Source organism: Rana temporaria, chromosome 1, assembly GCF_905171775.1.
Source record: "Rana temporaria chromosome 1, aRanTem1.1, whole genome shotgun sequence".
In the NCBI taxonomy this organism is placed as follows: Eukaryota; Metazoa; Chordata; class Amphibia; order Anura; family Ranidae; genus Rana; species Rana temporaria.
Genome location: NC_053489.1, coordinates 624,706,015 through 624,778,103, shown reverse-complemented (window position 1 = coordinate 624,778,103; position 72,089 = coordinate 624,706,015). Strand labels below are relative to the sequence as shown.

General features: G+C 44.0%; 1 protein-coding gene across 1 annotated transcript; it reads left to right on the top strand.

Moving 5' to 3' along the window:
- Positions 1-40,900: 40,900 nt before the first annotated feature.
- Positions 40,901-71,027, top strand: LRPAP1 (LDL receptor related protein associated protein 1). Its single transcript, XM_040335353.1, has 8 exons — positions 40,901-41,137; positions 45,514-45,658; positions 48,479-48,603; positions 56,137-56,257; positions 62,696-62,851; positions 65,917-65,999; positions 68,067-68,243; positions 70,763-71,027. The coding sequence occupies exons 1-8, from the start codon at positions 40,970-40,972 to the stop codon at positions 70,829-70,831; spliced, it is 1,044 nt and encodes a 347-aa protein (XP_040191287.1). The 5' UTR covers positions 40,901-40,969; the 3' UTR covers positions 70,832-71,027.
- The last annotated feature ends 1,062 nt before the right edge of the window (positions 71,028-72,089 follow it).

Below are 72,089 nucleotides of genomic sequence, written 5' to 3'. Positions count from 1 at the left end.
ATTTATATCCCATTATTAAACAAGATCAAAATGGAACTTAAAAGAATAGCTATAAGATCGCCGTAGTGTTAGCACAAATGGTGGAATTTACTAGGATAAAAAATGACAAAAGATAGGTGGAGTAAAACACAATTTGATAAGAATATTTGGGTCCCACATAAAGATAGAACACTAAATGGGAAACCAACTAGAAATGTTTTCCGAGTTTGGGATAGATTGCACACACAAGTAAAATGGGAATATAATTCACCCTTAATTTCATTAACGGCACAACATTTTTTATTTTACCAGGGAAAAAGGCACAATTTGGTGATTGGGTTAAAAATAAACAGTTAAAAGATATTATTAAAAAAAGGGAAATTAGACTCATTCCAAGAATTGAAACATAAGGGAGGATTAAAAAACTGAATGAATGTAGATATTTGCTGCTAAAGCACTTTGGGGAAGATCCACAGACAGGGTACGCCGGCGTATCAGTAGATTTTTCAAATTACCCGCGTCGTATCTTTGGTTTGAATCCTCAAACCAAGATACGACGGCATCTGGGTTAGATCCAACAGGTATACGTCCTCGTACGCCTTTTGGATCTAAGATGCAATACTCCGGCAATACTTCCGACGATCCACGAACATACGCGCGGCCGTCGCATTCTCTTACGCCGTCTCTAGTTGGCTTTTTTCTGGCGTATAGTTAAAGCTGCTTTTTTTTTGCGGCGTATAGTTAGATTTGCCATGTTAAGTATGGCCGTCGTTCCCGCGTCGAAATTTGAATTTTTTCTTTTCTTTGCGTAAGTCGTCTGTGAATCGGGATGGACGTAAGTCATGTCTAAGTTTAAATGAATCACGCCCTCTAATCGCCGATTTGAATTCCGCCACCAGAGATACACTACGCCGCCGTAACTTACGGCGCAAATTCTTCCAGGATTCGAACCAGCCAAAAGTACGTTACAGCTGCGTAACGTATCTCTGATACGCTGCGCCGATCTAATTCTATGTGGATCTGGCCCTTTGTGTCAATGCTTCCACAACCAATAAGATCAGAAGAAAAGCTGAATTCATTTGAAAAGCTATGTAACTCGCGGGGGCCTATAAAGCCCAGTATAGCACAGATCTATGAAATCATTATGGATATAGCGGAGCTGAAAATATCTCCATTCATCAGAAAATGAGAAAGGGAATCGGGTACACATGTAACAGAGCAACAAATAAATAAAATACTGAGAGCTGTAAACGGTTATTCGGTAGATATTAATACCATTGAGATGAACTATAAATGTCTGGCTAGATGGTATATGAGCTCATAAATATCAACCAGAGAAATCTCCTTTATGTTGGAAAGGCTGTAATTTACAGGGCACTATGACCCACATATGGTGGGAATGCTCAAAGATACAGGAATATTGGAGGGAGGTAAGGAAAAAGATAGTTGAGAATACTGAAACAGAGGTACAAGATGACTTGTGGAGTTGTATATTCAACAGTACAAATAATACAATAAAACAGTATAAGAATACAATACAGTAGTTCCATTTTTGTTAAATGTAGCTAAAGGAGTAATACAAAAAAAATGGCTTGATCCAGAAAGACATACAATAAGGGAATGGTTTATAAGAATTGAATATACATATAACATGAAGTACTTGAGTAGTAAAGAGGAAGATCAGATAGAAAATTGTGTTGAAATTTGGAAAGAGTAGGTAGGTTATAGAAAAACAAGTACATTTGTGGAGAATTATCTGGAATAGTGAAATACGAGAGGAGGGGAAGGGGCGCCCTTTACTTTCAGAAAGGGCACTACGCTAAAGTTAGTGGGAGAATGAGAGAGATAAGTTGCTCTCATTCTTAATTTAGTTAAATTTGGCTATCGCCAAATCTGGATTGTTCTGTGGGTCAGTCTGCGTTCCAGGGATACAGTTACATCTCTGGGCGGCGGGTGGTGCCAGAGAGGTCCAGGCGGAGCCGCTTCTTCCTAGCAGCCAATTAGAGGAGTTTTCCCTCGCGGAGCATTCTTCGTGGGTTCCTGGTTCCAGGTGCGGCACCCACCTTTAGGGTGTGCGCACATTGCGGGCTGGCCCCACCACTATGGCCTACCTGGCCTGGGGTCGCACACTACGCAGAGTTCCAGACTCTGGGCCCTCCTGGCCTGGAGCAACTGATGCTACCAAAGGGCCCCAGTGACTTACTGGGTTTCCCGTCTATTGAAGAGATCCCAAGCTGTATGCTGTTCGGTGGGGGATCGGCTTGAGCAGGACCCGGAGGCAGGTTATCCAAAAGGGCTTGAACGAACCATCGGGGATCGGGTGACCAGGACATTGACAGGTACACTTCTACTGTCAACCGGTGACCCTAATGTTATTTACTGGGAGGATTTGCTCAACCATTCTTTTTTCCTTTTTTCTCTTTTTTTCTTTTCCCCTTTTTCCTTCTTTTTTATTTTTTTCAATTTCTTTATTTTTCAAAAAAAAAAATCTTCATTTATACAGAACATGGGAGATAACATTCATCTTAACACAAGAGATCAGTATACAGTCAATTATCTAAACATAATCTCTCTTTTCGTTCATCTCAACAACAGAAAAAAGAAAGGAAAAAAAAGAAAGGAAACTAAACAAAAACATTCCTACCATTGAGATCCATACTTCCCCCCCATTGGCTCTCGCCCTTCCCTCTTTCTCTTTAGAGTCAAGAGTGGGGCCGTGGGCCATTGGATCCCAGCGTTAACTCATGGCGAAAGGGGAGAACCCCATGGAGGAGGCCTCTAATCCTACTCAAAAGAACATCATATTTCCTAATGTCCGGCCATGGGGGGACGCTCTCCCGTGGCCTTCCATATTGTCTTTGACCCTCTCCCCATTCCCCCTCCCGCCTCAGTGCTTATAATTCCTTATCCACATGTTTTCTTTCCCATGTTCCCCCTCCCCGACCCTATCCATATTACAAAACCAAAACAAAACCACAAAAAAAAAAAGGGGGAGAAACCCCACAAAGGTATCTCCTCCCCTTCCCTCCCTCCTCCCCCTACTTCCCATCCGTTAGTCCTCCATCCTCCTCCGACTGAATTAAATCATTCCACGGTGTCCAAATTTTAAAGTATGTTTCTATTTTTTTCCTACTTGTCCATATCAGGTCTTCCATTCTATTCACTTCTTCCACCTTCCAAATCCACATACTCAAAGTAGGAGGTTGTGTTTGATTCCACTTAAGCGGTATACATGCTTTAGCAGCGTTCAACAGATGATACAATGACGAACTGTACTACTACAGAATAGCAGGATTGCTTTTCTCTATCCAAAGCCTGATACTGCAAGGTTCCTTTATTTCATCAACCTTTCCTGTCTACCTCAAGTTGATGTTGGTCGTGTTGGACCAAAGAAATAAAGCATTCAGAAAACCTTATCTACGAATTGGACATTCGCTTATTTTGATCCATGTGTGGGCTGGCTGGTTATACCCAAGTCACTTTTTCGATCGATTTAACCAACCTGCAAAGTTTTTGCTGAACGATCAGTGCCACCGCCCATAGCTAGCAACACTGATCATTGTATTCTGCTGGTGGGGAAGGCTCAACACCGGCAAAACACAATCGCTCAGTGGGAAGGATTCCCCCATTCATATTGAAGAATACGTGGATGGGGAAATCGGCTTTTTTTTTAAAACCCGCTGGTTGAAAGAGTAAATTAATCAGGGCTCAAAATTTCAAGTCCTGAGCTACTAGCCAGGCCTCAAGGGTTACTCGCCACCAGTTGCGCCGCCCAATGCCTACCATGTCCCGCCCCTAATCCCGCCCCTAGACACTACCTCATAAATCTCATGAAATGACACTTAAATGTTTTTGGAGAATTAAGATATAAAAATAAATATTAACAACAACTTTATCCGTGCTGAAAAATGCAGCCTGCCCATGTCTACCAATGCAGCATGTGTCCCCAGTGCAGCAAAATGTCCCCATTTTGCAGCCAGAGTCCCCCCATTTTTCAGCCAGAGTCCCCCCATTTTTCAGCCAGAGTCCCCCCACATTGCAGGCAGAGTTACCCCACATTGCAGCCAGAGTTGCCCCACATTGCAGCCAGAGTTACCCCACATTGCAGCCAGAGTTCCCCCACAATTGAAGCCAGAGTTCCCCCACAATTGCAGAAAATGAAAATATCCACAACATTATAGATTCCCTTTTAAATATTAAATATGCAAGCAACCCTGAATTGGGTATTCTGAAATTTGCAAAAAAGGGTGCCCTGTTTCAGTCCTTGGGAATTGTTCATTTTTAAGTATACATTAAAAAAGGAAAGGTTATCATTCATAAAAATAAAAAAAATTCTGAATGCATAGGTACATGCTAAATCAAAAACACTGGAGCAAACCAGCAGAGGCATAAAAGTTTGTAGACTGCCAAGGGCAAGCAATAATAAACTCCTAGGCCCAGATTCTCGTAGGGCGTAGCGTATCGTAGTTAAGCTACGCCGCCGCAACTTAGAGAGGCAAGTGCTGTATTCACAAAGTGGTGGCGTAGCGTAAATGTGCCGGCGTAAGCGCGCCTAAATCAAATGAGGAACAGGGGGGCGTGTTTTATGTAAACTAATCATGACCCCACGTAAATGACGCTTTTTTAGAAAGGCGCATGCGCGCGCATGCTCAGTATCACGTTGAATTTTCAAATTAAATTACGCCCGCTCAATGCCTAGTCAACGTAAACGTAACTTATGTCCAGCCCCATTCACGGACGACTTACGCAAACAACGTAAAACACGACACTCTTCGTACGTTTCCGACGTCCATACCTAACATGACTTACCCCTGCTTTATGAGGGGTAACTTTACCCCGGCGTATGTCTTGCGTAAACAACGCACGTACGTTTGTGAATTGGCGTATCTAGCTCATTAGCATATTCGACGCAGAAATCTACGGAAGTGCCACCTAGCGGCCAGCGTAAATATGCACCCTAAGATACGACGGTGTAAGAGACTTACGCCGCTCGTATCTTAGCCGAATTTATGCGTAAATGATTCTAAGAATCGTGTGTGTGAAAATATTGCGCAAACTTATAAAAGGTGAAAAAGGTGGGCGGCCAACACACAAAAAATATTTGTAAAGGTATTGTATAAAAAGAAGTGTAGCGCCAATATATTTCAACTCTACTTTGGTAAGAACCAAAAGGAGAGAGATAATATAAGATTGGAAATAATCCAAATGTGTACTTAACACCGTGAAGTGTAGTGACAATTATTTGTAATTGAGAATTTTATAAATCCTTCAAAATTAATAAATAAACTTGTGAAGTGAAAATAAACGCCTATAATGCAAAAATAGTCTGTGAGACAAATATTCCTGTGTGAATGTTAATGTGAACCTCAGAGGATCAACATGCACCTGTTGCCAGTTAAGTCCTGTTAGGGACTCAGGAGAGAGATGATGGTACTCTCAAATAAACACACACTACAGCAATTAACCTGCAAAGGCAGGTAAGCTATAGGTTCAAAACAAGTTTTTTTGGGGAAACATCTTAAATCATATGGGATGATATTAACTTCACATAAATTATATATAGTCCAATCCCCTGTTGGGAATAATACATATATATAGTCCTTTTTGATTGTATAAATATCCTCAGTAGCACGTTTCAATCAGACTTTTACGAGAGAAGAAATAACTGGGTACTCTTACCAGAACACGTTGACCCACTCCTCATCTTACGATGGGTGGGTCTCCAAAGCTTGTACGGGCCGATTGCCCTCTCTGGTTACCCTTGCGATGTAATTTCTCTCAAGGCCTCTCCAGCTTTATGTAGTCTCCAGATAGTGGTTGGTGCAAGATTATACTCACAGACAAAAGGACGCAGATGTTCTCCAAAAAAATTTAGGTGATGGAATCAGTGGTTGATCACAACAGAGTATGTGGAAAAAGCAAAAAAAGAGAGCTCCACATAGTGTAAAAAAGTTACAGTTTTAATGAAAAAACTTCAAACTTGTGTCACTGAAAAGAGTGAACACACTGGATAAAATAACACTTTGAACAAAAGTTTTTTCCAAACAAAGTTCAGCAATAAAAATCAGAATCAAAAGTCCAACAAAAAATTGTAAAATCCAAAAAAACCATGCAGCAAACCAAAAAGCTTTCCAATCCAATAAACGGACAGAAAATATCCACAGATAATGCAGGTGATGGCGGTATGACCTGTGTACCCTACCGGTTTCGTCGCTATAAGGACTTCTACTGGGGTGTATACAGAGGTCTATGCCATCCACTGCCAATATATAGCCTAAAATCCACCTGTCTGTAATCTTACCTTACTCCACAGCTGACTCCGGCGTGCGCTCCAATTAGGCACACATGTTGTAGATTTGCTCTCCAAAGTCCGGAAGTAGTGGGAGGGGCCGTTAGTAGTAATGGGCGTGTATACTGGAAGTGTCTAACTATCCAGTTTGACGCTGTCCTCGTTCTCCACCCCTCGCATAAGCCCATAGGCATAGAGAGCGCTAGACGTCATGACGTCACGCGCATGCGCACATCGCCATCTTGGTGCCCTACTTCCGCGTGTCACGAGGTAATTCAAGCCTCGTTTTCACGCCCGGGAGATATGTTCATACAGCGCTGTGACGTGACGCACACGCTCTCCATACAGTGGTGCCCTATGTCCGCGTGTCACGATGCGTTCCACGCCTCGTTATCACGTCACGCAAACAGATTCCTGTATGCAGGACAGCGGCATCTTGTGGGCAACTAGGGTTAGTGTTTCATTGAAGTCATATGACAGCAAAGACCTTTAATAGTGATGTTACACAGTTACCTCCAATGGTCATAAACACATCCAGGTAATTCTACATATATTAGGAGAAACGTGGATCCCAAGGATTTAATCCCAGACAGGTGGATCGACAATATGCAAAGGAAATGAAAACAATAATATATAAAGCCAATCATCAATATACATTTAAACTGATTCTAAGAATCAGCCGCATAGATACAACAGCTCTCATTCGGACTTACGACGGCGTACATGGCGCTACGCTGTCGTAAGTCCTTTGAGAATCTGGGCCCTTGTGCCTATACTAGGCTATATAAGCAAAAGTATGCAGGCATAGGACACACCCCCGTAACCACTTCAGCCCTGGAATATTTGGCTGCTCAATGACCAGGCCATGTTTTTGTGATATGGCACTGTGTTGCTTTAACTGACAATTGAGTGGTTGTGCGACGCTGTACCCACACAAAAGGTGACTTTTGGATTGTTAAGAGACATTTAGCAATATAAAGAAATGTTTGGAGACTCCGGGCCAGATTCATGAAGCACTTACACCGTTTTTTTGGTAGATGCACGGCGTAAGTGCAGATTTGCGCCGGCGGATCGCTGCGCCTTACCCAGAGAACCAGAATACGCCTCCAAATAGACTTCATCGCCTCGGTGTAACCTTTCCACGCCGGCGCGGCGTTGGCGCAGATTTACGCTGGTCGGATCTGGCGCGGCCATGGTTTTTGTGTTTTAAATATGCAAATGAGGTTTTTGGGCCGATTCATCAACTTAAGCTTGACCGGCGCAGGCTACTCCCGGTGAGCGGAGCTGAAATTTCCGGTGCAAAGTTACAGCTCATAAAAGCAGGGGTAACTTTGCACCAAACTTGCAGAGGTCAGCTGGAGAGCAGCTAAAGCAGCAGCGTTACAAACGAACTGAGCAACAACTTGCTGGACAACACATAGAGGCGGTCCCCATGTTGGGAGAGGCCCTCAATAATTACAGCCCTCTCCTCTGGGCTGAAATTGGTCTTCCGCCCACCTGAGGATTCCTCATCAGCCATAACTGCCCCACCACAATGCAAACGACCTAGCTTAGAAAAAAAAAAGCTTCAGTACATTTGCACCTGCAGGGCGGAAGTCTGGGCTGATTTATGGACTGGGCGGTGGTAGTGGGTCGGCGTAGCTCAGGGATCACGCCGGGGCGCAGTTCTGATCATGTTCAGATTGGGGCATTTACCCCTGGATGTTACTGAGCATGTGCGGTCTAAGATGCGCCCCGGCGTGACCCCTGCGCCACGGTCGGCACTTCATTAGCATATGGTGACTCCCAGTTGGCCTTACCCCGCCTTACGCCGTCTAAAATCCGCCCCGCTGGGGCATCGTAGACAAAAAAAGTTTCTTGAATCACCTAACTGCCGCTCCGCGCTGGACCGGTGTAGTCTAAAAATGATGCACCACGCCGGTGCAAATCTGCACCATTGTACATGAATCTGGCCCAGTACAGCCTCTATTTCATGTACAGTTTTGCAAAACTTGAAGGAAAGGTCACCTGGATCCTCACCAGACACTGCAAAAGTGACTAAATGAAAGTATCTCTATGTTTGATTTGTTTTCCTCTTGGAATCACAGTTTGGGGTACTATGTATTCAAATGCTTTCATTGTAAGGGATGTACATACAGTATATATTTATTGTGATTTGAAAGGTAGTTTAGTCATGTTGAAGTCATATTGTTTTTTTACAAATACTGCAGCTGCTTACTTTCAAAATAAGGACACTTACCTGTCCAGGGCGCCTGCGATGTCCTCACCTGAAGTTGACCCGTCCCTCGCCTCTGGGTTGAGGTGCCGGCATTGCTTGTAAGGGAATCAGGAAGTCAAGCCTTGCGGCTTCACAGCCTGGTTCCCTACTGCTCATGCCCGAGTCGCACTGCACATTCTGAGTGGTCCCTGCTGTCTTCTGGGACTTGTGTGTCTCCCAGAAGGCATTGGGGGGGGAGGGGCCATACATGGCATAGATCGCCACAGATACTACTGCGATCTTTCAACAGAAGTGGGAGCAAATACTTGTATTAGACAGCTATCTGCTCCCCCCTGAAATATGCCAAATGTGACACCCGAGGGGGGGGGGAGGAATTCGGACAGCAGAATTTCCATTTTTGGGTGGAACACAACGCTTTAAGCCAGAAGGTGATTCTGGCCACTGGACTGTACAGCCAATACTCTGTGGGGTAGATTCACATAGAAGATACGACGGCATATCTCCAGATACGCCGTCGTATCTCTGAGTGTGCAGGATCGTATCTATTACGCATAGATTTCCCTAAGATCCGACAGTATCTTAGGCTGCATATTTACGCTGGCCGCTAGGTGGCGCTTCCGTATATTTACGCAAGGAATATGCAAATGAGCTAGATACGCTGATTCAGAAACGTACGTCCGGCCGCCGCATTTTTTTACGTTGTTTACGTTAGGCTTTTTTCGGCGTATAGTTACCCCTGCTATATGAGGCGTATCCTATGTTAAGTATGGCCGTCGTCCCCGCGTCGAGTTTTGAAAATTTTACGTTGTTTGCGTAAGTCGTTCGCGAATAGGGCTGGACGTAATTTACGTTCACGTCGAAAGCAATGACGATTTGCGGCTGAATTTCGAGCATGCATACTGGGATTTTTTCACGAACGGTGCATGCGTCGTTCGTAAAAAACTTCAAATACGCGGGGTCACAGTTAATATACATAAAACACGCCCACATCAGGGCTCAAGTCCTGCGGGAATGCGTGGGAACGGAGTCCCTGCACTTTTTTCACAGCAGGAACGCAGTTCCCTTTGCAGGAACGCAGTTCCCTTTGCAGGAATAGAGCAGCCGAGAGCAGTCGAGTCACCTGAGCCAATCCTTCACTAAGCGGCGATGCCCAGCTCGAGTCACTGTCAGGGGCAGGCAAACCTTAGTAATCATTTATGTTACTGGGCGCTTCCTGTATATGGATTCATCAGGTACTGTGCGGGTATTCCGTCACTTCCTCGATGCCGCAATGTCTCCTGGGAGCTTTTGTCATTGTTCACAGGAGACATTGCGGAGGTCTGCCACGAGTTATCGCAGGATTTAGAAAGAACTTGCTTAAAGGTCTTTCTAAATCCCGCGATAACTCTCGGCAGACCTCCGCAATTTCTTCTGGGAACAATGACAAAAGCTTCCAGGAGACATTGCAGGATCGAGGAAGTGACGGAATACCCGCACACTAACAGATGAATCCATATACAGGAAGCAGCCAGTAACATAAAGGATTACTAAGGTACAGTGGATCAAAAAAAGAAAAAATGCGGTTTAGTAATTATGCATATGAGCATATCATTTTTTTTTTTATTGGTGGGGGAGTGGATCTTGGGTGGGAGTTCCCACACTTTTTTCCCCAGGACTTGACCCCTGGCCCACATAATCCACATTTGAATTAGGCGGGCTTACGCCGATACGGATACGTTACGCCGCCGTAACTAAGGGCGCAAGTTGTTTCTGAATACAGAACTTGCGCCCTAAATTACGGTGGCGTAACGTATCTGAGATACGTTACGTCGGGCGGAAAGATAGACCATTCTATCTGAATCTAGCCCTGTAATTATTTCTTATCAGTCATTTGTTTTTCACAATGAAAAGTAATGTTTGTAATGATAAAGCTGCTCTCAGCTATTATATCCTCCACAATGGAGTTTGCCTTTTTGGCCAGGACTACCTCCACCTAAGAGTGTGGAGGTTCCAGGTTAAAAGGACATTTGTAAGTTCTGTATATAATTGTATTCTATTTTGTATGTATTGCACATTGCACTCACTGTGCACACTGCAATAATAATGTTTTCATTACATGTTTGCATACTTTCGGGTCCTGATTAGTGATGGACGAACATCTGACGGGACGGTTCGCAAACGCTAACCGCAAACTTTTGCAAATATCCGCGAACCGCAAGTTTGTGGCGGGCCCCAATTGACTTTAATGGCAGGGGAATATTAAAAACCTTCAGGTCATATTTGCAGCCACAAAATACTTACTAGCTGTGCACAAATAGTCCCACAACATGGGCACTGACCTACCAGAAGTATTAGGTGAAAAACCGGATACATAAGTAAGTGCCGGCCATTAAAAGCCCCAAAAATTAGCCGACAGGCGTACACCTACAGCAAACAACTTTGTATTCTGTGGCTGGAGGTACATTAAGCTAGTCACTGGATACAGAAGTAAGTGTCGGCCATTACAGGCCCCTAAAATTAGCCCACAGGCATTCACCTGATAGCAAGCAACCTTGTATTCTGTGGGACATTAGGCATTCACCGGATACAGAAGTAAGTGCCGCCCATTACAGGCCCCAAAAATTAGCCCACGGCCACAGACGTTCACCTGACAGCAAACAACCTTATATTCTGTGGCTGGTGGTACATTAGGCATTGTAACAGCACTGTATTCTGTGAAACATTAGGCATTCACCGGATACAGAAGTAAGTGCCGCCCATTACAGGCCCCAAAAATTAGCCCACGGCCACAGGCATTCACCTGACAGCAAACAACCTTGTATTCTGTGGCTTTGTAACAGCACTGGTCATCGGAATGAACCACAACTGCAGTTAGCAAGGAATTCAATGAGATTCTCTATGCGACAACTCAGTATTAGGCCCCAAGCGTGACTCCTCGCAACAGGAGGATCTATACATCATCTCTGTGTCACATAAAGAAAGGCGTTGAGCTACTAAGCAGGGACGCATTACAACATGCGACCAAGGCTTAGCGTTTAAAATTAGTTCAAGGTCAATATCCCAATACACCACTACATGCAGGTTATTATCAGTAAGGGACCCCAAGCGTCACTCCTATCAACAGGAGTTTGGGGGTTCTCTACATCATATCAACCTAAGCATGTAGAGATGTATTTAGGCCACTAGGGGAGATGTTATGAAATAGCATCAACCCCTAGCATAGAAAAGTTAGAGCGAACATGTTCAACAATTAGGACAAGGCCTATAAGTATTTTATACTTATGTCAAGCATGTAGTAAATTGTTTTTTTTAGTAACAAGTATTAATTGCATACGAGAGATAGTGTAGCTCAGGTACTTTGAGGATACACGTATAATACACAAGTTGTACAGGCAACTAATAGAAAGGTATGAGAGGCAATATAGCTCAGGTATTTTGAGAGTACATGTAGTATTTGTAGTAACAAGTATTAATTGCATATGAGAGGCAATATAGCTCAGGTACTTTCAGAGAACATATAGTATTTGTAGTAACAAGTATTAATTGCGTATAAGAGGCAATATAGCTCAGGAACTTTGAGAGTACATATAGTATTAGCCCACGACCACAGGTGTTCACCGGACAGCAAACAACTTTGTATTCTGTTGCTGGTGATACAATAGGCATTCACCAGATACAGAAGTAAGTGTCGGCCATTACAGGCTTTAAAAATTAGCCCACGGCCACAGGTGTTCACCTGACAGCAAACAACCTTGTATTCTGTGGCTGGTGGTACATTAGGCATTCACCGAATACAGAAGTATGTGTCGGCCAGTACAGGCCCAAAAAATTAGCCCACAGGCGTTCACCAGAATTTTAATGAAACATGGTCTACTGGTCACATGTGTTGAAGTCCTCTGAGATCCATGCTTCATTCATTTTTATAGATGTGAGGTAGTCAACACTGTTGTGAGCTAGGCGAGTGCGCTTATCAGTCACGACCCCCCCCACTGCGCTGAACGTCCTTTCGGACAGAGCACTGGATAAGGGGCAAGCCAACTGTTCCATTGCAAATTGTGCAAGCTCTGGCCAGAGGTCAAGCCTGCCCACCCAGTAGTCCAGGGGTTCATCACTTCTCAGTGCGTCCACATCAGCCGTTAACCCGATGTAGTCGGACACCTTTCGGTCTAGGCATTCCCTGATGCTGGATCCGGAGGACAGCTGTCGATGGGTCAGCTGAAAGAATGATCTCATATCATTAGTGACCAAGACATCTTCAAACTGCCCTCTTCTTGCAGGCGCTGTTGGATTGGTACCCAAAACTGTTTCTCTGTCAGTGGAAATTCCTCTGCCAGCGGACGCAAAAGCAGAATGCAGCATTTCTTGAAGCAAGGCCTGGAAGTGCTGCATTCTGATAGCCCTCTGTGATGGTGGTAAGATTTCCGCCATGTTTGCGACTCTCAAGGTATGGAATACAGTTAAGCTCAAGATTGGGAAAACAAACACCTGGTCCCATACAACCCCGCTATGGGGTATTCCCTGTCTCCCCCACTTCCATTCTATTCCTGACCCGGTCCTGTGGGCCTGACATAATATCACAACGCTGGAAGACATAGTGGCCCGGGGATAGTTGATTGTTTTTGATGAACTTAAAAGGGACAAGGGCTTACCAAACCAAATGTTTTTCCGGTATCTCCAACTGCGCCACGCTTTTCGCTCCCAGCGCAGACTTAATGCATGTGGTCTGGTCATGCCCTAGGGTGGAGGTATTCTGGAGGGTAGTTCTCGATGACATCAGTTCTATAGGGAAGATGAAGGTCCCATTTAGCCCTATCCCCCTTCTGTTAGGAATTTGTGATTTTCTAGAAGCTCCCCAAAGCAAAAAATTGTTTGTTTTTTATGAGTCACTCTACGATAGGAAAGCAATACTTCTTCAATGGGATCAAACCCTCCCCCCCCCCCCACTAGACAACTCTGGCTATTCTTGGTAAATGCTGCTCTGCCCCTCTATAAACTAACTTATATGGGACGTAATTGTCCTAAGAAATTCAATAAAATATGGGCCCCTTGGGTGAAAGCCCGGCAGTTGACCCTTGAGTAGGGCTCGGAGGTTTTTCCCTCGCTCCCCCCTATAGACCCCTGCTGTCCCTTAAATAAGTGGGTCCAATTGTGCAATACTTGCCTAGACATGTGAGCTACAACCCCCCCCCCCCCCCCCCACACACACACACATGAGGTTTCGAGTATATATTGCTAATACACTCACTTGATGTGAATTGTTGATCTGATACAATTACTGTAACAATTGGTGCTAACATGTCGTGTTCTATTACCTTATGTATGAATACTCCTTGATTTATTCTTTGTCTGGTTGCTAAAAATAAATAAACTTTATGTTAAAAAAAAATTAAAAATAATAGTAAACAGGACAAATAGAGAGGGTTAGAGCCGGTTCACACACAGGCGGCACGACTTTGGGGGCGACTTGGCAAGGCGATCTCAAGGCGACTTGAGAGGCAACTTGCAAAATGACTTCTGTATTGAAGTCAATGCAAGTCACCCCGAGTCGGCCCCAAAGTCGTACAGGAACCTTTTTCTAAGTCGGATCGACTTGCGTCGCTACCTATTAGAACGGTTCCATTGACTACTCCGGACCGCGACTTGTCAGGCGGCTGAGTCGCCTGACAGGTCGCCCCTGTGTGAACCGGCTCTTAAAGTGATAGTAAAGTCTTGTTTAAAAAAAATAAAAAATAACAAACATGTTATACTTACCTGCTCTGTACCGTTAGTTTTGCACAGGGCAGCCCGGATCCTCCTCTTCTCAGGTCCCCAGCTGGAGCTCTTGGCTCCTCCCTCCTGTTGAGTGCCCCACAGCAAGCAGCTTGCCATGGTGACACCCAAGCCGAGCTGCAGCCCTGTGTATCCATTCAGACCCCCTCGCTCTCCTGATTAGCTAACTGAGTTTTATTGACAACAGCAGGAGCCAATGGCACGCACTGTGTCTCAGCCAATCAGAAGGGAGAGTCCCAGATGGTCGAGGACATCGCTGGATAGAGATGGGGCTTAGGTAAGTATTAGGGGGGCTGGGTGGGCTGCTGCATACATTGAATGCATTAAGATAAATAAAAAAAAACCTTTACAACCACTTCAATGTCCGTAATGGGGGCACAGACAGCAATACAAACTGACATGTGTTCTAATGCCTCTACACTCAAAACTAAGAAAGAAAAGTTTTGTCTTCAGTTATGGTATACTTTAATGATTCAACAAGCAACAGGCTTAATAAATTACAGGGTACTCAGTGAATATACAACTATGGATATGAATGGCATTTGTTTTGTACAAGATTTAGTAAAATCCCCCTAAAATATCTTAGGCCTTGTACACACCAGATTCGGAGAAGTGTGACCAGAAAGCTTTCTAAAGATTTTGGGAAGTTTTCTACACGATTCAGTTTCCTAGACGCCCTGACCTTCAGCTCAAGTTTGGGGAAGTTAAGCATTGATTAAAATGGGAATGCTGAATTTGACATTAGTAGGAAGCTAGCAGACTAGTAGATCTGACTTTTGCAGGACTTGAATCAAAGGGCAAAGGCATTGTGCATTCAGGTGCATTCTGCTTAACTCTCAGATCAGTTTATTGACAGGTGCATTTGTTCTGGATTTAACGTTCTTCTATGCTGCATCGACCTGCCTTAAATTGCTTTGTCATCCCCATTGACTTTATTCAGGGTTAAGCAGTCAACAGTGTCAACACAGGTAACACAGCGAATATCCTCATAAGGATATTTGTTAACATCCTTAACATGGAGCCTGAAGGATGCTGTAGATGAAAGATATCAAGAGATCCCTCCCATCTGGTAACATCAATACTTTTAAGAATCCGGTATCTAAATTGAAAATTTGAAAAATCAGGTTGGTTGGAATTGCGCTTTTTCAATCAATAATTGAATGGCGCAAAACATTCATTAATAGATGGGAAAATAGACAACGCTTATAGAAGGATACATTGAAGTTGACCCTAGTTGCTTCAGTTTCAGATATATGGGGCAATAGAGTAGTTGGTATTTATACAATATTACCAGGCTTGGGCCTGTATTACCAGAGATTGGCTTCTACTGGAGGGGTGGTGGTTGGCGGTTTACTAAGATGGTACTGTAATGGTGCTAGGAAAAGCCCCACATTCCTAATCCGGATATCATGTTTCCTCGATGCACATGCTGTCCCTGTTTTGACCCTATTCACCAGGAACCTTACCCTGTGCTATGCACTCTCCCTAACAAGCAGGGTCTCTGTCCCTGACTTACCACTCACTCCAGGCAGGGCCGTTGCGACAGGACAGGCAAACCAAGAAATTACTTGGGGCCCCAGAGCTGGCATGCTGGGCCCCCCTCCCTCGCAACTCACTCGCTGCACGTGAGGAGGAAGGAGGATGAGGGAGGAAGAAGAACTAAGAAGCCATTTTCGGTAGCGGCCGAACCCCCCACTCCCGCTTCAGAACTTGAAAAGACTCGGATGTCATTTCCGACAGCAGTACATCCCCAAGCTTCTCAACCTCACCCTGTAGTTGTCCATTTTGCTGGGGGCCCCCAAATTCCTTCAAATGGCCCTGGCTCCAGGCACACCCGAATGAAGCAGATACCCTATTTTATAAGGTCCCACACAAAGATGGCTGCCAATGGTCATCAGAGGTTGTAAAATCCAATCAGGCAGCTGGTTCCTCTGAGCCATTGATGGAGTCCAACAGACTCCACACCATCTGTATAATGACACAGTGAGGGTGTACAGCTGGAACAGTTGTACTTTCTGAATCCAGAGGTTGCGTTTCAAAAGGTGGCAGGTACCACTCCACAGGAGCTTCCAGAATTGGAGGTACTTTCATCGTACCTCTACCTCCCTCCCAAGGACAGGCAAACCAAGCAATTGCTTGGGTCCCCAGAGCTGGCATGCTGGGCCCCCCTCTCTTGCAACTCACTCGCTGCACAGGAGGAGGAAGGAGGGTGAGGGAGGAGGAAGAACTAAGAAGCCATTTTCGGTAGCGGCCGAACCCCCCCACTCCCGCTTCTGAACTTGAAAAGACTTGGATGTCATTTCCGACAGCAGCACATCCCCAAGCTTCTCAACCCCGCCCTGTCGTTGTCCATTTTGCTTGGGGGCCCCCAAATTCCTTCAAATGGCCCTGGCTCCAGGCACACCCGAATGAAGCAGATACCCTATTTTATAAGGTCCCACACAAAGATGGCTGCCAATGGTCATCAGAGGTTGTAAAATCCAATCAGGCAGCTGGTTCCTCTGAGCCATTGATGGAGTCCAACAGACTCCACACCATCTGTATAATGACACAGTGAGGCTGTACAGCTGGAACAGTTGTACTTTCTGAATCCAGAGGTTGCGTTTCAAAAGGTGGCAGGTACCACTCCACAGGAGCTTCCAGAATTGGAGGTACTTTCATCGTACCTCTACCTCCCAAGTCCGCGGCAGACATAGAAGGGGAACGCACTATCCCGGGTGATTTGACATCAGCCTTGGTTCTTCTATTTGCCTTATCCGAGACCTTGATCCCACTTCTATCAGTTTGGTTCCAAGTGTGAACATTTTACCAGACCAAGTCTGACTTGGTGTTTATTGAGCTTGATTCACCTTCCAGTGATTTTTTTATTGCTTTGCACAATTGCACATGTATTTATTTTTATATGTACAGGTTTAATCTTGCACTGATGTACTTTAATTTGGGAAACTATTTACATGTCACTGAGTATATGTGATACATGACTTGGTAATGCAGTTCACGTTCATTTCAACTTTGTTGTATTTGTTTACATGCAGTTTGTTTGATGCTACAAACACTCATACATTTTTATCTTCATAGCGCTGCACTTTTATTAATTTACGTTTTCAATTTTATCATATTGTAGTGTCAGCCACTATATTTCCATTGTTATATGATAAGCGCAGTAATTTCTCCTAATTTTTTATGTTTTTCAAAAGCCTTGTCCACAGGATCAGAAAATCAGATGAAAAATACAGATTTCAAAGCGATCATACGCTAATCTGATCATTAGTACATAGCTTTCAAGAGCTAATCACAACAGTTCGTCTGAAATTATTCCAAAAAAAATCCTGTACGATGCATTACATTACATCACTTCTCAATTTTTATTCTGTCATACGAGAATTTTTGTAATTTTAGTAACCTCTTGTCACGATCAGGGGTCAGGCTTGAAGCACAGTTGCTATAGCAGTAGCGGGACTACCACCGACCAGCAGGATATGTACACAGGCCATCACCCTGGTGGATGACGTGGGCTAACCTGAGGTGCGGAGTCTAATGCCGCGTACACACGATCGTTTTTCAGCATGAAAAAAAAATGTAATTTTTCAGCATGTCCAAAAAACAAAGTTTTTCCAACTTCATCATTAAAAACGATGCTGCCCACACACCATCGTTTTTTAAAAATGATGAACAAAGCGCGGTGACGTACAACACGTACGAGGGCACTCTAAAGGGGAAGTTCTATTTTGTGCGCTTTTTTGTCTGTTACAGCGTGATGAATGTGCTTAATCTATTATGAATGGTAGTTTTACCAGAACGAGCGCTCCCATCTCATAACTTGCTTCTGGGCATGCGCGGGTTTAAAACGTCGTTTTAGCCCACACACGATCATTTTTTACAACACGAAAAATGACATTTTGAAAAAACGACATGAAAAAATGCAGCATGTTCGAATTTTTTTTTGTCGTTTTTCAGAAGCCGAAAAACGATGTGAAGCCCACACACGATCATTTTAAATGACGCTTTAAAAAACTTCCTTTTTTTTCATGCCGAAAAATTATCGTGTGTACGCGGCATTAGTACTTACTGGTGTTCTCCAGAGCTCCTGATGGTGGAGATGGATTTTGCTACTTGTTAGTACCAGGTCGTGGTACCAGGAGGTTAGCAAGCCAGGGTCCAGAAATGGATAAACAGGTAAGTATCAAACAGAAGCGTAGTCAAGTAAAACAAGCCAAAGGTCAGTAACGAGCAGTTGCAGGTTGGGATCAGGCAGCGGTGTAGTCGAGGAACAAGCCCAGGGTTGATAACAAGTGGTAGCACAATATAAATGCCAGCAGGGAAAACAGTGAGATACTGACAGAAAAGAGCACAATAATCTGGGAAACAGGAGGTGCCAAGGCATAGATTAAACCAGGACGTTTATGGGAGGAGCAAGGAGTTCAAGGTTCACCAGAAGTCAAGGAACAAGGCAAGGTTGTCCACTGGATCAGACAGGGTGCTGTCCAGCCTCTCAGGTAGCTGAGCGAGAAGAGTCATTGCTAGACACAACAGAGGTCCCAGGTTCAAGACAAGTATTCATTTTCCATATAAGACTAGCATGAAAAAAAAAACAGACTATCATTCGTTTGATAATCTCATCAACACCAGGCTTAAAGCGGAGCTCCACCCTAAAGTGGAACTCACGCTGATCGGAACCCTCCCCCCCTCCGGTGTCACATTTGACACCTTTCAGGGGGAGGGGAGCGCAGATACCTGTCTAAAGACAGGTATTTGCACCCACTTCCGGCCACAACAGTCTTGGGCAGACTGCGGGCATGACGTCACCTCCCGCCGCCCCCCCCCCCACCCCCCCGTTGTGTGCTGGGAACACTCGGCTCCCAGTACACAGCGGGAGCCAATCATCAGGCGCAGCGTGACTCGAGCATGCGCCGTAGGGAACCGGGCAGTGCAGCCGGAGCCCTTCACTTCCTGGTTCCCTCACCGTGGATGGCGGGGGGAGCAGCAGAGAGATGGGGTCCTCTCAGGATCCTAAAGGCAACTGACCTCATCACATAGGCAATAACAGGGGACTGGCATTCAGAATAAATCGAAATCTGTTAGAAGTCCCCTGAATTGGAAGGGGCCTTTCCCCCTTACATTGTGAAGCCAGATATACTGATTTCACTGGGTAAGGGGAAACATGCCTAGTAGGATGGGTCAGAGGTGGGTGGGAAAAACATGTTTTAGCCCAGAATGGTGCTTCAATAATAATTTAAAAACTGAATATTCCCTTAAACTAAAACAGTTTTGACCATGGGACAGAAAGTGATTGCAGTTCCATAGAGGCACAGATAGCAAAATATGGAAAAGGGTTAAAACCCTCACTTTTTGAGAGGGTTTTCCTGGCTTTAGTTACAGTATAATGTTCCTGCGTGCGCAAATGGGAACAAAGCATTACAAGCATAAGTAAAAAATTGATTATCAAGCTGACTTTTACAGTAATTACATTCAATAAACATTTCTATAATACAAATAATAATTCTACACACAGAGTGCTAAAAATTATTGAAATAATACAAAGCACAATTTCAGCTAGCTGAGCCAACATTTCACTGCAGTGCTTCCCTTTCCAGTCTCATGAATCAGGTTACAGACATACAGGGTGTCTTTGTATATTGAACATATGAGAATTGTTCCTGCACTAAGTGTATATTTGTCTCTACATAGATGAATTACAGTATTAAAATTACCTCACAGCGGAACAAAGGTAATGTTGTTATAACTAGATCAATAACGAATATAGGTGTTATTTTGTAACAATAAATGAAAGGCAAATGGCAGTGAAATGGATATTTGTATGCATATTGTTAGGTAAGATGATTAAAGTCAAAATTTTATTTTTTTGTTAAGTCAGAACAAGGGACAGTACTTAACCTCCCTGGCGGTATTATTCTGTCTGGAATTACGTACCAAAAGCGGTACAATTATTTTGCAAGGAAATTTGGAGTTTTATACTGTAGGCCTGTAATTCTTAGGAATAACTCATTTAAATCTGACCAAACAAGAGTGTAGTAGGCATCCCGGGTATGATTTAAAAAAAAAAAAAAATTATAAATTATAATATAATAAAAAATTATAAATAATTATAACAAATAATAATATAATTATAATAAAAATTAATCAATAATGTAATCAACTCAAAATCACTGAAATTTGCTCAGTTGCAGAATTGTCGCTGTCATTTTTTATGACGAATTTCCCCACAAATCGCTATCGCACAATTCTGCAAGTGATTATAATTTATTTTCGCTGTTTTCTAGCTGCTCTAAAACCATTTTTGACATAAAGGGACACTTTTGGACAATCTACAGTTTTCAGGCAGAAAGAACAGTTTTTATTATATAAAAGAACATGTAGGGCACTGGGCAGACCACTAGGGACAAGGGGGGTGTGTATTTTTTACATACAGTACTGTAATCTATAAGATTACAGTATACTGTATGTAATGTGTTTGTTTACTTTTTTGAATTTGGCGCCGTTCTCCGCCCCCGTGCGTCGTAACGTCGCAGGGAACGGAGATCGGCGGCACACGGGGACACTGTGAATCGAGCGAGGACCCGCTCACTCACACAGCGGGGATGCATCGCTGGATCCAGGGACAAGGTAAGTAACTTGTCTGTGGATGCTGCGAGCAGGTAAGCCGCGCCGCTGCACACTCTGCACAGCTACCCCGAGCGTGACTCGGGGATACCGATCCTAGCATGGAAAATCCACCCCGAGTCGAGTTACGCTCGGGGATACCGCCAGGGAGGTTAAATTCAATGAGAAGTGTAACTAGTGTTGCCAGTTGTCCGCTTAGTTGAAATCTCCAATCCTCTACAACCCCCCCCCCCCCCCCATCATACCTCTCCAAGTAACCCGGATTCCGCCATTTCCGTTTCTTCTACCCCTTCACCTATTTCCACTTTTATTGTTTTTACCCGGCTGGGTAATAAAAGCACAGAAAAGACACCTGTCATGTGGACATTGACTTTATTACAGCTCTCATCCAGTACTCTAGACGACGAGAAGACAGAAGTGCAGTACTGGATGAAACAAACGTGCTACAATCACAGTGATTCTGTGCCTCCAACCCTCACCTTCGTGCACACCACCAAAGGAGGATGTCAAAGCCTCTTACCACCAGTCCTTTCCCCTCCCAAAGAAATCTCCCATTACATTTCCCCACCCCACCTCCTAGCACAAGTCCACTGCTTTCCCAAAGTACCCCCCCCCATCACATACCCCCCTCCCCACCTTCTAGCACAAGTCCACTCCCCTGCTAAGGCACCCCCAGCATATATCCGCACAGGTTCTCCCCTCCCAAAACCCCCCCCCCCCAGAACAAATGCTACTCCCCCACCCCACCTTCTAGTCCTTTCTCTTCCCAAAGCATTCCACCATACGGCACACAAGAGTAGTGAGGTCACATCACATTTCCCGACCTAAGCGGTCAATCTGTTAGCTTACTTAAAGCGGAGTTCCACCCTAAAGTGGAACTTCCACTCATCTGATTCCTCCCCCCCTCCGGTGCTACAATTGGCACTTTCGGGGGGGAGGGAGGACATGATACCTGTCTTTGACAGGTATCCTTTCCCACTCCCAGGAGTCCAGGCCGCGGCCCGTGACGTCACCGTGGGGCTCCCTCCTCCTCCTCCGGCCGCTGGGCCAATAGAAGAGAGAAGGGGGGCCTCGCACAGCCGCAGTATGGTTCCCGGCGTGAAGCAGAAAGGCTACACTGTCGGGTTCCCATACACGCAATGGCGGCGACAGCATCCAACAGCTGATGGAAACATCAGCTGCGGTGCCAACATCGCTGGACTCCAGGATAGGTAAGTGTCCTAATATTAAAAGCCAGCAGCTGCAGTTTTTTTGGGGCCGGCACACGACTTTAAGGGAGGGGGAAGGAGGGGGGAGAAGCAGGGGAGTGCCCTTGGCTATGGGGCTGTGTGTTTCTATTAATGCACAAAGTGTGGAGAGACACAACTTGAGTCCCTGTATGCAAGGGTGACTCTATAGGATGCTGCAAGACAAAGGAGCCACCCTTTGTCTTGGAAAACTGGGGCAGTGGTCACAGCACTAGCTTACATTGGAATATAGGCAAGGATTAAAAGATAAAGAAGCTGTATACTCAGTAAGTGATTAAATCAGACGCTGAAAGTGATAAAAAACTGAGGGTTTAATATCACTTTAATATCATGGTATCTAAAATATAATGCACACACATTCCTCAACTGGTTTTGTTCTGGAAATAAATCAAAAGCTTTTATAGACTCATAATAAAGATAGATATTTATTGCTTGGGAAATAATAGAATAAATGTACGACATGAGGCAGCCGATAAAACGAAATTTCACTATTTGTCTTGCTAACAGCATGTCAAAGCTCTCTTGCCAGGATCAGAAAGGTCGGGTCTACCGCTGAGCTTTTCCTGGCAGATCAAGATGGTGGAAACACTCACTCTGTAAATCTGTCCACCGCTCTCATGGCGATATAAATTAACAGGATTCTGGAAGCATGCCAAGGGCTGTCATTAGCAATGAAACTGTAATTTCTATTTGAGGATGAAATAATTAAAAATCCAGTATAAGCAAATACTTTTTGTACCGTTTCTAATGCCAAGCTGTTAAGACTCGTGTTAGGATTCCATAGATGGGCAGATACTGTATCGTCCTAATAATGATGAAATATCTATCTGCCTCTAGCAGAACTCATGGAGGCACTGCTGAGGGCACTCTGAATGGGGCATTCCCTCCTCACTGGCCTGCATAGCATTATTGGCTGTTATGGTGCGCCATATCAGCCACTGTTGCTGTGTGGTCTGGTCACCTAAGTCCTAGCAACCAATGACCTACTGTCAGCATCCTAGCAACTGATGATGCTGTGCAGCCCAAAAGCCAGCTTCTTAGCAACCATCGGCAGCAGGAAAAATGGTCAGAAAAAATGGCTGCCCTAAGTGTCATCCACCTCTCGACAATGCCCTGCATGTTTGTATGATTTCCACAAGCATCTGGAATTACTGCACTCCACACCTGACACTGGTGCACAGGGAAAGTTTCTGATCCTTCATTGTTTTTTATACAGGAGTGCAGGCTGAGAACCTGCTCCCCTTATGCAACAATGAGTGCCTCCAATTAGCACATAGGAAATTATTATTATTTTTTTTAGGAAAATCAGGAGCAGTTTCTGTTTATTCAAGCTAACATTCATTTTAAGAGCTAAGAGTACTGCTTGAAAGGTGATGTAACAAGGTGTTTAAGGAAACTGGCCTGTTTTACCCACCAATACATCTATTCTAGGATTGTAGTGTTGATTGGTGCCACACAGGCTAATTGAAAGGCCTTGTACTCACGGCAGGACATGTCCGATGAAAACGGTCTGCAGACCGTTTCCATCGGACATGTCTGGCCGGGGACTGCCCGGGGACTTCTGTTCGATGGCTATACACACCATCGAACAGAAGTCCGCGCGTAAACAATACGCGGGGCGTGTCCGCGGTGTCGACGCGTCGATGACGCGGTGTCGCCGCGACAGTGACGCGGCGGCGTGGGCGGCCTGCCTTTAAAATGCTTCCACGCATGCGTCGAAGTCATTCGACGCATGCGAGGGATGGCGGGCGGCAGGACATGTACGGTAGGTCTGTACAGACGACCGTACATGTCTGGGCGGACAGGTTTCCAGCGGACTGTTTTAAAGCAAGTCCGGGAAACAGTTGTCTGCTCAGAAACGGTCTGTCAGACAATTGTTTGCTGGAATCCTGTCCGCGCGGCTGTACACACGACGGAACATGTCTGCTGAAACTGGTCTGCGGACCAGTTTCAGCAGACATGTTTGGTCGTGAGTACGGGGCCTTACAAATAAATTGTGTTATATATTGTATATTATATATATATATATATAATCAATAGTCAACAACGTGCAGTACAGATACTATAAATTAATAATAAAGGGAATAATAACGTTCATAATAAATGTTAGTTCATTCCTCCAGCGATGATATGTCAGACGTAGTGTTTTCCAACTTAAGTGCTATATTAGTGCATATATGTCACGTACCTGGTGGCTGAGCCCGACGTGCAGGGAGCGGCAGCCCTTATTCCTCTGATCCCGGGACCCCTGGTAGAGCAGACAGGGAGTTTGGGAATGCAGAGTCGCACAATCACCTGGTGTAACGCTGGTGCTGGAGCTGGGAGAGGCTTCTGAGGTCTCCGAGGATGCTTCAGAGTAACAGGTGCAGACTGTTTGCAGGCTGAAGGTAGAGGCACAGGAAGCAGTGAGCAGCAGCAACGGGGAAGGTGTACTGTAGTACAGGCAGCAACAGGTCCAAGCAGAACAGTTCATAAACTGGTAGGTAAATCAGGTGCAGGTACAGCTGGCAAGGACAGAGTAGTGATTCAGGCCGGGTCAGCAACTGGCAGGCAGCAGAAGGTACAAAGGATGATACAGAGGAATGGTCAAAACAAGCCGAAGTCAGGGCAGGCGGAAGGCAGGACAAACAGGAACAAGCCGGGTCTCAGGAGCAGGTACAGGCAGAGGTAATCAGGTGCAAGTGGTCACAAGGAACGCTGTAGACCGAACAGCAAGAGGCCATGGTGTCAGATTGTTTAAATGTCCCTATTTGGCGCCAGAATGGCATCTGCACGGTGCCACGATTGCGCGCGCCGTTACCGCTATTGCGCGCACCCGTGCGCCGCTACTGCCATCTGGTGGCCGGGACTGTTCATGACAATATATAACCAAAATGGTGTGCTTTCACCTTCTTGTGCCACCTCTATGCTCCCAGAACTCTTACCTTAACAAGGCTATAATGAAGCCTTATAATTGTAGTATCGGGTTAATGTAGCCTCTATATTGGCTCTATTCCAGGATCTCCAGACAATCTTAAGTATAGGTCTCTTTAACCACTTCCGGACCGCCCGGCGCCGTTTTGCATCAGTATTTTGAAGAGGAATACCATTGTTATGGCAGCCGCTAGCTACCATAACCCTGGTATCCTTTTCTTCAGTGAGCGGTCGGTTTTCTGATAAAAGTTGGTCTCTGTGGCATTTTAGTGCAAATATGAGATCCTTTCTTGTAATAGAAATAAAAGTGACACCATTTTTTTTTTTTTTTTTAAAGAACAGTGTAAAAAATAAAATTAAAGGTAAAATAAATAATAAAAAAAAAAATACATTTTTAAATGCGCCCCCTCCCTCCGAGCTCACTTGCAGAAGCGAAGGTAAACATGAGCAGCGCCTGCATATGAAAACGGTGTTCAAACCACACATGTGAGGTATCACCACGATCGTTAGAGTGAGAGCAATAATTCTAGCATTAGACCTTCTTTGTAACTCAAAACATTCAACCTGTAGAATTTTTTAAATGTTGCCTTTGAAGATTTTTAACAGTAAAAGTTGTCGCCATTCCACGAGCTGGGCGCAATATTGAAGCGTGACATGTTGGGTATCAATTTACTCGGCGTAATATTATCTTTCACAATATAAAAACAAATGGGCTAACTTTATTGATGTTGTATTTATTTTTATTCAAAAAAAGTGTATTTTTTCCAAAAAAGTGTGCTTGTAAGACCGCTGCGCAAATACGGTGTGACAGAAAGTATTGCAACAACCGCCGTTTTATTCTTTAGGGTGTTAGAAAGAAATATATATAATGTTTGAGGGTTCTAAGTAATTTTCTAGCAAAAAAAATATGTTTTAAACTTGTAAACACCAAATCTCCTCTCCCGCCAGATGCTGCAGGGGGATGTGTCAGGATGGAGAGTGGGAGAAGGATATGTCATTTAACACCCTCTTCATTTTCTGAATGAATACAGTGAGTGATCAGTACCAATCGCTCCGGTGTCTATTCATAACTGAAGAATAATGAACTGTGTTTGAGAATGAACAGGAAGCTGCTTAGCACAGAGCACTTCCCATTCATTCACTGTCTAGAACAGCTGAGGCTGCAGAGAAAGGTACTTGGAATCTCTGTCCGAAGGCACGTGGGCGGAGTCTAGCTGAACGGACATGCCGGGCTAGAGCTCTGCTCCATGAGGGAGAAAAACCGCTGATAAATAGCTGACAACGGAGCCGCGGAAGAACGGGACACGACGAAAATATCACAGGGAGGTGAGGGGGAACATTTAAAAGTAAAATGGTGCTGGGAGGTGCCAGAAATAAGACAAAACCCAATCCCTGCAGCAGTGCCCAGCAGGCAAAGGGAGCATCCAAAAAGGCGGGAATCACCTCAGCCACCTCAGCCACCTCAGAGAATCTCCTCACAGGGAAAGATAAAAGGCGCATCATTAAACAAATGAAGCCTGCTATTCTCCCAGGAGCCCAAAGCACAGATAGTGAAGATGAAGATTTATTAGACACCTCACAGGCTGCTGTACAAAGCGCAGCTGTCCCCTCAGAGTTGTTACAACAATTTGAGAGAATGCTGAACAAAGCATTGAAGCGCACCTCAGACCAAATCACCTTAAACCTTACCAAAGAAATAAGGGACTTGGGAAGCCGCACTGAGACCTTGGAGTCAAAAGTGGAAGAAATAGAGATTATAACGCAGGACTGCCAATCTGAAATAGACACCCTCAAGGAGGAAAATTTGACGCTTCAAAATAAACTGGAAGATTATGAAAACCGCGCCAGAAGGTCAAATTTGAGGTTCAGAGGTATTCCAGAGTCAATAATAGATCTTCCAGGTACTACGCTTGCAATACAGTAGGTGAACCCGATTTTGTGTCAATCTCGCTCTCTTTCTCAGCGAGATTGAGCACCTACGAGCCCCATCGCGGGAGCCAGCGCCGAGCTGGCTTGCCGCGATGGATACAGAGCCGTCATAGAAGCGACGGGAGATCCGACTTGGATTCCCGCCAATTCTACACGTGTGCGGCGTTTGTTATGAATCCTGAAGGGGAAGTCCCCGCCGGATTTTAAATAAAAATCCGGCATGGGTCCCCCCTCAGGAGCATACCGGGCCCTTAGGTCTGTTATGGGTTGTAAGGAGAGCCCCCCTACGCCGGAAAAAACGGCGTAGGGGGTCCCCCTACAATCCATACCAGACCCGTATCCAAAGCACGCTACCCGGCCAGCCAGGAAGGGAGTGGGGACGAGCGAGCGCCCCCCCCCTCCTGAGCCGTACCAGGCTGCATGCCCTCAACATGGGGGGGTTGGGTGCTCTGGGGCAGGGGGGCGCACTGCGGCCCCCCCCACCTCAGAGCACCCTGTCCCCATGTTGATGAGGACAGGGCCCCTTCCCGACAACCCTGGCCGTTGGTTGTCGGGGTATGCGGGCGGGAGGCTTATCGGAATCTGGGAGCCCCCTTTAATAAGGGGGCCCCCAGATACCGGCCCCCCACCCTAAGTGAATGAGTATGGGGTACATCGTACCCCTACCCATTCACCTGCAAGAAAAGTGGTAAAAACACAAATAAACCACACAGTGTATTAAAATATTTTATTTTTCTGCTCCGGAGGCCGCCCCCTGTCTTCTTTATTAGCTCTTTTACCAGGGGGGGCTTCTTCTTTGACGTCTTCGGGTGGGTGGGGGCCGCCGTCTGGTTCTCTTCCACCGCCGGGGGGGGGTGGCTTTTAAAAAAGCCCCCACCCCCCCGGCGGGTTTCCTCCGGCGTCTTCGGCGGGGCTCTTCTTCTTCCGCTATCCCGACGGGTCTTCTCAACTCTCCGGGGTTCTCCTTCTGTCTTCGCCGCTCTCCGTTGTTGACTCGTCGCACCCCGGTTCTTCGTCTCGCTGTCCGGTGTCTTCTTCCGTGATGTACGTCTTCTCCTTCCGTGCTGTGATGAGTTCTTCTTCCGTGCTGTGACGTCATGTTCTTCACTTCTCTCCTTCTCCCGATGTTGCCACGCCGGTCCTCCTCGCTGAAATGACGGATGCGCGCCTTGCATCGGACCTATATAGGCCTCACAGTCCCATCATGCTCTGTACCTACCCATGTGATACCTACCACGTGGGTAGGTATCACATGGGTAGGTACAGAGCATGATGGGACTGTGAGGCCTATATAGGTCCGATGCAAGGCGCGCATCCGTCATTTCAGCGAGGAGGACCGGCGTGGCAACATCGGGAGAAGGAGAGAAGTGAAGAACATGACGTCACAGCACGGAAGAAGAACTCATCACAGCACGGAAGGAGAAGACGTACATCACGGAAGAAGACACCAGACAGCGAGACGAAGAACCGGGGTGCGACGAGTCAACAACGGAGAGCGGCGAAGACAGAAGGAGAACCCCGGAGAGTTGAGAAGACCCGTCGGGATAGCGGAAGAAGAAGAGCCCCGCCGAAGACGCCGGAGGAAACCCGCCGGGGGGGTGGGGGCTTTTTTAAAAGCCACCCCCCCCCCGGCGGTGGAAGAGAACCAGACGGCGGCCCCCACCCACCCGAAGACGTCAAAGAAGAAGCCCCCCCTGGTAAAAGAGCTAATAAAGAAGACAGGGGGCGGCCTCCGGAGCAGAAAAATAAAATATTTTAATACACTGTGTGGTTTATTTGTGTTTTTACCACTTTTCTTGCAGGTGAATGGGTAGGGGTACGATGTACCCCATACTCATTCACTTAGGGTGGGGGGCCGGTATCTGGGGGCCCCCTTATTAAAGGGGGCTCCCAGATTCCGATAAGCCTCCCGCCCGCATACCCCGACAACCAACGGCCAGGGTTGTCGGGAAGGGGCCCTGTCCTCATCAACATGGGGACAGGGTGCTCTGAGGTGGGGGATGGCCGCAGTGCGCCCCCCTGCCCCAGAGCACCCAACCCCCCCATGTTGAGGGCATGCAGCCTGGTACGGCTCAGGAGGGGGGGGGGGCGCTCGCTCGTCCCCACTCCCTTCCTGGCTGGCCGGGTAGCGTGCTTTGGATACGGGTCTGGTATGGATTGTAGGGGGACCCCCTACGCCGTTTTTTCCGGCGTAGGGGGGCTCTCCTTACAACCCATAACAGACCTATGGGCCCGGTATGCTCCTGAGGGGGGACCCATGCCGGATTTTTATTTAAAATCCGGCGGGGACTTCCCCTTCAGGATTCATAACAAACGCCGCACACGTGTAGAATTGGCGGGAATCCAAGTCGGATCTCCCGTCGCTTCTATGACGCGCTTGCTGGAATGTGCTGTCACTATTCCAGTGAGTGTGAGATGTCGGCGAGATCTCGGCACCCTGTCGCCGAGTATCAGCGCGACGCTGTCGTGCTAAAAGCACAATATCACAAACACCTACTGTATGTCAGGAATTATTGCCAGGAATTGCAATAGAGCGGTTGGAATTTGACAGGGTTCATAGGGCACTAGCCCCAAAGAAACCAGAGGGACCCCCTAGAGATATCATCGCCAAATTCCACTATTATAGAACAAAAGAACAAATCTTGGAAGCAGCCAGAGTAAAGAACAGCCTGACATTCCAAGGGCACAGCTACCAGATATTCGCTGACATCTCACAGCTAACAATTACTAAAAGGCGAGCAATGAAACCCCTCTTAATGGAACTTCAAAATCATCAAATTAAGTACCAATGGGGATTCCCCTTTTCCCTACGGTTCACATACCAGGGAACCAAAATAATATGCAGATCGCCTGACCAATTGCATCAAGCCCTATTTGATCTCAAGCTCATCGAACGTAACACCACATCAAATTCCTCCCGCAGAAGAGCAGCGTCGGTTTCTTCTCACAGCAATTCAACCCACCCTGAAAAGAACAACGGTATACAACACACCAACAAAAGGGGCAGATTTGCACCCCAAGACCAAGAGGACACAATGGACTGACCATTTTTCTAGAAGATCTTCCATATTCCACTTCCTCCGTGCTACAAGATCAACCCAAGTGAAGACACCTGCAACTTGAGAGAATTGGAAACCTCTCTACTTGTTATCCTTATTTTACTTACTATGCCTGCTTCTCCTATCTCCTTTCTTACTCCCCGCCTAGCTTTAGGGTGGGGGGGGGGGAGGGTACCAAGCCTATCCTATACCCTTAGGGGTTTTCACACTCCATTCCTTTCTCTTCAGGTTGTAAACACCTTCAACATTCAGTCTTTCTTTCCTTTCTTTACTTCATACCTTAATTACTTATGCCTCATTCCTTCTCACCTAAGAAGCTCATCTATCCCCTGTATCTCAGGGATCCTTATCTGTAACACCCCCCTGATACAGCACCACCATTAGACATGCATATAGGCCAACACAATCTACAATCTTTCCTAGTAATCCATCATAACTATTCTCTCTCTCTCCCTCTTTCTTGAACTATATTATGCAGGACACTATTCTCATCCTGCTCTTATTTTGGTTACATGTAGATAAGAATGACTAACACCCAGTAGGGTGTTATCAGAATACTTTAAAAAGCGGTTCTCCAGCGCATGGAAACAACATGTGCCTCTCCAAGATCTCCTCGGGTCCCCATAATATTATGTGGGGACTTGACGAGATCCCCTTTTCCCCTGGCGGGAGCTTTTCTCCCCCGCCACGGGCAAACAAAATGAAATTTATTTGCTTATTATTGATTGCATATCCACTAACCTGTTTTGTATTTCACCCCCTCTTCAAGGTTGTTTTTTCCGGAACCCCTCACCCTTATTCTTTCCCTAAGTCTGCAGGACATGGGCCGCCCAGCCAATCCACAAAGGATAAAGGTAAGACAGGCGGGGAGGTCGGGCTACCATGGCACCATTAAATTTATTGTCTCTAAATGTGCAGGGCCTAAATGTACCACAAAAGAGAACCAAGGCTTTTAGATCTTTTCAGGCCAAAAAAGCTCATATTGTCTGCCTACAGGAGACACACTTTACCACTAACACGACTCCCAAATTTTACAATCCTTTTTACCCCCAAGTATATACAGCCTCCGCTTCAGTCAAAAAAAGGGGAACCCTAATTGCATTTCATAGAACCACACCTTTCACACTAAATTCCGAAATCAAAGACCCAGAAGGTAGATACCTCATTCTAACAGGCCACATAATGGACACAGCAATCACAATAGTTTCTTACTACGCCCCCAATCTCAATCCATTACCCTTTCTATCACACCTCCTTCAAACAATCAGCACTCATAAAACAGGCACTCTCCTCATTTGTGGTGATTCCAACCAGGTTCTTCTCCCATTTTTGGACAAAACCCCATACACCCCACCTAAACATCAAGCCAAACAGACCCTTTCCAATCTCCTATCCAAATTCAATTTGGTAGATTCCTGGAGGGAATCCAATCCCACAAAACGAAATTACACATATTACTCCAATCCACACCGATCATTTAGCTGAATTGACCACATATTTGTGACAATAGGTATGGCACCGGAAATACTACATTCAAAAATCATACCCATTCCATGGTCGGACCATGACGCAGTGTTCACTACGATAGCTTCGGCAATCCCAAAAAAACATGATCCCACTTGGTACCTTCCTGAAATCTTACTTAAACACCCAGCTAATTGTCAGTTAATTGAACAAGCCCTAAAAGAATACCTAGACCTTAACACGAGCCCGGATATATCCCCACTCACTCTATGGGAGGCACACAAGCCAGTTCTTAGAGGAACATTCCAGCGCCAACTAGGGATACTCAAAAAAGAAAGAATACAAATGGCGAGGAAATTGGAAATAGACTACAACTCAGCTTTTCTGGCCCTGCAAAGTAATCAAAATACTAGTAATAGAAGTCGTTTGGACAAGGCACGTCTGGAGTATGATCTGTTCCTATCGGATTCTGCGAATAGGGTGCAGATAAGATCTAGGCATGCTTTTTACAAACACGCAAACAAACCGGGGACATACTTAGCTCGAACATTAAATTCTCTCAACAAAACTTTTAAACCCATCAAACTAAAGATAGCAAACAATGTTGTCTCCAGCAATCCACTCAAAATTGTACAGAAATTTAGTTCACATCTGAAAACATTATATTCGGAAACTGGTACATTCGACGAATTGGAAGCAAATACCTTCTTTTCACAAATCAATCTCCCACAAATAAACCAGTCACAAAAAGCACAATTAGAAGAACCAATTACCCAAGACGAAGTAGCTAATGCCATTCAGGAACTCAAAATAAACAAAAGGCCAGGCCCAGATGGTTTCTCAACGCGATACTTCAAAAACTTCAAGGAATTAATATCCCCAAGACTAGCAGATGCATTTAACAACCTTCTAGAGCAAAAAACTTTCAGACCAGAATCACTACTAGCTACGATATGCATGATCCCTAAACCACACACAGATGACACTCTCAGCGCAAACTATCGTCCCATATCCATGTTAAATATAGACATAAAATTATTAGGCAAGATATTAGCTACCCGTCTCAATAAAATTTTAGGCAAATTGATCCATCGGGATCAAGTGGGCTTCATGCCCTCTCGACAAGCAGGCGACAATGTACGAAGAGCATGTCTACTGGCACACATAGCAAAAAAAAGAGGCATCCCGGCGTGTTTCCTCTCCCTAGATATTAAACAAGCTTTTGATTCCATCTCCTGGTCGTATCTAAACTACACTCTCCAGAAATGGGGCTTTGGCCCACACTTCACTAAATGGATTATGGAACTCTACAATAAACCAAAAGCATATGTCAAATATGCGGGATATAAATCGGACACCTTTGATATCGGGAGGGGAACACGACAGGGGTGCCCATTGTCCCCATTACTATTTGCCCTACTCATCGAGCCGCTCGCGGAAAAAGTTCGATCAGATCCCACTATTTTAGGCATTGAACTAGGTGGCCACAAACACAAATTATGTTTATTTGCGGACGACATTCTTTTATTCATATCGTCCCCACAAGTAACGGGCCCTAATCTCATCCCTATTCTAAATAAATTTGCAACATTTTCAGGTCTAGTCATAAACCCCAAAAAATGTATGGCTTTAAATATATCCCTCTCAAAAATAGAACTAAATGCAGCCAAAACAGGTCTCCCATTTGTATGGCCGGAAAAAAGTATCCCATACCTAGGAATACACTTAACGGCAGATACTTCTGACCTATTTTCGCATAACTATCCAACTCTACTGAAGCACGTAACTAACCTTTTGAATTCGTGGTCCCGACTACCACTGTCTTGGCTTGGAAGAATTAATGCAATAAAGATGACGATACTTCCTAAATTTTTATACCTTTTCAGAGTACTTCCTATCCCAATTCCAGCTCATTTCTTGAGAATAATACAGAAAAGAGTGTCGTCGTTTGTATGGGGTTCTTCCAGGCCAAGGTTAAAAGCGCAAATTCTACATCTCCCCAAAACACATGGAGGGCTAGGACACCCAAACTTTACAAATTATTACAGAGCAGCACAAATTTCAACCCTCACCAAATATCACGCAACCAAGGAATTGCCTCTATGGGTACTGATAGAAGCGTCTGAAAGCGACCCCATCCCACCAGCTAACTTGCTATGGGTTCACCCTAAACTACGTAGACACATAAGCAATCCCATTATCAAGCACTCACTCTCTCTATGGGACAGATTCAAAACAAAATACCTCCTACTATCACCACACCATCCAATGCTCTCATTTTATAAGATTCCGGCATTCTACCCAGCATGGGTCTACCCCAATACGTTCAAGGAATGGGTAAAAAAGGATTGTATATATGTGTATAAATTCTTGGATTCAGCTGATATCATGCCTTTTTCATTAGTATGCAAAAAATACGGTATTCCACATACGGAACAGTTTAGATATCTCCAAATAAAAAACTTCATACAGTCGCTTATGATTTCAACACCATCACAGGTACAGATGTCCTCCTTTGAGTTTATTTGCAGAAAAGACCTGCATGCAAGAGGAATAATATCGGCTCTGTATTTGCAGTCTCTAACCCATACTAGCACGGCAAAACTATCATATGTCCAGAAATTGGAGGAAGACTTAAATGCAGAGCTCAATACTTCCGATTGGAACCAAATATGGCTAAATACCAAAGCAGCCTCCTCAAACATAACAGCGTTGGAAACAAACTATAAAGTGTTAACTAGATGGTACCTGGTGCCTGCCAAAATAGCAAAATATGTACCAAATTACTCAGGACAATGCTACAGAGGATGCTCTGAAATGGGTACATACTATCATACTTGGTAGACGTGTCCGAAAGCGCAAACATTCTGAACAGGGATTTTTAACATAGCAAATAAATTAACAAAATTAAAAATCCCTAAGGACCCTAAATTAGCCCTATTGAATTTGAAACCCATTACTACAACACGCCTACAATTCAAACTACTAATGCAACTCTTTACAGCTGCAAAACAGACCCTTGCTAAAGCATGGAAAACCCCAAACCTGTCAGTCAAAGAAGTAAAGAATAGAATGAGCAATGCGATGACACATGCCAAAATGGAGGCGCTAGATTCGGACACGATTATCAATTTTGAAAAACTTTGGAAACCGTGGATTTCGTATACAATACCTGATAGTTTTAATGACGGGGTAATGATGCCATGGTAGCTTGCCCATTGTACTCAACCATTGTACGGTACAATTAATGATAATGGATCCTGGCCCATTCCTGCAGACCTTTTTTTTTTTTTTTTTTACCCCCCCCCCCCCCCCTTTTTTCTGCCCCCCCCCCCCCCGTAAGTTCATATGTGTGAATCGTTTTCCTCACTACATTTTATATGAACGATACAGATAAAGTAGCATACTTTAGATCCTGTATTCCTACGTGTTTAAAAAATGCATTAAATAAGACACTAGTTGATGTTAAGAAAATGCTAATATGTTTACTTGGCAACACAGGTACAACCCCTGTATAACAAGTTATAACAGCGTAAATCCTTCCTGTTGCCAAAAAATGTTGATCAAATTCTCTTCTCCTTAATTTTACATACTAATAGTGATTATAGCAATTATAAAATGTCAAGAAGACGAAATGTTATTCCTTTTTAAACATTATATCAATCAAATGCTACTTGTATGATTTCATGTTGCAATTACTAAATAAAATAATTTTGACAAGGAATCTCTGTCCTTTGTTTCAAAAGCGAGGCATCAGGAGTCTATATAAACTCCTGCTATTTCACCAAAGTCCCCCATAAGGGCTCCTAAAAAAGAATGGTAAAAAATAATAATAAAAAACTACTGACACTGTCCACTGCCCTACTGATACCATCTACTGCTCTACTGACATTGTTCATGTTTTATTTTAAAATGTTTTTAATACATTCATTTATAATAGTGTGTGTAACCATCAATTGTTGCCATTGTGCCCATTAATTGCCGCCACTGTGCCCATCAATTGCTGCCAGTGTGTCCAATCAATTACTACCAGTGTGCCCAATCAATTACTACCAGTGTGCCCCATCAATTGCTGCCAGTGTGCCCCATCAAATACCGCCAGGGTGCCCCATCAATTGCTGCCAGTGTGCTCCATCAATTACTGCCAGTGTGCCCCATCAAATGCTGCCAGTGTGCCCCATCAAATTCTGCCAGTGTGCCCCATCAAATACCGCCAGGGTGCCCCATCAATTGCTGCCAGTGTGCTCCATCAATTACTACCAGTGTGCCCCATCAATTGCTGCCAGTGTGCCCCATCAAATACCGCCAGGGTGCCCCATCAATTGCTGCCAGGGTGCCCCATCAATTACTGCCAGTGTGCTCCATCAATTGCTGCCAGTGTGCTCCATCAATTGCTGCCAGTGTGCTCCATCAATTGCTGCCAGTGTGCTCCATCAATTACTGCCAGTGTGCCCCATCAAATGCTGCCAGTGTGCCTCCCTGCCCGGCACTTATCGGTCTTGGGTAACGGCGCTGTCCTCCACACTCCCTCCGAGTCCTCGATGTCTTCTCCCGACCTCTTCTGCTATAATTGGACGCCTGATAGGCTTCAGCCAATCAAGTGACAGGTAACCAGACTCGGTGCACCTGATTGGCTGAGAGGTGGGTCAGTGTTAGGGAAGCGATTTTTTTCTAGTGTTAGTGAAGCGATTTATTCACTTCTCAAACACAACACTGTAAACAGCAAACGCAGAGCATTGCGACTGCTGTTTACCAATTTGGAAGCCTATTACAGCTGACGGCTCTAATCAGGCGCTTCCATAAACACCCCCGCCGCTATAATTCAGGTGCCCGGCGCCCGACAAGGGACTGGACACCTGAATGGGGGGCAGCAGCGGTGACAATAGATAGATTCATGCAATGCAATGCATGAATCTATCTATTGGTGATAGACAGGTGCAGGAGAGAGGGGGCGGCGGCGCACCTGCGCCTTCTATGGACACACCGACACTGGCCCGCGCACACCTATGATGTATGCTATGTTCCCATACCGGTGGCTGAGAAGTCAGCATCTCATGGAAGTGTCTTCATATCTCTCCTCTTCCCTCCAGTTACAGCAAATAGGAGGTTGTAGTTATCAGTTACTCTCTAGGATTGGATGACCAGCAAGATTTATTGTAAATACTCTACAGCCTCCAGGCACAAGTACTGTGAGAATGGAGTCCTCGGCCTTATATAAAGCTGGCTGTTCACACAATTGGAAAGAGCAGGATGGGAAAGTTTTCTCATTTTTTTTATCTGAAATAAACAAATTTCTCAACGTAAATGTGATTTTGGGAAAAATAATACATATTGCGCTAGGCACAAATGAAACTTGTTTAATATACAGGCTATATACACAGTGATGATGTCACTGCTACTTTTACAAGGTAATATCTGATGTCTGTAGAGGCATTGGGTATCCAAATCTTTTTTTTTTTTTTTTTTATTCTTTGTGGCAAATGAGGAATAATAGTAAAAGTAGAACAATAGGCAAAACTTTATTTTTTCATTTTGGATAAAGCATGAGAAGGTTATAACCCCTGTCTGAATTTTTTTTTTGCCATCTGTGTCCCCATTGTAGAGATTTCCCTTCACTTCCTATCCCAGAGCCAAACAGGAAGTGAGAGGAAATTACTGTAAATTAAGGTAATTCCTTGGGGACCCCCAGGTCACACGAACTTAGGCCCATATTCTCATAGACTTACAACGGCGTATCTCCAGATACGCCGTCGTAAGTCCGAATGGACGCCGTCGTATATCTATGCGCCTAATTCATAAAATCAGTTAGGCATAGATTTGGCAAAGATACGAGCGGCGTAAGTCTCCTACGCCGTCGTATCTTGGGGTGCATATTTACGCTGGCCGCTAGGTGGCGCTTCCGTTGATTTCCGCGTTGAATATGCAAATGAGCAAGATACACCGATTCACGAACGTACGTACGCCCGTCGCAATTAGTTACGCCGTTTACGTAAGACATACGCCGGCGTAAAGATAAAGCAGGTCTCTAGGTGGCGCAGCCCATGCAAGGTATGGACGTCGGAACAAGCGTATCTTGTATCTTTTTACGTCGTTTACGTAAGTCGTACGTGAATGGAGCTGTGCGTAGGTTACGTTCACGTCACAGGCATTGAGCCGGCGTATCTTTGGCCGTAAATACGACGTGATACTGAGCATGGGCGTGCATGTGCCGTTCGTTCGGCCAAGCATTTACATGGGGTCACGCTTAATTTAAATACAACACGCCCACGACCTGCCTACTTTGAATTACGCGCGCTTACGCCGGCCGATTTACGCTACGCCGCCGTAACTTAGGACGCAAGTGCTTTGTGAATACAGCACTTGCCTCTCTAAGTAGTGGCGGCGTAGCGTAAAAAAGATACGCTACGCCCGCACAACGTAAAGCCGCCCTACGTGAATCTAGGCCAATGTGTCTTCGTTGGTAAATTTCTCTGGGGACGGCCCAAAATTTGGGATTTTCTTTTACTTTCAATGATAATAAGCCTTTGGCCTTGTACTCACGGCAGGACATGTCCGATGAAAACGGTCTGCAGACCGTTTCCATCGGACATGTCTGGCCGGGGACTGCCCGGGGACTTCTGTTCGATGGCTATACACACCATCGAAAAGAAGTCCGCGCGTAAACAATACGCGGGGCGTGTCCGCGGTGTCGCCGCGTCGATGACGCGGTGTCGCCGCGACAATGACGCGGCAACGTGGGCGGCCTGCCTTTAAAATGCTTCCACGCATGCGTCAAAGTCATTCGACGCATGCGAGGGATGGCGGGCGGCAGGACATGTACGGTAGGTCTGTACAGACGACCGTACATGTCCGGCCGGACAGGTTTCCAGCGGACTGTTTTAAAGCAAGTCCAGGAAACAGTTGTCCGCTGGAAACCTGTCCGCTCCGCCCGAAAATGGTCCGCTCGGGCCAACACACGGCCAAACATGTCTGCTGAAACTGGTCTGCGGACCAGTTTCAGCAGACATGTTTGGTCGTGAGTACGGGGCCTTTGTCTTGCAGGTGTTATTTTTTTTAATAGTGGGTTTACAACCACTATACTACCAGCCGCCGTCAATTGACGGCGGCAAGGTAGCTCAGTTATTCTGACAGGACGTCATATGACATCCTCGTCTTTTAAAGCCACTAGGGGGCATGCGCACTCCCGTTGCGTTACTGGGAACACGATGTGTGTGCCCGGCGGCCGTGATGGCCGCCGGGCACCCGCGATTGCCCAGTAACTGAGCAGGACCGTGGATCTCTGTGTGTAAACACAGAGCTCCACGTCCTGTCAGGGAGAGGAGACCGATGCTGTGTCTCTTGTACATAGGGACAACCATCAGTCACCTCCCCCAGTCAGTCCCCTCCCCCTATAGTTAGAATCACTCCCTAAGCTACACATTTAACCCCTTCCTCGCCCCGTAGTGTTAACACCTTCCCTGCCAGTCACATTTGTACAGTTATCAGTGCATGTTTATAGCACTGTTCACTGTAAAAAAATGTAAATGGTCCCAAAAATGTGTCAAAAGTGTCCGATGTGTCCACTATAATGTCGCAGTCCCAATAAAAATCGCAGATCGCCGCCATTCCTAGTAAAAAAAAAAATAATAAAAGAAAAATCATAATTATGTCCCCTATTTTGTAGACGCTATAACTTTTGCGCAAACCAGTCACTATACGGTTATTGCGATTTTTTTTTTTTACCATAAATATGTAGAATACGTATTGGCCTAAACTGAGAATTTTTATTTATTTTTTTTATAAAAAAATTGATATTTATTATAGCAAAAAGTTAAAAATATTGGGGGTAATCCACAAAAGGGATAGGCCGGCGTATCTACTGATACGCCGTCGTATCCCTGTTCCTATCTTTGGAACTGATCCACAGAATCAGTTTCTCATAGATAGGCAGAAGATCCGACATGTGTAAGGAACTTACACTGCCGGATCTTAGGATGCAGTACCTCGGCCGCCGCTGGGGGCATTTTGAGTCGAAATGCCGCGTCGGGTATGCAAATTAGCACTTACGGAGATCCACAAAACTTTTCAGCTTTGTTTTTTCTCGGTAAGTATTAGTTTGCTATCGCAAAATTAGGGCTGCTTTTACAAGGTGTAAAGTTAGTACACCATGTAAAAGTAGACCCTTCTTTCCAGCGACGGTGTCTTTTTTTTTTTAAATGTTTTTTTTTTCCCGCCGCAACTCATATTTTTTTTTTACGCCTGGCGCGATTCTCGCCATGCGCAGTACGTCCGGCGCGGGAGCGCGCCTAATTTAAATGGAACTCGCCCCATTAAATTAGGAACGCCTTGCGCCGGACGATTTTATGTTACACCGCTGCAAATTTCAAGGTAAGTGCTTTGTGGATCGGGCACTACCTTGTGCAATTTGCGGCGGTGTAACTTAAATGACAAAAGTTACGTTGCGCCGGGTGTTTGTGGATTACCCCTATTGTGTTTTTTTTCAAAATGTACGCTCTTTTCTTGTTTATAGCGCAAAAAATAAAAACCGCACAGGCAAACAAATACCACCAAAAGAAAGCTCTATTTGTGGGGAAAAAAAGTAGCCACGTTGCACGACCGCGCAATTGTCAGTTAAAGCGACGCAGTGCCGGAAGCTGAAATTTCGCCTGGGCAGGAAGGAGGTATATGTGCCCAGTAAGCAAGTGGTTAAAGTGGTTGTAAACCCTTACAGACTACTTATACATACCTACAGGTAAGCCTAGATTAAGGCTTACCTGTAGGTGCAACAAATATCTCCTAAACCTACAGGAGATATTTGCAAAAAAGTCTGCACCGATGTTCACGGTGCATGCACAATGTAGACAACGGCGCAGGCGCACTGAGCGTGCCCTTAGTGAATGTGATCATGCCGTTAGTGGCGGTTCCCACGCGCATGCGCAACGTCATCGCGGCTCCAGCCAGTCACAGTGCCAGATCCGCGATACCCGGAAGTCCCTCAGTGAGAGATGGCGGTGACGGAGAAGGCGAATGAGGACCGCTGCGGGGGCTTTCGATCTCAGGTAAGTACTTCATGTAATGAGCTAATATGCATACTAGCTCAATATTGCTTTTGTCTTGCAGGGTGTATTTATTTATTTTTCCTTTACGGAGGCTTTACTTCCTCTTTAAAAAAGTGTTATCAGTGTGACCCTACTTATTTGTATGTTTTAGACATTTATATTTTTTAACATGCACTGTGTGTCTATATATGTGTATTCATTTCTATATATCTCATTATATTACATATATCGGATGATATTATCAGTGCACTCAGTCATGTGATTGGTGATGGTAAAATGAACGGCCTATCATCCTCGGATTGTGAGAATTCCTTCCAGCGCGGATAGGGTTAGCCCTAGAGTGGGCGGATCCCTCCTGCCTTCTCCAATCCAATGAGAATCCGGATCGTGTTCGGCGACAGAAGCGGGCCAATAAACAGGCGGAGTGGCCGGCTTCTCCTGTGTCCCTGCGCTCCTCCGAAGACATGAGCTCCGCTGTGTGCCGCTGGTTGTTGCTGTGCTCGCTGTCGGTGCTCGGGGCCCGGGCGGGCGGAGAAGGAGGGAAATATTCCCGGGATAAGAATGAGAACCGGCCGGAGGGGGTGGAGTTCCGCATACAGAAGCTCAACCAGGTCTGGGAGAAGGCGCAGCGGGTAAGTGATGTGCGGGTCATGTGACCTCCTCAGTCTATGGAGGATAAGTCATGTGACCTCCTCCATAGACGCTGTGTTCTAGGGGTACCTGCAGAACTGGGTGAGGGTCATGTGACCTATTCTGTATCATGTGACTACTGCTGGGCTAGCGTTAACCCTTTCATACCTAAGCCTATTTCTGATATTTGGTGTTTACAAGTTAAAATCGATATTTTTTGCTAGAAAATTACTTAGAACCCCCAAACATATTTTATATATATTTTAGCAGAGAATAAAAAGGCGATTGTTGCAATATTTTATGTTGGACGGTATTTGTGCGGCGGTGTTTTAAACGCAACTTTTTGGGAAAAATTTACTTTCATGAATTTAAACAAAAATGAAAAAGTAAAGTTAGCCTAATTTTTTATTTTTTTTTGTATAATGTGAAGGATAATGTTACACCGAGTAAATAGATACCAAACATGTCACGCTTTATAATTGCACGCACTCGTGGAATGGCGATAAACTACGGTACCTAAAAATCTCCATAGGCGACGCTTTAAACTTTTTTTTTTTTTTTTTTTTTTTTTTTTATGGTTACCAGGTTAGAGTTACAGAAGAGGTCTAGTGCTAGAATTATTGCTCTCGCTCTGACGATCGTGGCGATACCTTACATGTGTGATTTGAACACTGTTTTCATATGCGGGCGCGACTTCCGTATGCATTTTCTTTGTTGCTTGAGCTTGCGGGGAGGGAAGCGCTTTAAAAAAATAATAAATTCTTATTTATTTATTTATAATATTAAAATTGTGTTGTGTGTGTGTTTTTACTTTTTGATCACTTTTATTGCTGTCACAAGGAATGTAAACATCCCTTGTGACAGTAATAGGTGGTGACAGGTACTCTTTATGGAGGGATCGGGGGTCTTCAAGACCCCCTGATCCCTCCTTTGCTCTTCAAAGTATTCAGATCACCGAAAAAGGCGATTCTAAATACTGTGTACTTTTTTAAATCCGACGCCATTGGCAGCCGTGAAACCCGGAAATTACGTTGCTTCCGTGTTTACATTGCGGAGACTGAATCGAAGCCGCTTACGGCTTTGTTTCAGTCTGCGGCTGGACACTGGAAGCGCCGGATCGGGTCTCCCGGTGGGACGGGAGGCCCGGTCAGAGTGGCGAGAGGCGGCAGGAGGGGGGGATGTCCCCTTCCGCTCCTCCGGCGTAACAACCGAGCGTTTTTTTGCTGCATCGGTTGTTCTCCCTGGATAGCCAATCGCTGGCTCTAAACAATGGCATCTGCGGGCATCATCCCAGTATAACCCCCGAAAGCCGAGGACGCATATATGCGTACGCTCGGCGTGAAAGGGTTAAAGAGATCCTGTCATCCTATTCAACAGCAATCTTCCTATAGGGCTCTGTGTGCATTGAACATATTCTAGGCATGTCATCTCCCCGTACAAGACTCCCAGACCCAACATAAGTATTTATTAAAAAAAATAATGCTGGCAAATGAAGGTGAACCACTTCAGCCCCAGAAGGTTTTGCCCCCTTTAATGACCGGGCCATTTTTTTTTTTTTTTTTTTTTTTTTTTTTTTTTTTTTTTTGCGCTGTGGCACTACGTTCCTTTAACTGACAATTGCGCAGTCGTGCGATGCTGTACACAAATAAAATTGATGTCCGTTTTTTTTTTTTTTTTTACAAATAGAGCCTCCTTTTGGTATTTGATCACCTCCTGCCATTTTTTTTTTTTTTTTATTATTATTAAATGCATCCAATAAAAAAAATGTAAATCTAATTTCTTCATCAGTTTAGGCCTATATGCGCGATCACGGCTCCAGCGACAGCATCCACCCCCCTTGGCTGTTGTCAAAATCCTGTACAGAGCGACTTACCACTTGCCACAGTATATGTATGGCAGGCGGTTGGGAAGTGGTTAAGGGTTATTTTACAATTACTTCCTTTTTGAAGAGCAATCGGTGTTTGGATCACTCATCTGAGATCATTTGCCAGGTGGTAAGGAGACGTTGTATTGTCACCTCAGTGCCTTCTCTTTGGACTCTCCTTGCGTGCTGCAACAGCACTTGCAATGCTTCCCTACCTGAGAAAACAGCAACCTGGAGGCTGTGATTATAAACGCAGCAAATTGCGAGTGTTTGTTTTTATTATAACATTAAAAGACAGCAGTCAAGATGAACATTTTCATGATGCAGACTAAAGAGTACTTGACGATCAGAGTGCAGAGAAATTTAGTAGCTTGTATTGGCATGATTGGGTCGTGCCAAGATTCATGGGCAAAGTATTTTACACGAAACCTGCCACCCACCCCTCCTCTTATGTAGTAACTTGCACCCTCCACCTGGATAGGTAGCGCTCTCTTGGCTAGCTATTATGGTAACATGTTGGTTTTCAATCTGAAGTTTCAATATGATTTTTGTTGTAGCTTGAACCAATGTACAGCAAGTACACATCGCATCTCATACATGAGCATGTGGAAGCTGCAAATCATTGTACTAGTCATTGGTCAACACTAATACAACAATGGTGTCAATCTTCCCAGTGGCTTCCCTTCTCCATAATATTCACAGGGGTTCACTTGCCACAATTCACATAATGATTTTCTTAGAGGAGCTTTAGTCACTTGTGCAAAAATTTTAGTCAGCAGCTACACAAAATGTAACTGACAACTTTTAATAAAAAGACTCCTGTCCAAGGATTCATCGCCGTTCTTCACCAGTCTTTGTGTTTCCAGCATCGGCATGTTGACTGTGGGCATCTGGCTGGGACTACTTACGGCTTCACAGCTGACGTACCACTGCACATGCGTGAGTCGCTTTGTGCTTTTGTGAATGTTCCCGCAGCCTTCTGGGACCTGTTGTGTCCCAGAAAGTTGCAAGGAGGGAAGGGAGAACTTTCTGGTGATTCGACCGGAAGTGGTAGTGGGCGCCTGTAAAAACAGGTATTCACTACCCCCTGGAAAAAAAATGTATTCCAAATGTGGCAGAGGAGGAAAAGCGGAAATTCCACTTTAATGAACACAGGATGTTCTCTGATTGGACAGGTGGAGAGGGAAAGTGAAGTCATGATCTCCACCTCATCCAATCTAGAGAACACTTGGGGGGGGGGGGGGGGGGGTGTTACTAAAACTGGTGCACACCGAATCTAATGTAGCTGTGCATGGTAACCAATCAGCTTCTAGGTTTTATTGTCCAAGCCTAATGGAACAAGCTGAAGGTTGGAATGCAACTTTTATTGGCTGCATTCTTGTTCAAGATCAGCAGTTCCCAGGATAGAAACGCTGGGGTAAAAACAAACTGCTGACAAGATGGTACAGGACCCCGGTCCTATTGAATAAATTGTTCCCGGCAACATTGGACCTCTGTTTGAGGTGCCGATCAGACAAAGGTACACTACTGCATATTTTTTGGTCCTGCACACACCTCAGACCATTCTGGGAAGAGGTCAGACGGGTTACACCCAGCGTACTTCCTTCTTCACGCAACTACCACCCCGACACGTATATACAAAAAGATGATTGTACGCCACCTGTTGGATGCGGCCAAGGCCTGCGTCCCGCTATGCTGGAAATCCCCGCATCCACCGATGGTAGCCATGTGGCTGCGGAAGGTGGATGAGATTGGGTGGATGGAGGATCTGGTTCTGTCCAAACAAGATAGGAGCGAGCTTTACTCCCAGACCTGGCAATTGTGGACAATGTTCCAGTACTCGGAGGAGGGCCAGGCCCTCAGAGGAGAATTACTGCCCCCCCCCCTGGATGAACAGCCCTGATGGCGGAGGCCGTGGAAGAGAAGCGCTAGACGGCGGTGGATGTCCATGCTTGCGGACCCCCCCTACCCTCTACTTCCCCTCCTCTTCTCTCTCTCTCTCTCTTCTCTTTCACTATTCCCCTTCTTCCCCCTCCCTCTGGACTGCTCATAGAGCAGCATCCGCAATCTTGCTCTTATTTTCTTCACTCAACTGCACTTAGAAAGGGGAAAATGTGGGAGGCTGGACCGCGGCTCCATAGTACCCAGATGCAGAAGATACCACAAGAGCACTGTTTGGGATTGAATGATGGTTTCCAAGATGGGGGCGGGGGTGCTGGGCAGATGGTAGTTCGCCCTCTGTTGCCCGCACTGCTGTACCTGACTATAAGTTCTGTTTAAACATGTTGCTTCACGGCTTCGGCCGAACACTTCCTGTAACTGCCATTTCCATGTGTGTATCTGCCTATGACAACTGTTGTACTGTTTTTCGCTGTGGTCCATGTGGGCCAGTCTTCTATTTTGTATAAATAAACAATTAAAAAAAACCTGAAGCCTATATTTATCAGTGGCAACTAACTACATATATATCTTCACAGGATTACTTTTTTTTTTTTTTTTTTTTTTGTCTTTCAGCTCCAGCTTTCTTCTGTAAAACTGGCCGAAATCCACAGCGATCTGAAAATACAAGAAAAGGATGAACTGAACTGGAAAAAGCTAAAGGCTGAAGGACTAGATGATGATGGAGAAAAAGAAGCCAAACTCAGGCGATCACTCAATGGTATATATTCTCTTATGAGGTCTTTGTTTTAAATAGTTTTTTTTATTACATTTTTTACAGTTAAAAATCTTACATACTTTGCAAAACAATTTGCAAATCATTCATAAAAATACAAAACATTCTCAAAATACACATAAATGCATAAAAAAAGTTACATATAGGTACATAAATGGATCCATCCTCTAACGTGCACTTAAAAATGAGGTCATGTTTTCAATATACAGGAGCAGTTTTCCTGCCAAAGATTTGAATTTCTAGTAGGGCTGGGCAAAAAAATCGATTTAAAATCTGAATCGAGTTGCAAGAGCAAATTGATTCAGATTTTGACCGAATCGATTATATATAAAAAATTTTTAGGACCAGCGCTCCGCGGCCTCGCCAAAAAAATCCTGACCACAGCTCGCCGCAATCCTGGGAAAAAGGGCAGAAGCTGCGGGGGGGGGGGGGTTTGGTGACTTGATTTGAATCTAGGGGTCTGTGGTGTGTTGTGGGTTTTTTTTTTTTTTTAATGGCCAAAATCGCCCAGCCCTACTACTGAAATTTAACATAGGTCACTGACTTGGCTGCACTGTTTGGTAGGGTTACCTCTTGACTACTGCAGCTAAGCTTCACTGACTTGGTCACCTCCCTGCCACAACCCATGAGTGGACATTAAAGAAGAAGCAACAGACTGATGAGTGCATCTCTCTGCTCTCTTATCATATTTGTGTGTGTGTGTGTGTGAAATGGTCTAAGTGATTTTTACAGTTTGCTGAGCTTTGGGTTCCATTTCTTTGGCATGCCATGGTTTCTGATGCCATTACATGTTTCTGGCTGGCAGCAAAACTCTGTCATGCTAACTCACAGTAAATAATAATCTGGAGTAAGGGATGGTTGCCTTTTTTTTAACACCCATTGCTTTAGGCAGAATTTGGGACACCACTGTCTGCACGGACAAGATATTTTGGCTTGATTTGCTAAAACTGGAAAGTGCAAAATCTGGTGCAGCTGTGCATGGTAGCCAATCCGCTTCTAAGTTCACAGAAACGCTGTGCGTCTTTGGCTTCTGATTTGTCCCTGAACTAGAGAATGGGGATGCACAGCGTTCCTGTGCGATCCGCAGCTGGTTGCAATGTGAACCGAGCCTAAGGCAGAAGGTTTTTTTTTTTTTTTTTTTTTTTTTTTTTTAATGCATTAAGATAAAATGCCTGTGTGCAGCAGCAGCCCCCCTAACACTTACCTGAGGTCCCTATCTGTCCAGCGATGTATGGATAAGGGGGGGACTTTGCAATCGCTTTAAGCTTTGACAAAAAAAATAGAAGCCGACTGGTTTCTATGCAGAGCTGCACCAGATTTTGCACTCCAGTTTTAGTAAGTCCCCCACATTCTGTGTGTGCTTTTAAATGACGAAATTGCTCCTATGCAAGCGCTCAGTGTCCTATCAGGAGGATGTGTTTGAAAGCTGCACATCCAAGACTTGGTGGGGGGTGGAAAGGCAATCATGAGAATAGTCAGTCAGGGGTATCCTATAGAAAGGGAAATGAGATCCCAAAGCCCATGACATATTTGTCTTCAATATGTACTTATTTTTATGTATTTAAATGTCTTGCATACAGGGCTGCTGTTAGGAATCATCATGGGGCCCCATACAGCCTACCTGACGCCGCCCCCCCCCCCCACACACACACACACACACACACACACACTGGTATTTTATACAATATTTTCACCAAAAAATGCATGAAAATCATTATTAATGGACACAAATACCACCCCAATTCCCCCCCCTAGTACAACTCCCCATCCCTCCTATTGGCCCCAAATTCCCCCACTGGCTCCTGGTACACAATCATCCCCCATCTCCCCTCCCCAGCACAAATCTTCTTTCTTCAATCCCTCTCCTAGGACACATTCCCAACAAATCCCTTCTCCTAGCACAACCCCCTCTAAGTTACTCTTCCCAGCACAAATTATTCCTCCCTACTGAAATCCCTCTCCTGGTTCAACCCTCCCCCACCCCTAACCTTCCTCCTAACACATTCTCCATCCCTAAATCCCCAGCAAAGATACCCACCCATCCACTTCCCCCAACTTACAGGGAGAAGCCACCACAAAGCCAGCAGGAGGTGTGCTGTGTTCTGTCCTGTCAGAAGATCGTTCATCTACAGTATACAGCACATGAGACCGGATCTGACTGTATATCGCAAGGGTTGCTCGCGGCAGCAGGAAATGTGGATAGGGGCGCTGTGTATGAAGTGAAATGCGACATACAGTACGAACGATCCGGTCTCATGTGCTGTATATGGAATGCTCTTCTGACAGGTAGGAGAGCACAACACAGCGCACCTCCTCCTGGATGTCTCCTTTCTGCTCCAGCATCCAATCTCCTTGACCCAGCTGTGAGTGTGAGCGGGGCAGGAGAAGGAGCTCAGCGGCGGCAGGCCAGGTTCATTATCCCTCCATGTTTTTCACCCAGCAGCTAAAAGCTGGTGGGAGGGAGAGGGGGAGAAACCTGGGCGAAGAGACACGGAGGGCACTGTTCTCTAGCGATCTTCCTGCTGTCTGGGGCTCCCTACAGGAGGGCTGGTGGTACCCCCTCCCTATCAGCAGCCCTGCTTGCATACTTAATTTTTTATTTTTTTTGTTTGTCCATTCACCAGTATAGTATACTTTATTACTTTACGGTGTTAACTTCTTCAATAAAAACCTGTGTGTGTGGCTCTTGTACTCCCTGTATTCATCAACAATCTAGTTATCAGTTTTACTTCTCTCTTTGCACAGTAACGTGTGTGTGTGTGTGTGTGTGTGTTTGTTTTTTATTTTATTTTTTTTTCCATATAGTTATCTTAGCCAAGTATGGACTGGATGGCAAAAAACAGACACAAACTGAAGAAAATAACTATATTAAAGATGGCACAGAAAATGATGTACTGAATGATCCCCGTTTGGAGAAGCTGTGGAACAAGGTAAGGCATTGAATCGTGTCTTGGGAGCCATATGCAGATACCAGATCCCAAGCACATGGATCTCATAACATTTTTAGCAGAGGCTTGATTTTCCTCAATACAGTCTGGCAGAAGGATGGAATGATTCCTGTCCTTCCACTGCTACCACACTCAACATTGGAGACCAAAATAGGCTGCTGCTTGTAGACGTTGCTCATAATTAATGAATAGATTGTTAGTGGTGATTAACAAAGAAGTGTACAAACATTTAATGCAGTAATAGAATCCCTCACTACTATCCAAATTTTAAAAAGGTTTTACGATTTAGTCCTGGTCAATTGAAAAAAAAAAAAATCAGTACATCGCTACAAAACATGCACATTTCACTAGCTTGGGTTTTGTTCCTTTTAAAATGCTGCAAGCACAGAAGTGTTGTGAGCTCTTTCTATCTATTTTTCTGGACTATATCAGCACATCCCCTTCACCTCATCTCAGTAACTTTGTCACAAGGGAGGAACTTGCATGCTCCTCTATACCCACAAGTGCCACTGAGAAGCATGGAACGCAGTTAAGGGAATTCTATGGTCAGAGCATAGACTAGCATTGTGATGACCACACAAGTAAAAGTTCTTTTGGCAATCGAATATAAACTTGCTTCAAAAATCTCCTTTCATGGTGTGAGTGCTGCCTGTCTGGTGCCAATCTATTTCCACAACTTCTGGATTCCCTGCATGCTTTGCAGTTTCTTCTGTTTGCTTTCATGACTACATATCCCATGGTACCTTGCTGCCTACAAACAGTGATTCCTTTTTCTGACTTCTTATGAAACTTCTCCCCTCAGCACCTCCTGTAGTTCAGAGCTCTGTGACATGTGTAACAGAGCATAGTGAATACATGTCACAGAATTCTAGGAATTTAATGAAAAAGAAGGTTAAAAAAAAAAAAAGCTTGGAGTACTTGGTAATCTGTGTCCTCAGGTGGCAATGAATAGCGTTAACTAGAGGTTGGCCTTTTTTAACCACTTAAGGACCGGACCAATATGCTGCTAAATGACCCAAGGGGTTTTTACAATTCGGCACTGCGTCGCTTTAACAGACAATTGCGCGGTCGTGCGACATGGCTCCCAAACAAAATTTGCGTCCTTTTCTTCCCACAAATAGAGCTTTCTTTTGGTGGTATTTGATCGCCTCTACGATTTTTTATTTTTTGCGCTATAAACAAAAATAGAGCGACATTTTTGAAAAAAATCAATATTTTTTTACTTTTTGTTTATAAGAAAAATCAAACTAAATTTTAGTCAAACATTTAGGCCAAAATGTATTCAGCCACATGTCTTTAGTAAAAAAAAATCACAATAAAAAAAAAAATGGCTACCTAGCGGGAACAGCGACACAAATACAGCGATCAGAAAAATGATCGCTTAGTGACACTGGCAATAGGGAGTGAAAGGGTTAACTAGGGCGGTGATCAAGGGGTTAAAACTTTATTAGGGGGGGTACGGGGGCTACCCTGAACCTAACACTAACTGCCTGTCACACTGACACTAAATGCAGTGATCAGTACATATATGATCACTGCATTCAGTGACACTGTGACAAGGGGGTGGGGGGTGATCGCAAGGGGTTAAATGTGCCTGTGTGTCCTGGTGTCAGTGTAGTGTTGTGCAGACTCACTGTGTGATGTGATCTCTCCTCAGCGGTGGTTGAAAATACCACCAAGAGGAGAGATCACATCACTTCCCTCTTCCCTTACACAGGCAGAGGAAGTGACACACGGGGGAGCGCGCGGATTGGCTGAGAGCGATCCGGAGGGGGCGGACAAAAACAAACAGTCGATCTGCAGAAGCAACACCCGCTACATCCTCCTCTAGGATCGCTCAGTGTGTGAAACTGACATTTGCAACAGAATGCAGAGTGAGGGGAGCTGTCAGAATTTAGCGGCGATGTTGGGGGTAAACGGGACCCAGCAGCTATCAAACACCAGCCAATAGGATGGGATCTGGGCGGGCCGCTACATGTATGTGGCCCTGCCGCCTTTCTTAAGCAGCCCAATCATTTGCTGGTGTTTGATAGCTGCAGGTCCTGCCCACCCCCGACATCACCGCTGAATTCTGACAGCTGGCCTCTCTGCATTCAGTTACATATAGTGTAACACTGAAACTGACAAATCGGCTCGGTGTGAAACCTGCTAGTGCCATCTGCCAAAAAAGAAAATGCGGCCTAAAAATATCGGCTGCAAAAATCGATGTTCTATATTGACCCCCTATAATATTATTATTATTATTATTATTAACAATATTTATTTATTATATATATTTTTTTTTTTTTTCACTCTCTCTCACACACACACGTGTAAAATTGTACTTCAGCCGGCTGCCGAAGCTCAATAAAGGGAATCCATGTAGTAAAAGATAAAGACAAAAAGCACACCTACCCTGTTCAATAATGAATGTAATCATTATTTTTAGAAAACAAAAATGGCAACTTACATAGGCTTGGCTTGTACTGGTGCAGATCAGGCCAGCAGGGTACAGTTTTATCTTGGCTCACTCGCCAGGGCTAGTCACGGTCCTAGAGGAGGATGTAGCAGGTGTTGCTTCTGCAGATCCACTCACATATCTGAATCTCCTGGCTGCACCAGGTTGGAAGATACCATAATAGTACTCCATATTCCCATCGTACACGTACCTGGAGAAAGCTCTAGAGTTTTGTGTGCTGCAGCAACCACCAGCTGGACACTGGATCAGACAGCCACAATCAGGATATTTGCCAGCAGACCATGGATCATCAAGTAGTGTCCAAACTTTTTTTTTTTTTTTTTTTTTTTTTTTTTTTTTTATTGAAGCATGATTACAAAAAAAGGTAGTGCAATGTTTTGTATTCACCCAGGACCCCTTAGTCCTGTGTGACTTCAAAATATTGCACTTTTTTGGTGATGTGATCATGCTTCAATAAAAGCCATTGCAGTTTGTGTATAGGGGGTCCCAGGGTTACAAACCCGTTAGGGACTTTCCTCCTGTTTATAGATCGGAAATGTTCGTAAATCGGCCGCGCATGCGCAGGCTGGCAATTGCGGACATTTCCGATGTTCCGTCGAATGCCGTTCTGCGCATGCGCGGCCAATTTCCGACATTTCCAGAGGCTCTGCCTGCATGTGCAGAACAGGAGACGGTCCGGAAAATGGCAGAGGGTCCCCACAGAGCCTGGTTCGTAAGTAGAAGTTCGTAAATCGGGCCTTCATAAGTCGGGGACCACCTGTACAAGTGAGTCCAGGTGGTGAGGTGATGCGTTTGAGGATGTCTTTCTTTCATCAGCTTTAGAGGCTTGAAAAAGAGGGACCTCTTGAAATGAATCGCCTCACATCCTCAAAATGTTTTGCCTTGCAGCAAAAAATGTTGGTACAATAATAAAATGGTAAAACTTCTCTCTCGTACTAAAAAAAAAAAAGAGAGAAAAGATTGCTGTAATGGGGTTAAGTTCTACTTTAATTATAGCTACAGAGCAATTTCTTACTAATGCTAGAAGTGTAGCAGTGGCATTTTATTTTTATAGCAATATTCTTTACTGCATCTTCTAATGCTAGTCTTTGTCCATACGTCACTTGGGGTATTTATAGCAGTGAGCCGATATCACTTTTTACAGGCCATTTATAAAATGCAGGGAGCCTCCGCTCTTTCCTTCTCCCTTCTTTCCAATTGTGTGTATGTATATGTGTGTGTGTGTGTGTGTGTGTATATGTATGTGTGTGTGTATATGTATGTGTGTGTGTATATGTGTATATATATATATATATATATATATATATATATATATATATTGTGACAGGAAGTCAGGTAAATCTGTGGGTGTTGTCACAGACGGAACATACATTTCTGCCTTGTTTGGACAATACACCAATCATTATCGGGCGTCTGCTACAAACGTAGCCAGAGAAAGGCTAAAGGCCGTTGAAAGACTCCAGCTGTTCAGAATGAGGCAATTAAGGCCTTCTATAAGTAGTCCAAAGGATTACCACTAATGGGCTGCATCACTCCTAAGGCTGTGTGAGTAGGAGAGCAGTGCCAGAGGGTCTTCTGTGGAGGTGAGGAGAGGATTGATTTTTCTGTGTGAAAAGAAATCAAAAGACTGTTATTTTGTGCTGTATGACCAGCACTGTCTACCCAGCAATAGGCTGTGTTAGACTTCATAGATAGACGCCCAGACTGGCCAGGATTTATTTTATGTTTGATTTTGTTTATGCTGTTTGGATGCTTGCAATTGTTTTCCAGCAAGATGGAAAAATAAACCAGAAACTTTGTTTTCAACCGTCTTCGACTGCCAGTCTGTATAAATTCAGTGTGTGGTGAACCCATCCAAGGGGTCACACACCCCGCTACCGAGCTAACCCCTCACAAATATATATATATAATTTTACAGATCTGAAGAATTTTAATGCAACTGCACAAAGGTGTACCTGCCTTCAGATCCATCACACAAAATCCAAAAATCTGCATCTGAAGACAGGCATATACACTATTTTCTAACGTGTCCCAAGCAAAATGTGGTCCTTTTTGGTAGTCCTGGTCTTTAATTCAAAGATCTCTTACAATAATAGCCTATTGTCACTGTCTATTTTCTCTTCCTCCTTGTTGGGCACAACTCTTTCTTTCTGTCAATATAAAAATGACACCAACTGGCTTCTCATCATGTTTTTGCAGGAAAGGTTTTGATGGAAGATTTGGGCAGCCTATATAGCAGGCATGTCCAAAGTCCGGACCGGGGGCCAATTGTGGCCCCACTGGTAATTTGGATATATATCTCTTTTGTAGCCCCCAACAAATGCCCAAGCATTCAGAGGCTGCATTCATGGCAATGGTGAGGCTGCATTCATGGCAATGGTGAGGCTGCATTCATGGCAATTGTGAGGCTGCAGATGGGCACTGATTAGGCTGCATTGATGGGCAATGACCCTTATTTTGCTTCATAATTCTTTATTTAATTTGTATTTATTTTTTCCTGACACTTCCCTCTTACAGTGAAGGTGTGTGTTATACGCCGATAAATACTGTATATCCAAATAACACGCCCAAGCTCATCCCTAGAATCTTGACCACACACAGCTAAAAAGGCAAGCAAATTCTTGTTGGGCAGTGTATTAGTTCATTTGCATTTAATTTTAATGGTTCAAAGAATGTCAGGCAAAATGGTCGGCCCTTAGGCATGTTCACTTCATCAAATCTGGCCCTCTTTGAAAAAAGTTTGGACACCCCTGCTATATAGTAAACCTTGCAGCCATGGAATGGTGTAAAAAGCCAGGGAACTGGTATTTTTGACCGTGTACACATATTTTTCTCATGGTCCGTCTGTTAAAGGCAGGGTGGATAAAGATCGCTGATTAAAAAAATATATATATATAATTATAAATTGTATTTTAATAAAATGCTTTTAGGCTATCACAAGTTAGTTTTTCCATTTGAGGTACATTAATAATTTAGTTTATTCAGCATGAAATTGAGTTTGTATCATGAGGCTGTATATTCTGCAATATTTATCTTTGATTAACTCATTCAATGAATACAAGATGAGATAACATGCACTGCATTGCTGCATCCACAAAATTTCACAGTAACCATGAGATGAAACAAAGTTCAGGAATATTCCTTTATCCCATTGCTTTGTAAATCTATGTACACTACAAACTGTATGATTGTTTTCAGAGAAATGAATCTGTACTAGGCTCTAAGTGTGAGGAGGAAGGGCAAGCAGTAAAAATGAAAGTGAAACCTTCTATGCAGCTTATAAACCTTGTGATCTTTCTTCACGTAGCTTGAAGTGCTTTATTCGCCCCTTGAGACGCAAAATGGCAGCGGGCCGTAAAAGAGACCCAGTTTGGGAATATTTACTAACCTGACAGCTTATTATTCTAAATAGGAAACCTTAATTTTGTTTGCAAATATTAAAGATTCCAACTACCAGCAATAATAAGTCCTTACATTTAAAGAGCACCTGTCACTTCAGATCCATCATGGCAGCGCCTGTTATAGGGCATCCACTCGCCTGCTGCCGCCACGTCCCTCACCTTGTGTCATTGCCACATCACCAGTCTTCCCATTATAGTGAATTGGACTGTCGGTGAGTCGAGAGCGGGTCAGAGGAGGAGCCGCTGCGGGACAGAGATGACAGTTGCTGTTTAACCACTTAACGCCCGCTGCACGCCTATTTACGTCCACAGAATGGCACGTACAGGCAGATGGGCGTATATATACGTCCCTGCCTTCTAGTGGGTCGGGGGTCCGATCGGGACCCCCTCCGCTGCGTGCGGAGGTCGGATTCCCTCGGGGAGCGATCTGGGACGACGGCACGGCTATTCGTTTATAGCCGCCCCGTCGCGATCGCTCCCCGGAGCTGAAGAACGGGGAGAGCCGTATGTAAACACGGCTTCCCCGTGCTTCACTGTGGCGGCTGCATCGATCGTGTCATCCCTTTTATAGGGAGACACGATCGATGACGTCAGTCCTACAGCCACACCCCCCTACAGTTGTAAACACACACTAGGTGAACCCTAACTCCTACAGCGCCCCCTGTGGTTAACTCCCAAACTGCAACTGTCATTTTCACAATAAACAATGCAATTTAAATGCATTTTTTGCTGTGAAAATGACAATGGTCCCAAAAATGTGTCAAAATTGTCCGAAGTGTCCGCCATAATGTCGCAGTCACGAAAAAAATCGATGATCGCCGCCAATAGTAGTAAAAAAAAATTAATTCATAAAAATGCAATAAAACTGTCCCCTATTTTGTAAACGCTATACATTTTGCACAAACCAATCGATAAACACTTATTGCGTTTTTTTTTTTTGTAAAAAAAAAAAAAAAATAGGTAGAATACGTATCGGCCTAAACTGAGGGAAAAAAACAAGTTTTATATATGTTTTTGGGGGATATTTATTATAGCAAAAAGTAAAAAATATTACATTTTTTTTCAAAATTGTCGCTCTATTTTTTTTTTTTTTTTTTTTTTTTTTAGCGCAAAAAATAAAAACCGCAGAGGTGATCAAATACCACCAAAAGAAAGCTATTTGTGAGGGAAAAAAGGACGCCAATTTTGTTTGGGAGCCACGTCGCATGACCGCGCAATTGTCTGTTAAAGCGAAGCAGTGCCGAATCGCAAAACCTGGCCTGGGCGTTTAGCAACAAAATGATCCGGGGCTTAAGTAGTTAAAAATTATGATTTTTTTTTTTTTTTTTTTTTTAAATCAAGCCTTTTTACTTGCGATTGAAATCGACTTGCTTTAAATCAAATCCACCCTGGTTAAACTATAAGTTTACTTTTGGAACATGTTGCATGTTCCAGCATCTGCAGCTCCCCACCCCCGCTGCAGTCTGCAGTCCTCTTCTTGCTTCCCATTGGGCAACAAAACATAACCAATCAAATGATCTTCCTTTTCCTGGCTATATCAACAAAATCTAGTTGCTACAGGTTACTGTACAAAGTTATGTACATGGTTATTAAACATTGTCATTTGAAACTGCTAAGATGGATATTCTCATAGAACAGTCACATCTGATTGTACAGGCAAAGAGCTCTGGGAAATTCTCAGAGGAAGAGTTGGATAACCTGTGGCGGGAGTTTCTCCATCACAAAGAGAAGACCAATGAATACAACATTCTAATGGACACCGTCACCAGGACTGAAGGTATGGTGTTTATTTTGTTTACCTCTAACTCGGGTCTCCAATTTTTCTAAACCAAGGGCCAATTTACTGTCGTCAAGACTTTAGGGGGGGGGGGGGCAGACTGTGGTCATTGGGAGTAAAAAATGTCCCAGCATCAGTGGGGAAAAAACAATCCCCCATCATTTTGCGTTATTGGGAGGAATTGTGCCCCATCGTTGGTATCACTAGGAGGAATTGTGCCCCGTCATTTGGCCCCATTGTTGGTGTCCTTGGGTAGATCTGTGCTCCATTGTTTGTCACTGGTAGGAATTGTGCCCTTCATTGGTGGTGAATATAATTGCACTCCAAGGGCCACATAAAAGTAAGCAAAGGGCCGTATCTGGCCCCTGGGCTGCAGTAATGCAGCACAACGTCTCCCCGCAGGGATTTAGTCCCAAGGGAGGGGACGAGCACACTGACTAACCCCCAGCCAGAACGGCTCGGATGATGGGGGCAAGCTTATTGAGGAGGAACAGGAAGTGAGAAATTCAGACAAAGGGGGAAATGGAAGGAAAAGGTAAGTGAACTAACCATGCACTAGCTTAAAGGAACCTATTTAGAAAATAAAAAATGAACCTTTAAACGCATGCTTGCATATGGATGTACACCACTGAATGCAGACAGTTGTTGTGCACAAGTACCGGCATATACTTGCATGCAGCCATATACAGTAATTAATTTGTACAGGCAACACCAGTAGTCCCTGGGTGCAGAAATATGGCTGTATATTCATTCTACTGCCCAATACATTGGTCTGCTTGAGCCTTAACTGTTGCTTTCACTGTTTTCTATTTGGATGGTAAAAAAGTAAGTTCTTAGAAGAAAATTAGTGATTTAATCCTGCAGTAGTTTTTATCCACCATTCAATATCTAGCATTGACGCCGACATCTTTTCTGTGAGTCCTTCAGATCTGTACTGTTTTAATTAATCTCCTCACTCAGCTCTTATGCTGTGTACACACGACCGTTTTCCGGGTTGTAAAAAATAACTTTTTTTTTTAAATGTCATTAAAAACGAGCGTGTGTGGGCTCTAGAGCATTTTTTACGATGTAATAAATGGGCATTAAAAATTTAGAACATGCTCTAATTTTTCACGATGTTTTTAACGTCGTAAAAAATGGTCGTGTGTGGGCTTTAACGACGTGAAAAAAACGTGCATGCTCAGAAGCAAGTTATGAGACGCTCGTTCTGGTAAGGCTAGCGTTCGTAATGGAGATGGCACATTCATCACGCTGTAACAGACAGTAAAAGACAATTCGCGCTTTTCTAACACAAAATCAGCTAAAGCAGCCCCAAGGGAGGCGCCATCCGCATGGAACTTCCCCTTTATAGTGCCGTTGTACGTCACCGCGCTTTGCTAGAGCATTTTTTTTTTTTTTTTTTTTTTTTCACGATCGTGTGTAGGCAAGGCCGTTTTAACGATTGGGTTAAAAAACACTTTTTTTTCTAGACCATTAAAAACTTCATTTTTTTTTTTTTTACAGCCCGAAAACAGTCGTGCGTACGCGGCATAAGGCTCAGATTTGAAGATGGCCCTTTGTAATAAATGTAGAGTAGCTGCACGTGCCAGAGCGTCTTGTTTGTTTGGCCTGCGTATCGGACAGCTTGTTGGAGAATTGTCAATACCGAGACGATTAAGAGTAGGACGGAAATCTTTCACGGGAGGTTCACACACGGCGCTCCAGGCACTACAGTACAGCTCAGGAAAAGATCATTTCTCTCTCTTTGGTGTTTGCTGGAGGATTTCAGGGAAATTACAGTCGCCCTTTTCAGGGTGAGGTGCGGGTGATGATGACAAAGTAAAGGTCTCAAAGAGGTTCTGGATAAGCCGCTGGCAAATGGATGGTTCCAGTCTAATCCGTAACCTTAACTGACATTTGTTTTACAGAGAAATGGATAACAAATAGCAACATGAGACCTCTAAACAAAGTGCGGAGCTCTCCTTTCATGACAATAGATGGGTTTTCTTTCGGCTACGTGCCACACTACTTTAATAATAAATATAATACTGAGGAGGCAAGAGGCGGCATGTTGTCTTCACTTCACTGCATGTTGTAATACTAGGGCTGTTGCTGATTAGAATTTTTGTGTTCAATTTAAACTTTTTTTTTTTTTTTTTTTTTTTAATCGACTAATTTGGATTAATTATAACGCACATACAGATCCAACTACTTTTAGCTGATCTCCTTGCAGGCGGATTCCCAGTGCAGCTACCAACCACTGGGAAAATGGATAGCAGGATACAAAAAAACACACAAAGGCAGCGCTCGATGAGAATAAAAATTGTGAGAAAAAATACTAATAAATTGCTCCTATAATGACGCGAGAAAAACAAAAATAACCCTCCAAGTGTCTACACAGCTGCTGAACACTGGGGCCCAGATTCTCAAAGGAGATACGACGGCGTATCTCCAGATACGCCGTCGTATTTCTGAGTCTGAGCTGTCGTATCTATGCGCCTGATTCATAGAATCAGTTATGCATAGATTTGTATTAGATCCGACCGGCGTAAGTCTCTTACGCCGTCGGATCTTAACTGCACATTTATGCTGGCCGCTAGGGGCGTGTACGCTGATTTACCCCTAGAAATATGTAAATCAGCTAGATACGCGAATTCACGAACGTACGCCCGGGCCAACGCAGTACAGATACGCCGTTTACGTTAGGCTTTTCCCGGCGTAAAGTTACCCGTGCTATGAGTAGATGCGGCGTACCAATGTTGAGTATGGATGTCGTTCCCGCGTCGAATTTTGAAATTTTTACGTCGTTTGCGTAAGTCGTTCGCGAATAGGGCTGGGCGTCATTTACGTTCACGTCAAAAGCATTGGCTTCTTGCGGGATAAGCTGTCACCGCTGTGAAAAATCCTATTTTTTAAATGAATCCAATATTCAGTGCACACCTGCACCTGCTAAAATGCCTGCTCACCTCAAGGATGAGCATAAAACTCAGACAGATCACTCGATGAGAGTAGGTAACAAAATAAATAAATATTGCACTGGAGATGAAATCGATGTAGCTACATAAACTGTAAAAATGGTGCGAGTAATACCAAACGGTAGCAAAAGCAGTCATAAAAACATGTAGCCAAGTATGATACTGGTATAAAAATGTGTACAACGATACCACTGCTGAATCCAGATGAGGAGGGGTTAACATCAGTCCGTCGGCATGTAGATGTCCCATGAAGGGAACGATCACAACTCCCAGTGGATGGCTGTAGAATCCCAGGTTGATAGAGGGAAATGATAGAGGGAAGTGTAACAGCCCTTGCGTGTGGCAGATAGTAAGGTCCCGCTGGCATGCAGATATAAAGGCAAAGGAGCCCTTCAGATGGACACGGCAAGCCCCGCCGGTGTCCGTGACGTCACCGGACCTCCGACGGAACTCCCTGAAGACGAGAAGAGGTGAGTACCGATCAAAAGAATTTTGATCAAAAAAGTGTACGATTAATCGAAGAATTAATAGTTAATTTCCACAGCCCTATGTAATATATTTATGTTAATTGTACCCTATTTAAAGTGAACTTGTGAAAATGGCAATCTGGGTACTGCCATGGTGGAATCATTTCAGAAAAAAAGATAATCCGATTTCATAGAGAACCTTTTTGTTTGGTTTTATTTTATTTTTTTTACATTTTGGCTTGATTGGCTCCTAAAGCTGAATTAATTTGCACACTGTCAATCACACTTCTTCTGTCTGCATCTTTGCCCTAATCTAAAATAACCCACAGATTTATATCTGCCAAAATATGATAGCTGTGGCCTCCAATGATTGTTTACATCCTGGCCACAGCTGCACATTACAGCCCCATAGAGTTCTATGAGGCTGACTCCCACCATCTCCCTTTAATTCTAGCCTTGTGACGCTGCCCCCTAGCAGTCTACTGAGATGTAGTGTGCAGGTGTGGCCAGGAGGGTGAGGCTTGCGGTGCTGGATGTGAACCTCTTTTGTGGAGGGTTAGTTAAAGTTCTTCTAAAGGCGAGAGAGAGATATTATATACCGAAAAATATTGGGACGCCTGACTTTACACGCACATGAACTTTAATCGCGTCCTAGTCTGTAAGGTTCAATATTGAGTTGCCCACCCTTTGCAGCTGTAACCGCTTTAACTCTTCTGGGAAGGCTGTCCACAAGGTTTAGGAGTGTCTATGGGAATGTTTGACCATTCTTCACTCCACCCCCAAACTCGCTCATCCATATCTTTATGGATCTTGCTTTGTGCACAGGTGCTGTCATGTTGAAACATCCCAAAACTGTTTCCACAAAGTTGGGAGCATTAAATTGTCCAAAATGTCTTTGGTATGCTGATGCCTTAGGCGTTCTCTTCACTGGAACTGAGGCCAAGCCCAGCCCCTGAAAAACAACCCCACACCATCAGCCCCCCCCCCCCCCCCCAGTGCACAAAGCAAGGTCAATGAAGACATGGATGAGTGAGTTTGGGGAGCAGGAACTTGACTGGCCTGCCACAACCTGATAGACTGCCTTTGGGATGAATTGGAGTGGAGCCTGCAAGCCAGGCCTTCTTGTCTGCGTCAGTGCCTGACCTCACAAATGCACTTTTGGAAGAATTCTCAAAACATTCCCATAGACACACTCCTGGACCTTGTGGACGGCCTTCCCAGAAGAGTTGAAGCTGTTGTAGCTGCAAAGGGTGGGCCAACTCAATATTGAACCCTACGGACTAAGATGCCACTGATGTTCATGTGCTTGAAAAAAGGCAGGTGTGCCAATACCTTTGGTAAGTGTGTGTGTGTGTTACTAACATGCTCTGTGTAATGGTTCTGCACAGAGCAGGCCTGATACTCTTCTATTTGGGTCCCCCACTGGTGGTCCTGCCATTAAGATAAAAAGCATTGAGCCTTTAACCGCTTTGAGTCAGTACAAATGGTGTAAAAAGCATAAGTGCATTTTGTCTTTTAAGGCTGGGTTCACACTTGTGCGGGCAGAGGTTTGTGCAGGCACTAGAGCCCATTTGAATGGGCTGCCATGCCCCATAACACGCAGGAAAGATGTCCTTGCGCTATTTTAGAAATTGCAACCTGCACCTAAACCAACGTTCCCAGTACAGGTGGGATTTCCAGTGTGGGCAGCGTGCCGTTAGAATTAATGGCACCTGCCCGCATTTCCCTGTGTGAGTGGTGGTGGCGGCTGCTGCCAGTATTTGTTTAGGTCCTGCAGTGGCACCACCTGCATGGATGTGAACCTAGCCCAGGACTCGACAAATCCCGGTCGCCATGGCGACTAGAAATAGGGTCCTGGCGACTTGGCCTGGAAGGGGGGCAAAATTTTTTTATATATATATATATATATATATATATATATATATATATATATATATATATATATATATATATATATATAATTAGTGAGCTGGCGCCATCTGGTGGTGAGCCGTTGGTATTACAAGTTATTACCACCAGATGTGTAAGCTGGCACCATCTGGTGTTGGCCGTTGGTATTACAAGTTAAGCATTACAAGTTAAACAGCAATTCTGTTATTTTTCACTATTTTCACTGCCATCTTCTTCCCTCTAATTAGAACCCCCAAACATTATATATATTTTTTATCCTAACACCCTAGAGAATAAAATGGCGATCGTTGCAATACTTTCTGTCACGCCGTATTTGCGCAGCAGTCTTCCAAGCGCACTTTTTTTGTGAAAAAAATACACTTTTTTTTTTATTAAAAAATAAGACAACAGTAAAGTTATCCCCATTTTTATTTATTATTTATATTATGAAAGATGATGTTACGCCGAGTAAATTCATACCCAACATGTCACACTTCAAAATTGCGTCCGCTCGTGGAATGTCGACAAACTTTTACCCTTTAAAATCTTCATAGGCGACGTTTAAAAAAATCTACAGGTTGCATGTTTTGAGTTGGAGGAGGTCTAGGGCTAGAATTATTGCTCTCGCTCTACCAATCGCGGCAAAACCTCACATGTGTGGTTTGAACACCGTTTACATATGCAGGCGCTGCTCACGTATGTGTTCGCTTCTGCGCGCAAGCTCGACAGGACGGGGTGCGTTTTCTGGCTCCTAACTTTTTTAGCTGGCTCCTAGATTCCAAGCAAATTTGTCAACCCCTGACCTAGCCTAAAGGCAAACACCTTTTTTCCCCAAAACGCATGTGCGAGGTAATTCTTCCAAAGTGAGGGACCCCCTAGTTGTCACCAGAACCAGTGTCTCCACTGGAATGTTTCCTGTTTAAGGGACAATCCAATATTTTGTATTTATTTTCACTCGCGTGATGGTAAACGGTAAAATAGGATGATTCTCCTTACTCCACTGTATCCAAAAATGTTTTGCTGTTTTATACTTTTATTCTGTCATTTTGAGAACTATTGACAGGACTTTTAGCAGATAATCTAAACTGCTAAATAAAGCGTAAACATTTTTTTTTTCTAATTAACAGAGGTCCACAAAAATGTTATCAACCCAGATGAACATGAGCTGAAACCAGACTTCTTGCACAGCAAACATGCAGACCTTAAAGAGAAACTCCACAGCATCAACCACGGATTTGAGCGTTTACGGAAACTGAGCCATGAAGGATATGCTGGTGGAAGAGGTATGTCTCCGTGCGACAAATTGAGCCTTGTGCAGAAGCAAGTCTGCCTTTTTTATTTCAAGTATGCCTATAATCTCAATGATCTCTTACACTGAATAAAATATACATTAACAGCGCTTATTTCAAGCCCTCCGTGCTTAAAAGTAAAATGTGTCACCACATCCTGCTGAAATAGAAAGTTTCTGATGGAAAATGCATATATGATAAAACACATAGATAAACCTCAGTAGAAAACTCAAAGTAAATTATACTGATCAGAGTCCTCCATAGAATTAATAAGGCTCTAATATCTTCTGACAGTGATGGATGTCTGAGATACTAAAATGCACAGAGTCCTTCTGTCAGTCCTAATATTAAAGGAAAAACTTGAGACGCACTTCAGCAATAACTGTGATGGTGCAAGCATTGACACGTAGGGATCCCCCAAAGGGACCTCACTCACCAGATAGATGTCATCAATGAGCATGGAACGCTGACTGTCTCTCAGGGGTATGTTATAGTACAGCTGGATCTCTCCTCCGTCCCTCTGCTAACACCTGGTGGACTCTGGTAGTGCTGATTGGACGGTTGGATCACGTGGCCACCCCTGACGCGTTTCGTGATTGGTTTTCACGTCTTCAGAGGGACTGCCTTTTTTTATTGCCCACCTGACTTTTCTAAAGCAGAGTCCTTGTATAAGAAAAATGTATGGAAAGATAGTTTGCAAATTTTTATGTTGCATGACATTTGCCAACTCGAACACATTTTTTGAGAAAAAAATGTGAACGCACTATAATATGCAATTTTTCGGGGAAAATAGAAAAGATGGGCTTGCGTCAAGTAAATGGATGGCTATCCTGCCAAGTCCCTTCGGGCTTTTCCAGGGCGCGGTGTTGAAGCCTCTTGATGTGGTGCCAGGCTCCAGGTAAGAGCCCAGGGACTGCACTGTGAAAGTGATGGCTGGGTCACTTTCAAGCCAGGCTTGGCTAAAGAGACACTGCACAAGCTGTAGCATGTCCAAAGAGCTAAACTACGTGTGTTTGTGTGTGTTTGTGTTTTTTTTTTTTTTCTTTCTGTGTCTCTAATTGTCTTATTACAATTGTCACCAGAAATGAATAGGAGAATAAATTCAAAATTTTTACTTTCCATGAGAAAAAGAATAGAGGGGAAATCTTCCAACGGGGGAGACACTTCCTGTTAAGTGTACGGAACAGGAAGTGAGGCAAAATCTTCCTAATGAGATTCACATTTTGAAAAAGGAAAAAAATTGCTTTCAACTTCCCACTACTCTATCCCATTCCTCAAATTTTCCACTTGGGTCTTGGGGGAGGGTCGAGCATCGATGGCAGGGAGCCGAATTGCCCCGGGGAAAGAGAGCATGGAGGAAGACGAGAGCTGCCGTAGCACAGATATAGCCCGCTGTAACCGCTTGCGTTACAAATGCTGCCTGCTCGTGGTTACACACAGCCCCGCCTCCTGACCTGCGCCTGTGATGGACAGAATGCTGGTCCAATGCTGGGATGTGTTCTGTCTATCACAGGCACAATTCAGGAGGCGAGGGCTGCGTGTAACCACGAGCAGACGGCAATTTCTCTCGAGGCTGCGCTGATGGGCACTGAAAATTGTTAATATTTATTTTTGTAACTTAATTCTGTATAAAACATTTTAAGTGTCATTTTATGAGGGTGTGATTTGGGGTGGTGCCAGGTAGGGGTTGGGTGGGGCAACTGGTGGCGAGTAACCCTTAAGGCCTGGCTAGTAGCTCAGGACTTGAAATTTTGAGCCCTGCTCTATTTAAATTAAGGGGAGGGGGAGTTTTGTGTTAGAGATACTTAAACCTTAGGGCTGATTTTCTTGAAGAAATTAGTCTGGTCTGTGTTCACTTGAGTGGATTCAAGGGAAAATTATCTTAACTTGGTGTATAACTGTGTTTTCATTTAAAAAAAACAAAACTGTACTAGTCTTGCTAGCCTCTAAAACGTGCCAATCTGATGTAATACCTCTTCGAAAAGGGATCCTGTTCTCAGCAATATTGCCTGCAACTTCTGCTGTGCAGTGGAAAATGTTCTGCCTGAAGTCGGATTGCTCGGTTCCCCTGTCTTCTAGCAGTGCCATCTTTTTATGGTCAGGACCAATGGATGCAAACCTATGGCCAGGCCATCCTTCTGGAAGCAGGAATATCCTCTGCAAGATGAAAATCAATATTGACTATGGGCCAGATTCACGTAGAATGGCGGCGGCGTAACGTATCATAGATACGTTACACCGCCGCAATTTTTCATCGCAAGTGCCTGATTCACCAAGCACTTGCGTGAAAAATTACGCCGGCGGCCTCCGGCGTAAGCCCGCGTAATTCAAAGGGGCGTGTGCCATTTAAATTAGGCGCGCTCCCGCGCCGGACCTACTGCGCATGCTCCGTTTCGAAATTCCCGCCGTGCTTTGCGCGAAGTGACGTCATTTTTTCGAACGGCGACGTGCGTAGCGTACTTCCGTATTCCCGGACGTCTTACGCAAGAAGGAAACATTTTTAAATTTCGACGCGGGAACGACGGCCATACTTTATACAGCACATACGTGTGCTGTGTAAAGTTAGGGCACCTAAAACGACGACTAACTTTGCGACGGGAAACTAGACTAGCAGCGACAAAGCGAAAAACCGTTGTGGATCGCCGTAACTACTAATTTGCATACCCAACGCTGGTTTACGACGCAAACTCCCCCCAGCGGCGGCCGCGGTCTTGCATCCTAAGATCCGACAGTGTAAAACAATTACACCTGTCGGATCTTGGTGATATCTATGAGTAACTGATTCTATGAATCCGTCGCATAGATACTCTGAGAGATACGACGGAGTATCTGAGATACTCCGTCGTATCTCCGCTGTGAATCTGGCCCTTATTTAATACAAATGTATGTCTAGTGAATGCGCTATTGTACGTCAAGGTTAATTGGGTACTTTAAAGTTTAGCATCCTAGAATAAGTTATTCTTGCTAGATTTTTATTTTTATTTTGAATTGCAAGAGCAAAAACAAATAAAAAAAATTGTAGGAAAAATTACCATTTTTGCATTAAATGTTTCTTTCAGATTTTACAGAGCCACGTGTCAATGATTTATGGGATATGGCAAAGACCGCCAATTTTTCTGATACTGAATTGGAATCTTTTAAGGTAAGTAACAATTAAAAAAGGGCAGGTCAGAAGGGCTGACAGACAGTTTTTGGTGTCTCTGATGGGAGATATTCCCACTGGGATACGAGTTGGTTTCTACGTTCTACATCAAATAGAAATGATCCTTTGTTGCCTTCCTTCCTTCCTTCCTTCCTTCCTTCCTTCCTTCCTTCCTTTTGTTTTTTTCCCTGCTATCTATTTACATGGTTGGCTCCAACATGCCAATGAGTTGAAGTTTAATGCTCTGTACATTGTAAGATCCGATTGATATAAAATGGGAAATTATTTTTATTTTATTTTTAAATGCAAGCTGTGCACCAGTCAGGACTGCCGTCTCCAAATACTCATTCATTTCACTGCAAACATTCCCTGTTTTTCCTGCCCTTCCCTTGGAATGATGACCATGCTGAAGTTTGGGCATTCAATATTTCCACAGCATTGGCACCCAACATCTATCTGACTTTACAGGCTGGTGTAAATGTCTGGCCCCTTTGCAGTGAATATCTGAAGGTCATTGTCACATCTTTAATACTTCACACCACTGGAATTTAGACATAAAGCTGCAACTAAGGATCTTCCACATAGGAGTGGTGGGCAGAGGAGAGTTGGCAGGTGTCTGAGAAGTCATGAACGTCTACTCGTATTATAATATTTTTTCAGCTAAAGACAAGGTCTTACAACTCAAAGTATTTAATGAGATTTACTATACTTTAGTATAACTGTTTTCTCATCCGTCCTGCTTCAAGGAATGTCCATAAAGAAACCTTTGTTTTATATTAAAAAAAAAAAAGTCTAGGAATGCAGCTCTTTGAATTTTGCAATCCAGATTCCTTCCTTTTTATTGGTAACATATTTGGCCTTCTAAATATCCTGTCACCTGAATCTTGGATGTTGGACGTAAGGTTTTTATATACTCCCATTTCTATGCTAAAAAGTTTATCCTTTTCTAATTGAAAGGCCTCGCCGTGTTTGTGTGGGGTGTTTTTTTTTTTTTTTGTTTTTTTTTTAAATGCAATACATATGTTTAGTAACCCCTTCATTTTCAATATGAGATTGGCATGCGCAAAAACGAAAAATTACGATGGTCGTTTGTTTAATCTCATCATGTGTACCAGGCATTACAGTCTTCTGGAAAATTCAGCTTGTTGGGGGGTGTTGGGGCACCTTTTCAGTACAGGGGACACAGCCTTTTTGAATCTATCATCATGGATTTTCCAATTGCTCACAAGATTGTGTTTCTTGTTGCCATCCCCGCTGTGTGGGCCATTTTAAAGCGTCTGAGCTGGCCATTTTAAAGAACCCTTTCTGATTTTTACACAAGGCGAAGGTGATTTTTTATATATATATATATAATTGAGACCCAGAACTTTCTACCTAAGGAAGTTTTGGCTTTTCACCTTACCCAGGACATTGTTCTGTCGTCTCTGTCTGGCTCCAGTTCATCAGTAGATTTTTTTCCCTTCCATACCATGGGTGTAGTTTAGGCTTTGAGTGTTTCTCCCAGGCATTGCTTCTTTCAGGCTCCATTCACACTAACGTGTGTCGGGGTTTATTTTTCTTTTATTTTTTATTAATTTTTGTTTCCAATAGATTTAAATGGAGAGGCTGCAGGAAGACATGTAGTACATGTTTGTAACGATTTGCATTTTTAAATCTGTCTTTGGAAAGACTTTGTCATCATTGATGGTCCCTGTAAGGGAGTGCCAGCAGGGGACCCCAAAAGAGGTGGATCAGGGCCGTTCTGAGCAAAACCATTACATGGAGCAGGCTAGTATGACATGATGGTGGTTTTTGTTTTAAAAATAAGAATGTTTTACAATCCATTTTGGCTGGGAATAGGCAAAGTTTATTTATGTAAACATTGAATGAAGGAGCCCAGAGATCTAGTTTACATTCACGTAAGAATATTGCCCTATCGCTTTACTAGTGAGGTCAGTTTCCTGAAGCTCGGTAGAAGTGTTACCATCAATATATTGATCATTGCAACCTGCGCATATATCTATATCCTAGGGGCTGTGTTGATAACAGTATTGATCACATCTTTCACAATTTTCCTCTCTTCTAAAGGACGAACTGAAACATTTTGAGACCAAAGTTGAAAAACACCAGCATTACCAGAAGCAGCTTGAAATCTCCCATGAAAAGCTGAAACATGTTGTAGAAACCGGCGACAAGGAACACATCCAGAAGAGCAAAGTGAAGCATAATGCCCTCACGGAAAAGATAAAGGAGATGGGCTACAAGGTGAGAATCTGCTATTTTATTACTTCTGTTGTTGGAGTCAGTGACCAAATATGGAGGTAAAAGAAGTATGAGTTTGGGGTGTGTGTGTGTGTGTGTGTGTGTGTGTGTGTGTGTGTGTGTGTGTGTGTGTGTGTGTGTGTATATATATATATATACAGTGCTTTGCGAAAGTATTCGGCCCCCTTGAACTTTGCGACCTTTTGCCACATTTCAGGCTTCAAACATAAAGATCTAAAACTGTAATTTTTTTATTTATTTTTTGAAGAATCAACAACAAGTGGCACACAATCATGAAGTGGAACAAAATTTATTGGATATTTCAAACTTTTTTTTAACAAATGAAAAATTGGGCGTGCAAAATTATTCAGCCCCCTTAAGTTAATACTTTGTAGCGCCACCTTTTGCTGCGATTACAGCTGTAAGTCGCTTGGGGTATGTCTCTATCAGTTTTGCACATCGAGAGACTGAAATTTTTGCCCATTCCTCCTTGCAAAACAGCTCGAGCTCAGTGAGGTTGGATGGAGAGCGTTTGTGAACAGCAGTTTTTAGTTCTTTCCACAGATTCTCGATTGGATTCAGGTCTGGACTTTGACTTGGCCATTTTAACACCTGGATATGTTTATTTGTGAACAATTCCATTGTAGATTTTGCTTTATGTTTTGGATCATTGTCTTGTTGGAAGACAAATCTCTGTCCCAGTCTCAGGTCTTTTGCAGACTCCATCAGGTTTTCTTCCAGAATGGTCCTGTATTTGGCTCCATCCATCTTCCTATCAATTTTAACCATCTTCCCTGTCCCTGCTGAAGAAAAGCAGGCCCAAACCATGATGCTGCCACCACCATGTTTCACAGTGGGGATGGTGTGTTCAGGGTGATGAGCTGTGTTGCTTTTACGCCAAACATAACGTTTTGCATTGTTGCCAAAAAGTTTGATTTTGGTTTCATCTGACCAGAGCACCTTCTTCCACATGTTTGGTGTGTCTCCCAGGTGGCTTGTGGCAAACTTTAAACGACACTTTTTATGAATATCTTTAAGAAATGTCTTTCTTCTTGCCACTCTTCCATAAAGGCCAGATTTGTGCAGTATACGACTGATTGTTGTCCTATGGACAGAGTCTCCCACCTCAGCTGTAGATCTCTGCAGTTCATCCAGAGTGATCATGGGCCTCTTGGCTGCATCTCTGATCAGTCTTCTCCTTGTATGAGCTGAAGGTTTAGAGGGACGGCCAGGTCTTCGTAGATTTGCAGTGGTCTGATACTCCTTCCATTTCAATATTATCGCTTGCACAGTGCTCCTTGGGATGTTTAAAGCTTGGGAAATCTTTTTGTATCCAAATCCGGCTTTAAACTTCTCCACAACAGTATCTCAGACCTGCCTGGTGTGTTCCTTGTTCTTCATGATGCTCTCTGCGCTTTAAACGGACCTCTGAGACTATCACAGTGCAGGTGCATTTATACAGAGACTTGATTACACACAGGTGGATTCTATTTATCAACATTGGATCATTCAGAGATCCTCACTGAACTTCTGGAGACAGTTTGCTGCACTGAAAGTAAAGGGGCTGAATAATTTTGCACGCCCAATTTTTCAGTTTGAAATATCCAATAAATTTCTTTCCACTTCATGATTGTGTCCCACTTGTTGTTGATTCTTCAACAAAAAATTACAGTTTTATATATTTATGTTTGAAGCCTGAAATGTGTCTCTAAGACCATGTTCTTGTGATCTTTCCCCAGCCTTGACCGACTGACATCAACCGACAGCGGGCTTCAGCCCCACTATTGGCTGAAAACGGGTCGCAGGAGTGCGGTATGAACAAGCTTTGGCTGTGCTTCTACTTTTAAGAAGTTATGATGGGCAACTTTTAAAGTGGTGAAAGTGCAAGTAAAGCCCTGTACACACGATCGGTTTGTTTTCCATCGGTAAAAAAAAAAAAAAAAAAAAAACATGTTTTAAAAATTTTCTATGTATAAAAAAAGATCGAAAAAAACGATCGTCTGTGTGGAAATCCATCGGTCAAAAATCCATGCATGCTCAAAATCAAGTCGCCGAATGCTCGGACGCATTGAACTTCATTTTTCTCAGCACGTCGTAGTGTTTTACGTCACTGCGTTGGACACGGTCAGATTTTTGACTGCTGGTGTGTAGGCAAGACTGATGAAAGTCGGCTTCATCGGATATGCAATGAAAAAATCCATCGGATTAGATTCCATCAGATATCCGATCGTGTGTACAGGGCTTAAGAGTAACACAAGAGGCTTAGTTCTACAACTGACAGGTACTTGTCCCCCAGCCTATCACCCTATGTTTAGTCTGAATCTGCATGCTGAATAACTGGACATGAAGGAAAAAAGTCCCTACCTGTAAGGACAAACTGGCAGCAGTTTTGTGTGTGTGTGTGTGTGTGTGTGTGTGTGTGTTTTGTTTTGTGTGGGGTTTTTTTTTTTTTTTTTTTAAAGATAATGGATCATTTATCAGCCTTGTAAACCGAACTACTTTTATGGCTTTATTTCATTTAGGTTAAAAAACATCTTCAGGACTTGAGCAGCCGCATCTCCAAGAATGGCCTCTCGCACAATGAGCTCTGAAACAAATGACTTTGTAAGACCTAGACATTTCAGCGTTGTCCTCAAGGTGGTACCAAGTGGCTTTCTCTGCTGCTTTCAAAAGAGACCAATTCCATCAGTCTACAGGCATCAACCATACATGAATGTGTTCTCTGTACTTTTCTGATGGCTGCTCAGTTAATCTGCAGTCTCTCCTACCTATTTTATTTTCAGGGGGGAAAAAAAATCTTTCTTAAAATCAACTAGAACTAGTAGTTTCCTGAAGGGTTTGCTGTTAACTTCCTATATTATATAAATATGTATTGTGTGTTTTTTGTTTCTTTGTTTTTTTTTTTAATATTCATCCTCCACAGTGTTATGTTTATTACTGCACCAGCTGACTTTTTGCATTGCCTTCAGAGATTCATTGATTGAAATCTTAAAATAAATATTTTCTAGGAATGTTCTGTGTTGTTTTTTTTTTATATATATATATATATATATATATATATATATATATATATATATATATATATATATATATATATATATATATATATATAAAGTGAAATGCAGACCGGAGGAGAGAGTGATTAGAGACTGATTAGAGAAGTGTCAGCACCAGGGGTTGACAAATTTGCTTGGAATCTAGGAGCCAGCTAAAAAAGTTAGGAGCCAGAAAACGCACCCCGTCCTGACAAGCTTACGCGTAGAAGCGAACACATACGTGAGCAGCGCCCGCATATGTAAACGGTGTTCAAACGCAATTTTGAAGCGTGACATGTTGGGTATGAATTTACTCGGCGTAACATTATCTTTCATAATATTAAAAAAAATGGGGATAACTTTACTGTTGTCTTATTTTTTAATTAAAAAAAGTGCGCTTGTAAGACCGCTGCGCAAATACGGCGTGACAGAAAGTATTGCAACGATCGCCATTTTATTCTCTAGGGTGTTAGGATAAAAAATATATATAATGTTTGGGGGTTCTAATTAGAGGGAAGAAGATGGCAGTGAAAAATGACATTAGAATTGCTGTTTAACTTGTAATGCTTAACTTGTAATACCAACGGCCACCACCAGATGGCGCCAGCTCACATCTGGTGGTAATACCGACGGCTCACCACCAGATGGCACCAGCTCACAACAAAAAAAAAATAATAATTTTTTTTTTTTGCCCACCTTCCAAGCCAAGTCGTCAGGACACTATTTCTAGTCGACCTGGCACCCGGGATTTGTCGATCCCTGGTCAGCACTGAAGGTTACTGAGTGACTGCTAGTGTCAGATTACAAGGGGCGG

Bases quoted from the DNA above. Each gene is read 5' to 3' on its own strand.
- LRPAP1 (XM_040335353.1), top strand. From the start codon at position 40,970: ATGAGCTCCGCTGTGTGCCGCTGGTTGTTGCTGTGCTCGCTGTCGGTG. The intron at 48,604-56,136 runs GTAAGGCATTGA...CTGATTGTACAG, and splicing joins TGGAGAAGCTGTGGAACAAG to GCAAAGAGCTCTGGGAAATT. The intron at 62,852-65,916 runs GTATGTCTCCGT...TGTTTCTTTCAG, and splicing joins AGGATATGCTGGTGGAAGAG to ATTTTACAGAGCCACGTGTC.